At 42.3% G+C, this 72089-nt stretch overlaps 1 protein-coding gene across 1 annotated transcript; it reads left to right on the top strand.

Moving 5' to 3' along the window:
• Nucleotides 1-41220: 41220 nt before the first annotated feature.
• Nucleotides 41221-69731, top strand: LOC309568044 (uncharacterized protein). Its single transcript, XM_082273624.1, has 2 exons — nucleotides 41221-41740; nucleotides 69514-69731. Exons 1-2 carry the CDS (start codon nucleotides 41306-41308, stop codon nucleotides 69655-69657), a joined length of 579 nt encoding a protein of 192 aa, XP_082129750.1. The 5' UTR covers nucleotides 41221-41305; the 3' UTR covers nucleotides 69658-69731.
• The last annotated feature ends 2358 nt before the right edge of the window (nucleotides 69732-72089 follow it).

Below are 72089 nucleotides of genomic sequence, written 5' to 3'. Positions count from 1 at the left end.
ACGAACCGATGTAGCCCTACGTCGATCGCGCACCTGCTGCTAGGGGGCGAGCGCGTGCCGCAGGCGATATGCTCCCACCCCCCACTCGGCAGCGTGGACTCCGATGCACTGGGCCGGCGGCTCTGATTGCCGCCAGCCACCCGCGATCGCTCCCCGCTAGCGCTGAGAGAGAAGGACAGTCGGCTGTTGTAAACACAGCCAACCATTCTTCTCCCTGGAATGATCCTTCTATATAGGATCACATGTCTCTATGGTCATTTCAGAAGCACCTCCCCCATACAGTTAGAATCACTCCCCTAGGCTTACATTTAACCCCTTGATCACCCACTGTGTTAACCCCTTCCCTGCCAGTGTCATTATTACAATGACAGTGCATATTTTTAGCACTGATTACTGTAGTAATGTCACTGGTCCCCCCAAAAGTGTCAAAAATGTCAGTTAGGGGTCCGATCTGTCCGCCGCAATGTCGCAGTCCCACTAAAAATCGCAGATCGCTGCCATTACTAGCAAAGAAAAAACAATAAAAAATTACAGAAATCTTTCCCGTAGTTAGTAGATGCGATAACTTTTGCGCAAACCAATCAAAATACTCTTATTGTGATTTTTTTTTTTACTAAAAATATGTAGCAGAATACAAATTGGCCTGAAAAATGTTTAAAACATTTTTATTTATTTTTTTTTATTTTTTATTTTTTGAGAATGTTATATAGCAGAATGTGAAAAATATTGTTGTTTTTTTTTTTTTCAGAATTGTGGCTCTTTTTTTTGTTTATAGCGCAAAAAAATAAAAATCGCAGAGGTGATCAAATACCACCAAAAGAAAGCTCTGTTTGTGGGGAAAAAAAGGACATCAATTTAATTTGGGTACAACGTCGCACGACCGCGCAATTGTCCGTTAAAATAACGCCGTGCCGAATCGCAAAAAATGGCCTGCTCATTAAGGGGGAAAATCCTTCCGGTCCAGAAGTGGTTAAGGTAAGTGCCGGTTCACACTAGGGGGACCTGTGAGGCGACCTGGTCGCCTCACAGGTCGCCGCAGGTCGCCTACCATAGAGAAGCTGTGGACCCGTTCTAATAGGAGCGACACAAGTCGCTCCTACCTAGAAAAAGGGTCCGGAGCTTCTTTGGTGCGACCCGGAGGCGACCGCCATAGACTTCAATGTTATGAAGTCCGTGGCGGCCGCTCCGAGGTCGCGGCGTGCTGCTCGCACCGTGACCTCGGAGGTCGCGGTGCGAAGTAGCGTCGCTGCAATGTGAACCGGCGCTAAAGAAATTGGGCATAATAAATACGTGCAAATATTATGCTTAAAATAAATAAATGCTTCTTCTATGGCAAGTAGCGGCAAATATTGACCAGTATCGGCAAATATCAGCAAGTATCGGCTTCTTCTATAGCAAGTATCAGCAATTTGAGTCACACTTTTCGCTAGGGAGCGGCTGATTAACCAGTTCTGGACCGGAAGGATTTTGCCCCTTAATGACCAGGCCATTTTTTGCAACTCGGCACTGCGTTATTTTAACTGACAATTGCGCGGCCGTCAAAATTTTTTTAACATTTTATAACAATTTTTTTTCTGCTACATAATAAAATAAATTAAATTGATGTCGTTTTTCCCCACAAATAGAGCTTCCTTTTGGTGGTATTTGATCACCTGTGCGATTTATATTTTTTTGCGCTATAAACAAAAAAAGAGAAAAAAACAAACTAACAATATTTTTCAGTTTCTGCTATATAACATCCCCCCCCCCCCCCAAAAAAAAAAAATTCAAAATCAAAATTTTTTTATTTTTTATTTTTTTTTAAATATCGCTTTATTGAAAGTCCGGGTACCAAATAGACACACAAGTATTATAATTAATACAACAAGGGGGTGTAAATCACATGCATGGAAATTTTTTTAAATTCAGAAACATGAAACACAAAGAGAATTCCAAAACTAAATTACTTTTTTTTCAAATTCTCAACCACACCCTCCTTATTCTTGTAAAATACCATTCCCCTCCTCTTTTCACTTTAAGGTTCCCTTTTCTTTTTTATTTATACCCCCCTGTTCTATCCCCCACCTACCCCCATGCACACAACAAAGAGAGAGAGAGATAAAAAAGAAAAAAAAAATGAAAAATCCCCCCCCCCCAATTACCCAGTGGTAGATTCTTCTTCCAAAACAATTTATTTATTTATTTATTTATCTTATTTTTATAAGGAAAGTCTATTTTCTAGTAGTTGTTTCCCCTGTTCTGAGGCCATAAAGAAATTCCATGCATTCCAAACTGCCTTGTATTGTTCCTGTTTATGTTGCGAAGACAGTACCAAATCTTCCATCTTGTTAACCACTTAAGCCCCGGAAGATTTTACCCCCTTCCTGACCAGGGCCTATTTTGCGATTCGGCACTGCGTAATTTTAATGGACAATTGCGCGGCCGTGCGACGCTGTACCTAAACGAATTTGACGTCCTTTTTTTTTCCACAAACAGAGCTTTCTTTTGGTGGTATTTGATCACCTGTGTGATTTTTTGATCATGCGCTATAAACAAAAAAAGAGCGTCAATTTTGCAAAAATAACAAAATTTTTCAAATTTTTTTATATGAAATTCCCCCCAAAAAAATGTAAAAATCAAAATTTTTTAACATTTTCAGCCAATTTGTTTTATGCTACATATGTTTGGTAAAAAAAAATCGCAAATAGCATATTTTGATTGGTTTGCGCAAAGGTTGTCTCGTTTACTAACAAAGGGAAAGATTTTTGTCATTTTTGTTGTTTTTTTTTTTAACGCGTAATGGCGGCGATCTGCGATTTTTTTTGCGGTACTGCGACATTGCGGCGGACAGATCGGACCCCTGACTGACATTTTTGACACTTTTGGGGGTACCAGTGACATTACTACAGTAATCAGTGCTATCAGTACATATGCACTGTTACTGTAAAAATGACACTGGGAGGGAAGGGGTTAACTTTATTGGAGAGGGAGGGGTTAAGTGTGTCCCTAGGGGTGTGCTTCTAACTGTGCAGGGATGTGGCTGTGTGTGTAACAGCAGAGATCTACGGTCCTACATAGCAGGACCGTATGATCTGTGCTGTTACACAGGGGAGAATGACAAGTGGCTTTATTTACATTAGCCACCTGCCTTTCTCCCGCTGTATCCGACGTTTGCGAGTGACCGGCGGACATCGGGTCCGCCGGTCACACGCGCGGGCTGCTTAGTGAACGAGCGGGGTCGGGAGCGCGCCTCCGGCGGCGCGCGCTCGCCCCCTATTGGCTCACAGGCTAGTGACGTACCGCTACGTCACTTTGCCTGGGAGGGGCCGACCGCCACCGTATATAGTCGGGCGGCGGTCGGCTGTTCTCCAATTTCCGTGCCCAATCACGACACTGATGGAGCTTGTATCTTCCTTAAATTTGGTTGTTCTACCGCAGTAGTCAATAGTTTATACATAATCGACAAGGTACGCGACAGACTCCCTGCTTCTTCACACAATTTCTCAAAATTCGTTAACGGCCTTACAAAGCCCTCAGGGTTCGGGATTGAAACTAAAATATTATGTAGCTGGAGTGCTTGCCAAAAAGGGAGTTTATATGGCCCATTTCTGTCCTTCAAAATCAAAATTTTTTTAACATATTAGGACAATTTGTTTTCTGCTACATAATAAAATAAATTAAATTGATGTCCTTTTTTTCCCACAAACAGAGCTTTCTTATGGTGGTATTTGATCACCTGTGCGATTTTTACCTTTTGCGCTTTAAACAAAAATAGAGCAACAATTCTGAAAGAAAAAAAAAAACAATATTTTGTACATCCTATAACATTCCCCCCCAAAAAAAAATAATTTAAAAATCGTTTTTTTTTTTTTTTTAACATTAACCGCTTTACCGCTAGCCACTGTGCTGCTACTGCGGCACAGTGGCTCGTTATCGTCTAGCGACGTAGACCTACGTCGCTAGACTCCTCCCCTATTCAAATTCAAATTCATTCTGTTCAAAATTTGAATTTGGGAAGATGGTTATATATTCTATTTTATTTTGTTCTATTCTATTGTTTTTCTATTCTATTCTCTTAATTTCTATTCTATTTTTTTTCTATTCTATTCTAATCTTTTGTATTGAAATTCATTCTATTCTAAAGAATGAAAGGTTATATATTCTATCTTTTTTTCTATTCTATTCTATTGTTTTTCTATTCCATTATTTTCTTTTCTATTCTCTTATTTTCTATTCTATGCTTTTCTATTCTTTTCAAATCTTTTCTATTCAAATTCATTCTGTTTGAAATTTGAATTTCGGAAGATAGTTATATATTCTATTCTATTGTTTTTCTATTTTTTTCTATTCTATTCTCTTATTTTCTATTCTATGCTAATCTTTTCTGTTGAAATTCATTCTATTCGAAATTCGAATTTTGGAAGATGGTTATATTTTTTTTCTATTTTATTCTATTTTGTTCTAATTTTCAAATTATCAGACAGGCAGTATCAATAGCCTAATGCAACAGCTGCATTTAAATGGATAAAAAATTGAATACTGATTCGATCATTTTTTTTCGAATGCGGTCATTTTTTTTTGTTTTTTAATCCAGTTAAATTTCTCGAATTCGAATACGAAAATAATGAAATCAATTCCCGAAAACAAATGAAATGAATGTAAAGAATTGAACTAAACAAATTTATCTAAATTTGCTAAAATTGAATACTGATTCGATAATTTTTTTTGAATGCGGTCAGTTTTTTTTTTTTTTAATCCAGTTAAATTTTTCGAATTCGAATTTGAATACGAAAATAATTAAATCAATTCCGGAAACAAATTAAATAAATGTAAAGAATTTAACTAAACAAATGTATCTAAATACTGAATCAAACCGAAGCAAAACAATTTTTATTCATCCTGCACATGTCTTATAAATTTTATTTGGGTACATCGTTGCATGACCGTGCAATTGTCAGTGAAAATAATGCAGTGTCGTATCACAAAAAATAGGCTGGTCATGAAGGGGGGGGTAAATCTTCCGAAGTTAAACATCCATTGTGACTCTTTTACTTGTCTCTTTCAGTCGCGGAGATGTGCGGATCGGAATGACCCGGAGGGAGCGGCTCGCCATGGATCTGCAGCTCTCAGTCGGAATATCTGCGGTGAGGTGATTGGGATAATATTACAGATCGCTCTGGCTGTGTATTATTACTATAAATTTACTCATGATGAAAAATTTGCGAGTTTATTCAAACACAAATAAATTGACCTTCTGCCTCACCTTTTTTCCATTTAGATTTGTCTTTTGTATATCTTAACCACTTGCCGACCAGCCGCCATCAAAATACGGCGGCAAGTCGGCAGGTTCCCGCAAATCGCCGTACCTATACACCGGTTCACAGGATCGATCCTGGGGGCACGCACGCGCCGCTGAAGGAGCGCCCCCCCCCCCACTATTCGCCATAGGGGAAGCTAATGCAGGGGTCGGCGGCCGCAATTATTAGAACCAATAAAAAAATAAAGTGCCCAGCGCCGGTATCCAAATAAATGGGCACAGGATATCTCAAGATTCAATGAGCAATAGAGCACATCCAAATCAATTTTCCATCAAAATCAATCTTCCACTGACAATGCCAGACCTTTTTTTAGGCCTAAGCTAGACAGATGACACCAGAAAACTTGGAAGTACGGACTTGTAGATGGTTCGGACAACCCATCCTCCCCCTGGTATCCAAATAAATGGTAGAATTGGGGACACCCCTCAAACAAGTGGAGGGGGTTTTCACAAATACACTCAAATTATCCACAGGTAGGTCTGTGGAAACCATTCCCAGAGCAGGGCACAGGATACCTCAAGATTCAATGAGTAGTAGAGCACATCCAAATCAATCTTCCATTCAAATCAATTTTCCACTGACAACCCCAGAACTTTTTTAGGCCTAAGCCAGACAGACGACACCAGAAAACTTGGAAGTACGGACTTGTAGATGGTTCGGACAACCCATTCTCCCCCCCGCTATCCAAATAAATGGTAGAATTGGGGACACCCCTCAAACAAGTGAAGGGGATTTTCACAAATACACTCAAATTATCCACAGGTAGGTCTATGGAAACCATTTCCAGAGCAGGGCACACAATACCTCAAGATTCATTGAGCAGTAGAGCACATCTAAATCAATCTTCCATCCAAATCAATCTTCCACTGACAACGCCAGAACTTTTTTAGGCCTAAGCTAGACAGGCGACACCAGAAAACTTGGAAGTATGGACTTGTAGATGGTTCGGACAACCCATCCTCCCCTGGTATCCAAATAAATGGTAGAATTGGGGACACATCCCAAATAGGTGGAGGGGGTTTTTACAAATACACTCAAGTTATCCACAGGTAGGTCTATGGAAACCATTCCCAGAGTAGGGCACACGATACCTCAAGATTCAATGAGCAGTAGAGCACATCCAAATCAATCTTCCAGTGACAACGCCAGAACTTTTTTAGGCCTAAGCTAGACAGACGGCACCAGAAAACATGGAAGTACGGACTTGTAGATGGTTCGGATAACCCATCCTCCCCCCGGTATCCAAATGAATGGAAGTATTGGGGACACATCCCAATAAGGTGGAGGGGGTTTTCACAAATACACTCAAATTATCCACTGGTAGGTCTATGGAAACCATTCCCAGAGCAGGGCACAGGATACCTCAAGATTCAATGAGCAGTAGAGCACATTCAAATCAATCTTCCAGTGACAACCCCAGAACTTTTTTAGGCCTAAGCTAGACAGATGGCACCAGGAAACTTGGAAGTACGGACTTGTAGATGGTTCGGACAACCCATCCTCCCCCCGGTATCCAAATAAATGGCAGAATTGGGGACACCCCTCAAACAAGAGAAGGGTGTTTTCACAAATACACTCAAATTATCCACAGGTAGGTCTATGGAAACCATTCCCAGAGTAGGGCACATGATTCCTCAAGATTCAATGAGCAGTAGAGCACATCCAAATCAATCTCCATCCAAATCAATTTTCCACTGACAACCCCAGAACTTGTTTAGGCCTAAGCTAGACAGGCGACACCAGAAAACTTGGAAGTATGGACTTGTAGATGGTTCGGACAACCCATCCTCCCCCCGGTATCCAAATAAATAGTAGAATTGGGGGACAACCCTCAAACAAGTGGAGGGGGTTTTCACAAATACACTCCCAGAGTAGGGCACACGATACCTCAAGATTCAATGAGCAGTAGAGCACATCCAAATCAATCTTCCAGTAACAACCCCAGAACTTTTTTAGGCCTGAGCCAGACAGACGACACCAGAAAACTTGGAAGTACGGACTTGTAGATGGTTCGGACAACCCACCCTCCCCCCGGTATCCAAATAAATAGTAGAATTGGGGGACACCCCTCAAACAAGTGGAGGGGGTTTTCACAAATACACTCCCAGAGTAGGGCACACGATACCTCAAGATTCAATGAGCAGTAGAGCACATCCAAATCAATCTTCCAGTGACAACCCCAGAACTTTAGGCCTAAGCCCAGAAAACTTGGAAGTACGGACTTGTAGATGGTTCGGACAACTCATCATCCCCCGGTATCCAAATAAATGGTAGAATTGGGAACACCCCTCAAACAAGTGGAGGGGGTTTTCACAAATACACTCAAATTATCCACAGGTAGGTCTATGGAAACCATTCCCAGAGTAGGGCACATGATTCCTCAAGATTCAATGAGCAGTAGAGCACATCCAAATTAATCTTCCATCCAAATAAATCTTCCAGTGACAACGCCAGAACTTTTTTAGGCCTAAGCCAGACAGACGACACCAGAAAACTTGGAAGTACGGACTTGTAGATGATTCGGACAACCCATCCTCCCCCCGGTATCCAAATAAATGGTAGAATTGTCGGACACCCCTCAAACAAGTGGAGGGGGTTTTCACAAATACACTCAAATTATCCACAGGTAGGTCTATGGAAGCCATTCCCAGAGTAGGGCACAGGATACCTCAAGACTCAATGAGCAGTAGAGCACATCCAAATCAATCTTCCATCCAAATCAATCTTCCAGTGACAACCCCAGAACTTTTTTAGGCCTGAGCCAGACAGACGGCACCAGAAAACTTGGAAGTACGGACTTGTAGATGGTTCGGACAACCCATCCTCCCCCCTGGTATCCAAATAAATGGAAGAATTGGGGACACACCTCCAACAGGTGGAGGGGGTTTTCACAAATACACTCAAATTATCCACAGGTAGGTCTATGGGAACCATTCCCAGAGTAGGGCACAGGATTCCTCAAGATGCAGTAGAGCACATCCAAATCAATCTTCCAGTGACAACCCCAGAACTTTTTTAAGCCTAAGCTAGTAAGACGACACCAGAAAAATTGGAAGTACGGACTTGTAGATGGTTCGGACAACCCATCCTCCCCCTGTATCCAAATAAATGGTAGAATTGGGGATACACCCCAAATAGGTGGAATGGGTTTTCACAAATACACTCAAATTATCCACAGGTAGGTCTATGGAAGCCATTCCCAGAGCAGGGCACACAATACCTCAAAGTTCAATGAGCATTAGAGCACATCTAAATCAATCTTCCAGTGACAACCCGAGAACTTTTTTAGGCCTGAGCCAGACAGACGGCACCAGAAAACTTGGAAGTAGGGACTTGTAGATGGTTCAGACAACCCATCCTCCCCCCCCGGTATCCATATAAATGGTAGAATTGGGGACACACCTCCAACAGGTGGAGGGGGTTTTCACAAATACACTCAAATTATCCACAGGTAGGTCTAAGGAAACCATTACCAGAGTAGGGCACACGATTCCTCAAGATTCAATGAGCAGTAGAGCACATCCAAATCAATCTTCCAGTGACAACCCCAGAACTTTTTTAGGCCTGAGCCAGACAGACTTTATTAGGTACACTTGCTAGTTCAGGGTTGAACCTCCCTTTTGCCTTCAGAACTCTCTTTTGCCTTCAGAACTGCCTTCATTCTTCGTGGCATAGATACAAGGTGTTGGAAACATTCCTCAGGGATTTTGCATCATAGTGACATGATAGCATCACGCAGGTGCTGCAGATTTGTCGGCTGCACATCCATGATGCCAATCTTCACTTCCACCACATCCGAAAGGTGCTCTATTCAATTGAGATGTGGTGAGTGTGGAGGCCATTGGAGGACAGTGACCTCATTGTCATGGTGAAGAAACCAGTGGTGAGATGATTGGAGCTTTGTGACATGGTGCATTATCCTGCTGGAAGGAGCCATCAGAAGATGGGGACACTGTAGTCATAAAGGGATGGACATGGTCAGCAACAATACTCAGGGAGGCCGTGGCTTTTAAACCATGCTCAATTGGTACTAAGGGGCACAAAAAATGCCAAGAAAATATCCCCTACACCATTACACCACCACCACCAGCCTGAACCGTTGATACAAAGCAGGATGGATCAATGCTTTCATGTTGTTAATGCCAAATTCTGACCCTACCATCTGAATGTCACAGCTAAAATCAAGACTCATCAGACCAGGCAACGTTTTTCAATCTATTATCCAATTTTGGTGAGCCTGTGCAAATTGTAGCCTCAATTTCCTGTTCTTAGCTGACAGGAGTGGCACCCGGTGTGGTCTTCTGCTGCTGTAACCCATCTCAGGGGCATAACTACAGGGGTTGCAGTTGCAACCGGGCCCCATGCTCCAGGGGGCCTGTGCGCCTCCCTTATACACCTGCATAGGAGGGGCACGGGGGCAGCATGTAGAGAAATCACTGTCCTCCATTTCCCTCCTGTAGCTGCAGGAGGGAAATGGAGGAGATTGGTTACTCTGTATGCTGCCTCCGCCACTCCTCCTATCCAGTTCACTTGTGTTCTGCTGTCTCTGGGCCCCTGTGTGCTCCCCTGCCCCCCCCCCCACTGTGCTGCCCCCCCCCCCCACTGTGCTCCCTTCCCTCTCTGCAGGGGATGTGTCACAATAGAGAACCAGGAAGGGGTCAGTAAATATGTAATTTCCTTCCTTTTCTGAATGGACAGAGTCATAGTCAGTGACATTGTAAAAAAATAAAATAATATTATAAAAAATAATACAATTAAAATACCAAAAAATGAAAACTTCTGAAACCAATGGGTGAACTTCCAGGATCGCAAAGGTCACACTTGTGACCGGGCCCTGGCATTCCACCACCGTGGGGAGGCCCCAAGATGGCCGGAAGGGCGCCCACTGCAGAACTTGTGAAAGGGTCCCGCTGCGTGCGGGACTGTAATAAAGTGCCCCGCAATGGGAGTAAAGGGCCCCGGGATCAGTGGGAAGAGCTCCAGGCTTGAAGGAAAGGGCCCAGCCAGGGGTCTGGGGGGCCCTTCATGGTTTATTGCACCGGGGCCCTGAAGGTTCAAGTTACGCCTCTGGCCCATCTGTTTATTTTGTGCACAAAATCACGTAGATCTATGTGATTTTGCGCAGCTGAGCTGCTCTGCCACAGTATATCTGCATGGGGTGGTCGGCAAGTGGTTAATGTCAGTAGCAGGAATTGTGCCCCATTGTTAGTGCCAGTAGGAGGAATCGGGTCTAGTATCAGTGGGAGAAAAAGTGCCAGATAAAGGGTAGCAAAGGGTCGAATTCAGCCCCCGGGCCGCAGTGTGTAGACCACTGATATACAGTATAAATATATATGATATATACCAAACAAACCTGAGAGGGTGATATAAATTTTACTACATAAACCAATCAGTGGCCATAAACCAGGCAGATGTGCTGAAGGAAACTGAACCATAAAAAACTCCCAACTGGTTCCTGTTCACCAATATCTTCCACTGATAAGATAAAAAGCTAAAATAACTTCCCTTTCAAGTAGAAAAATGTCTGGGTTAGATATATGATCGAGGAGGGTAGAATCCTACATGGTAGGTTGGTTTATGTAAAATAAACAATAAAAAGACTTAGTCCTTTGCAAACTCACCTAAATCTCTTCCTAGTGAACAACCGTCACATGTTAACTCTTCACTTAGACTAGACTTTGGATTTTAGGTGCAAAATGGAAGAATCGGACAGATACACCAAACCAGGTTTCCAGGTCAACAACGAGGCCAATGAGTCGAAAAGGGGAACTCCACCTCCTCAATACTTTCCGCCAACATTTATACCCCCACAGCAGGCACCCACCTGCCACCTTGACTTCCAACAAGGAATGGACCATGGAGTTGAAGAGCCTCTCAATCAGCAACTGGCAAGGCCAGTCATGGTGACGTTCTCCCAATCTGAGGACAATGGTCTACGATCACAGTACAAAAGTTACCTCTACTTTTCCATCTTCAATCTTCTTTTTTGCTGTTGGCCGATCGGATTTCTTGCCCTGCAATCTTCTCTCAAGGTAAGGAAGGAGGGATATGGTGCTTGTGAACAAATGGAGCTACAAAGAGGGCGAATGTGGCTACCAGGGCCGCTGATAGGGGGGGGGACCACCAGCCCTCTTGTAGGGGGCCCGAGCACACAGGGGGGCCCACACAGAGAGGGGGATTAGTGATGGACAACAAATACAGAAATCTTCCTCCAGCAACTGAATCTGATCTCTCCCTCTCCCTGCTATCAGCTTTTATCTGTTGAGAAAGAGACAATTGTCCCTCACTAATCCCCCTCCCAGCACTGGCTCTAATGTTATCTCTGCTCAGGAGTTTATTTGTAAATTGTAGCTTTGTTTCTCTCTCTCTGTCTCTCAGGAGTTTATTTGTAAATTGTAACTTTGTTTCTCTCTCTGCTCAGGAGTTTATTTGTAAATTGTAACTTTGTTTCTCTCTCTCTGTCTCTCTGATCACTGAGCTCCAACTGCACAGACTGTATATTTTTCTCATCTTCTTTTTTATTTAACATAGTTTTTTTTTTAGATTTAGCAGGAATTATGCGAGTTATGTTATATTTGTGTCTGATAATAGTGATTTTGTTGTAATTTTAGCTAAATATATCTTTACTATTTTCTTGGGGGGGCCCTGCCAGGTAGTCTGTATGGGGCCCCGCGATTTCTAACAGCAGCCCTGGTGGCTACTATGCATAGTTATGTAGGTTGACTCATGTTCATCAACTTCAAACTGAGATAAAGAAGCCAGGGATATTGAATATGTGCAAATATTAAGCTAAATGCTTCTTCTACAGCCAGTATGTGGGCACGTGAATCACACTGAGGGCTGGGAGGTGGTTGATTAAAAAATGATTTGGTGTTGTGTTCTTGAAGATACGTGGCCAATCAGATAACTGTTGATAGGACAGATGAAATGTTATGCAAATCAATACAAGAGGAAATATTGGAGCTGATTTACTAAAACTGGAGCGGGGGGGATTTGTCAAATTCTGAGCATTTTTAGGGATATTAGGTAAACTACTGTCAAAAAGGCTGGGTACCTGGACAATGGGGGCGTGTACCAATGAAAAAAAAAACGTACACTGGGGAGAGGTTTTTCTTTTTTTTCTTTTTTCATACATCTTTGACAGGACTGCAAAAGGACTTTTTTTGTCCATATTTTATATTTTTAATTTATTTTTTTTACTGCGGGGGGACGTTAGCATGTGAGCTCCTATAGTGCAGAGACTGACGTGACTGACATAGTGATCTCTGTACAGCACTGCAGTATATGTCAAAGCTATATAAATGTATAATAATAATAGTGTGTGACTGTGGGGGGGGGGGACATTAGAGTGTAAGCTCCTCTGGTACAGAGACTGATGTGACTGGCTCAGTGTTCTCTGTACAGCACTGTGGTATATGTCAGAGCTATGTAAATGTATAATAATAGTGTGACTGTGGGGGGACATTAGAGTGTAAGCTCCTATGGTACAGAGACTGATGTGACTGGCTCAGTGATCTCTGTACAGCACTGCAGTATATGTCAGAGCTATATAAATGTATAATAATAATAGTGTGTGACTGTGGGAGGACATTCGAATGTAAGCTCCTCTGGCACATAGACTGATGTGATTGGCTCAGTGATCTCTGTACAGCACTGCGGTATATGTCAGACCTATATAAATGTATAATAAAAGTGTGTGACTCTGGGAGGACATTCGAGTGTAAGCTCCTCTGGTACAGAGACTGATGTGAGTGGCTCAGTGATCTCTGTACAGAACTGCGGTATATGTCAGAGCTATATAAATGTATAATAATAGTGTATGACTATGGGGGGGATATTAGAGTGTAAGCAGAGACTGATGTGAATGGATCAGTAAACTCTGCTCTGTATTTCACCAAAGAATTCGTCAGCACTTCATTAATTAAGAATATTTTCCAAAACAATGTCATAATTTGGCTATAAATGATCCACAATATATAATATTATATCCCCATAGCTAAAGAAGCTTAAGAAAAAAAAGGATAAAATATGAAATATGAATGAATTAGTTATTAAAATTCATTTTACATTTAATAATCCAAAAAATAGATTGTATGCAGAAGAGGTGAGATACTGTAAAAGTTAAAAAAAAAATAAAAATAAAAAAAATTAAACCTATTGTCCTCTTTCGTTTTGCATTCTCAATAATTTAAATAAAAAAAAAAAAAAAAAAAGATTGAAAAAAAAAAAACTTTAACTGATTTAGGCCATAGACTACTATACATACTTTATATACTGAAGAATTTTAGATATAAAAAGCACCAATTCCTTAACTGTGAGTTCTCAGGATGGAACTCTAATTCTGAATCATACAGGAAATAAGACTTTCAGCTCTCACAGGGTTTTACAAGGGTGCCTGACAAATAGCCAGGAGCGTAAGAGAAATTAAAGTGAGTGTAAAGTACAGCCAATCGGCATGTGACTGTACCCAATGAGTAAGCTTAAAGGGTAACTCCACTTTAATGCAAAAAATATAGCAAATAAAATAAATAAATGAAAAATAAATAAATAAATCATTAAAAAAAAAAAAAAAAAAATATATATATATATATATATATATATATATATATATATATATATATACTGTTTATATTGTAGTTTAATATTATTAAAAATTACCTTTCTATTTAAATATTTTTTATGCAGTGGCAACAAGAAAAAGAAAATGTGAACCCATTGCAATGAACTGGTTTTCTGCATTAATTTGCCATAAAATGTGATCTGATCCTCATCTAAGTTACAACAATAGACAAACACAATGGGGTTGATTTACTAAAACTGGAGAGTGCAACATCTGGTGCAGCTGTGCATGGTAGCCAATCAGCTTCTAACTTCAGTTTGTTCAAGTAAGCTTTAATGGAAAAAAAAACTCAACGTTGATTGGCTCCCATGCAGAGCTGCACCAGATTTTGCACTCTCCAGGTTTAGTAAATCAGCCCCAACGTGCTTAAATTGATAACACACAAACAATTCAAACAATTCAAATTCCTCGTGTCTTTACTGAACACGCCCACATTCACAATGCTGAATGCTGCAGGAAAAAGTAAGTGAACTCACAGGCTAATTACTTCAACAAAAGCTAATTGGAGTCGTTTGCACACTGTTACACCTGGAGTCAAATTAAAGGGGTTCTAAAGTCAGAAGGTTTTTTTTTTTATCTTATTCCATTCTATGCATTAAGATAAAAAGCCTTCTGTGTGCGGAAGCCCCCCCAGCACCCCCTAATACTTACCTGAGCTCCATCTCGATCCAGCGATGATTGCGCGAGAGACTCGGCTGTCTGGTACTCTCCTTCCTGATTGGCTGAGACACACATTGGCTCCCGCTGCTGTCAATCAAAGTCAGTTAGCCAATGAGGAGAGAGAGAGGTGGGGCCAAGCTGCGGCTCCATGTCTGAATAGACATATGGAGCAGTGGCTCAGCTCAGGTGCCCCTATAGTAAGCTGTTTGCTATGGGGGCACTTGGCAGGGGGGAGGGGCCAGGAGCACTGGGGAGGCACCCAAGAAGAAAAGGATCCAGGCTGCTCTGTGCAAAACCAACTGCACAGAACAGGTAAATATAACATGTTTGTTATTTTAAACAATAAAACAAAACTTTAGTATCACTTTAATTACAGGAGTTTGGAGGTGTGGGTGGTCTCCAATTGGGCATTATTCCTGCCACTGATACCAACAATGGGACACTATTCCTCCCACTGATACCAGCAATGGGACACTATTCCTCCCACTGATACCAACAATGGGGCACTATTACCCCCACTGACAACAAAAATGGGGCGCTATTCCTCCCACTGACACCAATGATGGGGGACTATTCCTCCCACTGACAACAAAAAAGGAGCGCTATTCCTCCCACTTATACCAATGATGGGGCACTATTCCTCCCTCTGACAACAATGATGGGGCACAATTCCTCCCACTGACACCAATGATGGAGTACTATTCTTCCCACTGACACCAATGATGTGGCACTATTCCTCCCTCTGACAACAATGATGGGGCACTATTCCTCCCACTGACACCAATGATGGGGCACTATTACTCCCATTGATACCAATGATGGGGCACTATTCCTCCCACTGGTACTAATGATAGGGCACTATTCCTCTCCCTGACAACAAAAATGGGGCAATATTCCTCCCACTGACACCAATGATGGGGCACTATTCCTCCCACTGATAACAATGATGGGGCACTATTCCTCCCACTGACACCAATGATGGGGCACTATTCCTCCCACTGACACCAATGGTCTCCAAACTGCAGCCCTTTGCTTACCTTTATCTGGCCCTTGAGGCATTATTCCTGCCACTGACATCAACAATAAGGCATCATTCCTCCCACTGATACCAACAATGGGGCACTATTCCTTCCCCTGACACCAATGATGGGGCACTATTCCTTCCCCTGACACCAATGATGGGGCACTATTCCTCCCACTGACACCAATGATGGGGCACTATTCCTCCCACATTGAAAATAGGGTGCTATTCCTTCCACTGTTGCCAACTATTTTTCCCCCTAATACCAAAAATCAAGCATTGTTTCCTCCCACTGGGCACAGTCCCCATACCTCCCAACTTTTTAGTTTCAATAATTTTTATTGGTAAGTCAGTAACAATAATAACAGTACGCGATAAGCCTCAAGGCACAGTTGAGTAGTTACATTAAATTAAATTCAGTGCAATATGGCAACCTGGAGGTGTTTTACAGTTTTCTACAGTGTTGTTGCACAGAACACTTCAAAAATTAAATTTCTTGCTTGTATGATTGGCTCACAAATTTTCTCAGATGTCTGCACTAACCTACAAGTCAAATTTTAGGCTCACAAATTTAATTTTTGGTGAGATATTCCCAGTAATTCCCAAGAGTTAATTACTTCTAAGGGGGTTCAGGCACTGTGGTATTTCTCAGTAGAACACTGATAATGTAGCAGGTGATTATAATAAACCAGACCCTCCCATTCTGAATCAGTCTGCAAAAAACATGGCCGAACACACAGCTATAAAAAGGGTGGAATCTGCTACAGATTTTGTTAAAATCCCTGAAATATACATTGATCACCCAGAGGGGAATGTTTTTTGGAGTTCTTTTGAAACAAAAGTAGAGTTACTCATTAAACATCCATTGTGACCCTGTACTTGTTTCTTTCAGGCACGGAGATGTGCGGATCGGAACAACCCAGTCGGAGCAGCTCACTATGGATCTAAAGCTCTAAAACTGAATTTATTTGCTCTGGTGATTGGGATAATATTAGAGATTATTCTGACTGTGTTGTATTTTTTTAAAGATTATTTTGTATAAGGCTAAAGAACGCATGTTCAACAATAAATAAAATATACCTTTTGCCGCATCTTCTCTTATTTAATACTGGACTCTTAAATCTATACCCATCAAAATGGAACCATTGGTTAAGCCTAATGGCTTTAAATTGGCACCTCTCCTCAAAAGGGGGTACCCCCAAAACAATGGGGGGTCACGTAAATTGATATCCGCATTTAAGTAAACCAAAAGGAGCGCCAAACATTTGTGTTGTGTTGAGATCCAAAACTTCCTTTATTCTTGTCCATACAACAGAAAAGCAAAAGGCATCCCCAATGCTTTTCGGGGGTTGACAAACTCCCCCTTCGTCGGGGGTCCAAAACGAATAAAAAATATATCTAAATATTTAAATATTTCCAAACCCAATAAATGGTGTAAGAGAATATAAAAACCCTAAAAATCCAAACAAGGTAAAAATATTTCACTGGAGTGTAACATTTCTCGTAAGAATTCCTTCAGTTTTTCCTTTTTACAAGCATTTTGCATTCCAGTGGAATAGTTGTTTATAGATTCTTAAGATGTTTTTTATGTTTAATTCTCTTATACCACTGGAGGTTTTGGAAATGTTTAAATATTTATTTATATATTTTTTTTCATTGTAGTGGAAATTGTGGACCTCTAAAATGCATTGGTTGCCTTTAGCTTTCCTGCTGTTTTTTTGTAATATATATTTTTTATACTCTCAGAACAATTGTTTGGTGCACTTTTTGGTTTATTTATATTAATATTAATTACTAATATGTATTATTAGGGTAATTTTAAAATTGGTTTTCAATTTTTATAAATCTGAAGATTTAATTAAAGTCATACCTAGTGATCCTGCCACGAAAGCCCTTGTTTGTGCGCGATTTCCCTAATATATTTTATTAATATAATAAATTAATAAATAGATTACTTGTTTATCCTTTTTCTCCAATGGGATACAGACAGATAAAATATTCTGGCCACATTTATACTTCAAATGTAATATCAGGGCTTTTTTTCTCTAAAAAAGTAGGTGCAGGAACAACCCCCTTCTGAGTCACTCCACCCCCTACCCACCTCCGAGCACCATCTCCTGGCTCCACCCCCTACCCACCTCCGAGCACCATCCCTTGGTTCCACCCCCTACCCACCTCCCAGTACCGCTCCGTAAGGAGAATACAGAGCACCAAAAAGTAGGTGCAGGAACAACCCCCTTCTGAGTCAGTCCACCCCCCTACCCACCTCCGAGCACCATCCCTTGGTTCCACCCCCTACCCACCTCCAAGCACCATCCCTTGGTTCCACCCTCTACCCACCTCCCAGTACCGTTCCTTAAGGAGAATACAGAGCACAAAAAAGTAGGTGCGGGAAAAACCCCCTTTTGAGTCACTCCACCCCCCCTACCCACCTCCGAGCACCATCTCCTGGCTCCACCCCTTACCCACCTCCGAGCACCATCCCTTGGTTCCACCCCCTACCCACCTCCCAGTACCGCTCCTTAAGGAGAATACAGAGCACCAAAAAGTAGGTGCGGGAAAAACCCCCTTCTGAGTCACTCCACCCCCTACCCACCTCCGAGCACCATCTCCTGGCTCCACCCCTACCCACCTCTGAGCACCATCCCTTGGTTCCACCCCCTACCCACCTCCCAGTACCGCTCCTTAAGGAGAATACAGAGCACCAAAAAGTAGGTGCAGGAACAACCCCGTTCTGAGACACTCCACCCCCCTACCCACCTCCGAGCACCATCTCCTGGCTCCACCCCCTACCCACCTCTGAGCACCATCCCTTGGTTCCACCCCCTACCCACCTCCCAGTACCACTCCTTAATGAGATACAGAGCCAAGTATCATTTTGTGGTGCCAAGTAATTTGTATGGAATTTGTTAATAACAAGAAAAGCAGTAAAATATACCCCTTGCAGCCAGTAGCAATAGACCCCCCAGCAACAATAGATCCCCAATGCAACAATAGATCCCCCAGCAGGAACATCAGATTCAACAATGCAACAATAGATTCCCCTAGCAACAATGGACTCCTGAAAACAAAATGCCACCCCAGCAACACTGGAAAAAAATAGTTGCAGGAACAACCCCCTTCTGAGTCGCTTTTTATCTTCGCCCCCTAATCATTTTCCAAGCATCATCTCTTGGTTCCACCCCTACCCACCTCCCAGTACCGCTCCTTTTAGAGAATACAGAGCCAAGTATCATTTTGTGGTGCCAAGTAATTTGTATGAAATGTGTTAATGATAGCAAGAAAAGCAGTCAAATATACCCCTTACAGCCAACAGCAATAGACCCCCAATGCAACAATAGATCCCCTCCAGGAACACCAGATTCCCCCAGCAACAATGGACCCCTGAAAACAAAATACCACCCCAGAAACAATAGAAAAAAATAGGTGCAAGAACAACCCCCTTCTGAGTCACTTCATATCTCCGCCCCTACCCACCTCAGAGCACCGTTCCCTTAAGAACAGAGGTATTGGCAGTGTTATGTGGACGTTCATACACCTGCACTGGCTACCTTCTACTGATGAGACTCCGACCCGACGTTCCTTACAATACGTCTTGTCAGCACACACAGTGATGGGCTTTTTTGTGCTGCTTCTTGCTCTCACACTCCAGCTCTGCTGTACAGGCACTGAAAGAGACTGATGCCAGGTCCCATTCAGGTACATTCAAGTACATTCAGGTATTTTTCATTGACCTAGAGTAGAATTACAATATAAATAATACATTCTCTATAGGACGTGATATCAATAATACGGGATAAACCAGTCGTTGAAGGAACTGCACACTCGATCTATAGTAAGATATCTGCAAACACACACATAGCAAAAGAAAGAAATTGGACAAAAAAAATAAAAAATGTTTCCTGTTCAACTAGATTTTCTTATTATATAGAAAAACAGTGCAGTGGTTTCATTTTAACATGAGAATAGGTTAAGGGGAAAGTGGTTAAGGGGGAATAGTGAAGTGGTTTTATTTTAACATGGGAATAGGATATGGGGAGGAGGCTGCGGACCGGTATGATAGGTGAATTTCTACAGGAAGAGACGATCCTCTGAAAATTTACCTGATTCTCATCCTAGTGAAAAACGAGACACTTTAACTTTTCACTCAGACCAATCTTTGGATATCAGGAGAGAAATGCAAGAGTTTGAGAAAGACGCCAATCCAGGTTTCCAGTTCGACAACGAAGCAATTGAGCGGAATGGGAGAGATCCACCTCCTCCATACTATCTGATAACATCCGTACCCCCGCAGCAGGCACCCAACTGCTACCATGACTTCCCACAAAGCATGGGCTATGGATTTGAAGGGTCTTTCAGCCAGCAACAAGCAAGTCCAGCCATGGAGATGGTCTTACCATCAGAGGGCAATGGTCCACAACCACAGCAATTGAGCCGAATGGTCCACAACCACGAAGCAATTGAGCCGAATGGGAGAGATCCACCTCCTCCATACTATCTGATAACATCCGTACCCCCACAGCAGGCACCCAACTGCTACCCTGACTTCCCACAAAGCATGGGCTATGGATTTGAAGGGTCTTTCAGCCAGCAACAAGCAAGTCCAGCCATGGTGATGGTCTTACCATCAGAGGGCAATGGTCCACAACCACAGCAACGCAGTTATCTCTACTTTTCCATCTTCAATCTTCTTTGTTGCTGTTCGTCGCTCGCACTTTATGCCTTGCAAGCTTCTCTCAAGGTAAAGAAGGGGGAATATGGTGTTTGTGAACAAATCGAGCTACAAAGAGGATGATTGTGGCTGCTATGCATAGTTACATAGGTTGACAAGTGTTTGTCAAGTTCAAGTTGGGGTGAAGAAGCTGAAGACAGGGCCAGCCCTACCATGGGTCCCGCTGGGTCTATTGGACCCAGGGAGAACTTGGAGAGGGGAAATTGATTCCCAATTTCCAACTGTTTTGTGTGTCATCAGATTGCAGGCGCATTGGGGGCGGCACTTTCCCATCTCATACTGCCGCCTGTAGTGAAAACTGACCAGTATGAGGAGGCAGAGCCCCTCACATGATCGTGGTGTGAGCAATGACATCAGACATCAACACACTCCATCTCAGTCAGGGCAGGCTGGATCTTCTAGGGTGGTGAGCATGGCAGACACAGGAGTGACAGGAGGACTGAGGACAGACAGTGAGTGTTTAGTGGACCGATCTGGTGGTGAGTTATGGAAGAAGATAACAATATATATAATATTTTCTAAATGTTATATTTATATTAAATAATAGATGTGGGGGCCTTGATTTTTTGTAGGGGGGGGGGGGGGGCAGCATTTCATTCTTGAACCCAGGCAGCAGAATGTCTTGGGCCAGCCCTGACTGGAGATATTGCATTTGGTGCAAGCATTAAGCTAAAAATAATGTAATACTTCTACAGCCAATATGTGGACAACGTGGATCACACTTATGGCTGGGAGGTGATTGATTAATAAAAGATTCGGTATAGTTACATATAGTTACATAGTCATGTTGAAAAAAGACACAAGTCCATCTGGCTCAACTACTAAAAAACAAAAAGAAGAAAACCCAACCATACAATCCTATATACACAATCCTATACCCGCAGTTGATCCAGAGGAAGGTGAAAAACCCCAGCAAAGCATGATCCAATTTACTACAGCAGGGGAAAAAATTCCTTCCTGATCCCCCGAGAGGCAATCTGATATTCCCTGGACCAACTTTACCTATAAATATTAGTACCCAGTTATTTTATGTACACCTAGGAAAGAATCCAGGCCTTTTTTTAAAGCAATCTAGTGAGCTGGCCAGAACCACCTCTGGAGGGAGTCCATTCCACATTTTCACAGCTCTTACTGTGAAGAAACCTTTTGGAGATCCAATCTCTTTTCCTCTAAACCTAAAAAGTGCCCCTTTGTCCTCTGTGATGACCTTAAAGTGAATAACTTAACACCAAGTTCACTATTTGAGCCCCTTATGTATTTATACATGTTGATCATATCCCCCCTTATGTATTATACATGGAGATCAATTCCCCCCTTTGTATTTATACATGGAGATCATATCCCCCCTTATGTATTTATACATGGAGATCATATCCCCCTTATGTATTTATACATGGAGATCATATCCCCCCTTATGTATTTATACATGGTGATCATATCCCCCCTTATGTATTATACATGGAGATCATATCCCCCCTTAATCTCCTCTTCTCAAGAGAGAATAAATTCAGCTCCTCTAATCTTTTCTCATAGCTGAGCTCATCCATGCCTCTTATCAGTTTGGTTGCCCTTCTCTGCACTTTCTCCAGTTCCCTGATATCCTTTTTAAGAACTGGAGCCCAAAACTGAACTGCATATTCCAGATGAGGTCTTACTAATGATCTGTACAGGGGCAAAACGATATCTCTCTCTCTGGAGTCCATGCCTCTGTTAATACAAGAAAGGACTTTGCTCGCATTGGAAACCGCAGCTTGGCATTGCATGCTATTAAGCTTATGATCTACCAGAACACCCAGATCCTTCTCGGCTATGGATTCCCCCAGTTCTACTCCCCCTATTATGTATGATTCATACATATTCTTAGCCCCCAAGTGCATAACACGTAGGGTTCTTGAAGGTATGTAGCCAATCAGATAAATGTTGATAGGACAGATAATGATGGTACGAAAACAACCATTGCCAAAATTGGACACCTCTTAGCCTGGTAAACCATTACAAGAGGAAAAAATACATACTTGCCCAAAAATATAACATCTACTACCTACCACATAGCTAACAACCTCACTATTTACCAATACTGATGAGTGAATTTGGACAGGTTCGATATGTCAATCTCAAAATTCTGCAAACCTGAACTTAGAGGTGAAACCTATTGAAGTCTAAGGAGGTGGTGGTGGTGGGGGGGCCAACCTTTGTAAATTCTGGCCATTTTTAGGGCTAATAGGTAAACCACTGTCAAAAAGGCATGGAAAACCGGCCACTGTGTAAGGGACATGTACCAATGCAAAAAAAAAAAAAAAATTAAGAATAAATCATAAATATCATACAATAAGGACTGGCCTTCTTGAGCGGACTCAAGAACAACAAATATATAAATCTTTTTAATACAATGCTTGGGTGGTGCCTTGATGCTGTACATGGTGTTACAGAAAAGAACAATTGTCTCCGACAGTCTTATTTAAAGCATACCTTGAAGGCACATAGTAGGCTGTGCAATTGATCTTTTTCTTTAACAGCAGCAGCGTCCCAATCTAATTCAGTTCAGTATGAGAAAAAGGCTTCTCTTCATGTCGCTTTAGCAGTGACTGATGCTTGCATCGAATGGTAATAAGTCTGGCAGATATAAAATGGGCAGTACTTTGCTGGGGCTGTCCTGCTGCTAGCCAATATCTATTATGCTCTCATTAAGAGTTAAGAGAATGCAGATGACACAGCAGTGTAAAATTGGCAAGCAACAGGTTTTTTTTTTCCATATCTTATTTTAAAAATGTTTCTTTATTTTTTTTTACAAACACATATACTAGAGGCTTAACCAGAACCTTCAGGTCCCAGGTGCAAGAAACCATGAAGGGCACCCCCGGCCCCAAGCCGGTGCCCTTCCCACTGATTCCGGCGGGCCTTTTATCCCATCGTCAGACACTTTATCACGGTCCCACAGCCCACTTCATGCTGTCTTGGGGTCCCCCCCACTGTAGCGGAATGCCAAGGCTCAGTCAAGGGTGAGAGGGCCAGGGGAGCACACAGTGGGGTGAGGGTGGGGGCCAGGGGAGCACACAGGGGCCCAGGACAGCAGGACAGGGAGAGGAAAGTAGCCGGGTGGCATGTAGAGCAAGTTATGCCCTCCATTTCCTTCCTGCAGCTGCTGAATGTCTGCAGGAGGGAGAGGGGGATAAGCAGGCATTCAGCAGCTGCATGGAGGGATCGGTTCCTCTACATGCTGCCGACCCCACCACCCCTCCCATCCAGGGGTATAGGGGGGGCGGACATGCCCCTGGAGCATTGGGGTGGGTCTCAATTAGGGATCGACCGATTATCGGCAGCAAAGCCGATATATCAGGGGCCGATCTGCAGTTTCCCCGATAATCCGTCCCTGAGATTACCGATATTGCCGATATTTCGGGAAAGTGCTGTACCGGAGTGATGGCTGCAGCTAGAGGCCCAATGGTCCGGAGGAGCCAAAAGATGCGTCCACTATCAATCCTCTCGGAGCGTGTGGTGGTCTCATAGGGGGCACAAGGAAGTAGGGAGACTCATGGCATAGTATGCATAAACTTTTTATTCAAGAAATAGTAGTCACTTACAAGTCAGTATCAGAAAAACGACTGTAAATCAGGAAGTGCTGTAACCGCCGATTTGCGTTCCGGCTTGCGTTCCAATACCCGGAAGTGACGTGGGCGTAGTGCGTGACCCGACGCGTTTCGTCATCAAACGTATGACGTCATCAGGGATCAACCCACCACGCTCACGGGCACCATTTATACACTCACAATGCTTGTAATAGGCCAATTGAGGTCAATCCAATGAAAGAAGAAAACTGATTGGGCGCCCAGTGAACTAAAGGCCCCTATGTATTCTGAAATTTGATCTCGCCATCTAGTGGTGATTTAAGAATATGCAAAGGACATAAGCCATGTCACTTCCGGGTATTGGAACGCAAGCCGGAACGCAAACCGGCGGTTACAACACTTCCTGATTTACAGTCGTTTTTCCGATAATGACATGTAAGTGACTACTATTTCTTGAATAAAAAGTTTATGCATACTATGCCATGAATCTCCCTACTTCCTTGTGCCCCCTATGAGACCACCACAGCCTCCGAGAGGATTGATAGTGGAGGCATCTTTTGGCTCCTCCGGACCATTGGGACGGTGTACTCCAGTGGAATTCACATAAGGAACGGCCGGTGGGAGGATTAGGAACCATTCCAAAGACCACTTACCTAAGCTAGACCCCAAGGGGTCATCTGGTAAGTGGGAACATAACTCGGTGGCAGATCCCCAGTGTTTGATCCTGCATGAGGACAATCCCTTGCACTGAGCATGCAGCACTTTGGAATATTTGTTATTGCACATTGGCACCAGCACTTTATACTGTATCTTTGTATTATCAATCGCTGAGCACGGACACTTTAAGTTTTGTCACTTTGAAGAATTTGTTGGGGTTCACTCTTCATAGGACCCCTTCCCTTTTTGTTTTTCGGATCATTTTATATATTGTTTTGTGATTCATATGTTATATTATTCACAATATATTTGATGGTGTAGTTCAGAGATTTATTAGATATTTTTGAGCGCTGTCCCCCTTATTATTCATTAATGGCTGTGTTGAGTTATTTTGAGGGGACAGCAAATTTACACTGTTATACAAGCTGTACACTCACTACTTTACATTGTAGCAAAGTGTCATTTCTTCCGTGTTGTCACATGAAAAGATAGAATAAAATATTTACAAAAATGTGAGGGGTGTACACACATTTGTGAGATATTGTACGTGGATTTTTTGTTTGTTTGTTTTAGCAAACGTGAAGTTTGCTCTTTACACATCCATTGTGACCTTTGTATCTTGCAGGCACGGAGCTGTGCAGATCGGAACGACCTGGATGGAGCCGCCTACCATGGAACCAAAGCTTATCAGCGGAATATTTATGCTCTGGTGTTTGGGATAATATCACAAATAGTGCTGGCCGTGTACATTTATTTCAGATATTTTCATCAATATCTATAGCATGCATGTTCCAAAATAAATAAATATACCTTTTGCAGCATCCGCTTTCATTTAGTACTTCATTCAAATCTATAACCATCAGAATGGAAATATTGTTCGGATCCAATGACTTGATATTGTCAGCTCTCCCAAAATGGAGATAACCCCAAAACAAAAAAGTCACCTAAACTGAAAACTGCTTTTAATTGAACAAAAAGGAGCGCCAAACAATTGTTTGTGTTTAATGTCTAAACATACTTTTGTCCCAACAACAGAAAAAAAAAAAAAAGCATCCAATGCATTTTGGGGGTTAATGAACACCCCCTTCATCAGGAATCCAAGATGAATAGAAAAATATATAAATATTTAAATATTTCCAAACTCATGAAATGTGCAAAGCGAGTATTTAGTGAGTTCTAAACAATCTAAAAATATTTCCTTGGAGTGCAAAATTGCTCGTAAGAATTTCTTGAGTTTTTATGAGCAATTTTGTTTACCAATATAATAGTTGTTTATAGATTGGTAAGACTTTTTCTTTATTTTTCTTTATTTTTAATACTCTCCAATACCACTAATCTTTTTGTAAATATTTAAATATTGTTATATCTTTTCCATTGTCACCCTGATGAAGGGGGAAAATGTGGGCGTGCAAAATGTGTTAGTTGTCTTTAGCTTTCCTGCTCTTTTTTTTTTTTTTGTGACAATAATTAGGATTTTTTTTTCACTCTCATAACAATTGTTTGGTGTTCTTTTTGGTTTATTTATATTAAAAATTAATAATAATAATAATAATAATAATAATAATAATAATAATAATAATAATATTATTAAATTTGTATTATATTATAACAAGAATTAGGATTTTTTTCACTCTCATAACAGTTGTTTGGTGTTCTTCTTGGTTTATTTATATTAAAAATTAATAATAATATTATTACATTTATATTATATTATAACAAGAATTAGGATTTTTTTTTCACTCTCATAACAATTGTTTGGTGTTCTTTTTGGTTTATATATATTAAAAATCAATAATAATAATAATATTATTACATTTTTATTATATTATAACAAGAATTAGGATTTTTTTCACTCTCATAACAACTGTTTGGTGTTCTTTTGGTTTATTTATATTAAAAATCAATAATAATAATATTATTACATTTTTATAATATTATAACAATAATTAGGATTTTTTTTTTACTCTCATTACAATTGTTTGGTGTTCTTTTTGGTTTATATATATTAAAAATCAATAATAATAATAATATTATTACATTTTTATTATATTATAATTATAACAAGAATTAGGATTTTTTTCACTCTCATAACAACTGTTTGGTGTTCTTTTTGGTTTATTTATATTAAAAATCAATAATAATAATATTATTACATTTTTATAATATTATAACAAGAATTAGGATTTTTTTTTTACTCTCATTACAATTGTTTGGTGTTCTTTTTGGTTTATATATATTAAAAATCAATAATAATAATAATAATATTATTACATTTTTATTATATTATAACAAGAATTAGGATTTTTTTCACTCTCATAACAACTGTTTGGTGTTCTTTTTGGTTTATTTATATTAAAAATCAATAATAATAATATTATTACATTTTTATAATATTATAACAAGAATTAGGATTTTTTTTACTCTCATTACAATTGTTTGGTGTTCTTTTTGGTTTATTTATATTAAAAAATCAATAATAATATTATTAAATTTTTATTATATTATAACAATAATTAGGATTTTTTTTTCACTCTCATAACAATTGTTTGGTGTTATTTTTGGTTTATTTATATTAAAAATTAATAATAATATTATTATTACATTTTTATAAAATTATAACAAGAATTAGGATTTTTTTTCCACTCACATAACAATTGTTTGGTGTTCTTTTTGGTTTATTTATATTAAAATAATATTATTACATTTTTTATTATATTAATATAATATTATTATATTATTATAATATTATTATTATTATTATTATTATTATTATTATTATTATTATTATTATATTAAATTAATATATATATTAGGGTTAATTCAAAAGTCATACCTTGTGATCCCCTTGTTTGAGCACAGTTGCCCTAATATTTTTTTATATATTTTTTTTTCACTTTTTATTTTTTTTCTCCAATGGGACACAGATAGATAAAAAAAAAAAAAAAACTAACAGACGGTTTAGCCAATCAATTTCTATACAGAAGTAAAATAATATATTCTGGTCACACTTATTCTTCAAATTTAATACCATTATAGTATATTTAGAATTTGTTTTACGAAAAGGCAATCTTTTATTATTACTTTCCAGAGCCAATATTGTACATTCCATGACTTGCTGCAATTGTATTATACTTTTAGTTTGCTTGAAGACCCAAGGAAGGAGGAATTTTATACTCTGCAAAGAGTTAGCACTATTGCATTACCAATAATACTACAATTCAAATTAAAATAAAATTGTGACAAATAATTATTTTTTTCCAATATTGTACATTCCATGACTTGCTGCAATTGTATTCTACCTTTATTTTGCTTGAAGACCCAAGGAAGGAGGAATTTTTTAGTCTGCAAAGAGTTAGCACCATTGCATTACCAATAATACTACAATTAAAATTAAAATAAAATTGTGACAAATTAAACTTTTTTTTTCCAGTATTTTACATCCTCTGACTTGCTTCAATTGTTCTTTTTTTTTTTTTTTAATTTGAGTTAGCACTACTGCATTACCTATATATATATATATATATATATATATATATATATATATAGATATATAGATAGATATATAGATATATAGATATATAGATATATATATATATATATATATATAATATAAAAAATATATCAATATATAAAATTTAATTAAAATGACAACAAAATTGTGATAAATTACAAAAAAAAAACATGCATTTTTTTTTTTTAACAATTACTCTTACAATTTTGCACACATTTTAAGACAGGATATGCATTAGAAATATACTATATTTTGTGTTCACAAATATGCATTAGTCTTTTCTTTTTGCATTACTTTTGAAAGTCAGTATATTTTAAGGGCTATTTGTCCTTTCTCTGACTTCTGGACCGAAAAGTTTTCCCTCTTAATGACCAGGCCATTTTTTGCGTTTCGGCACTGCGTTATTTTAATGGACAATTGCGCGGTCATGCGACACTGTACCCAAATAAAATTGATGTCCTTTTTTTCCCACAAATAGAGCTTTGTTTTGGTAGTATTTGAGCACCTCTGCGATTTTTATTTTTTGCGCTAAAAAACAAAAAAAAAAACGACAATTCTGAAAAAAAAAAAAAAACAATGTTTTTCACTTTCTGCTATATAACATTCCCAATAAAAAAAAAATGGTAATACAAATCAGATTTTTTTTTTCATCATTTTAGGCCAATTTGTATTCTGCTACATATTTCTGATTAAAAAGAAAAGAAAAAATCCCAATAAGCGTATTTTCATTGGTTTGCGCAAAAGTTATTGCGTCTACAAACTAGGGGAAAGATTTATGTCATTAATATTTTTTACTAGTTATGGCGGTGATTAGCGATTTTTAGCTGGACTGCGACATTGCGGCCGACAGATCGGACCCCTAACTGACATTTTTTACACTTTTGGGGGTACCAGTGACATTACTACAGTAATCAGTGCTATACATATGCACTGTTACTGTACTAATGACACTGGCAGGGAAGGGGATAACACCAGGGGCGATCAAAGGATTAAATGTGTCCCTAGGGGGTGCTTTCTAACTGTGTGGGGGATGGGCTTATGGAATGAACACAGAGACCTGTGATCCTAAATAGGAGGATCCCTGTGTTCATTACTGACAGAACAGTGGTCTGCCGTGTTTACAACAGCAGACCGCCATTCTGTCTCCACGGGGAGCGATAGTGGGTGCTCAGCGGACATCGCGGCCGCCAGACCCGCTGATTGGCTCCCACTATAGCGATTCGGCGCACACGCGTGCCCCCAAAATCGCTCTACAACCTACTCTAGCTTCCTAGGTGTTTCATAGGGCAAAGCAGCTTCTTAAGCCCATATTTATTATACATTTTGTCTATGTATTGTATAATTTTGTAGAAAATGGTGTGAATGCACAAGTAAGCATTTCATTGGACGTTGTACTTGTACTTCTGTGTAAGTGAAAGTTTACTTTTTTGAAACTTTTTAATTTTTTTTTTACCCCTGAAGCGTTGGACCTTACATACTGGACTTACTCCAGAGCCACCTTACACCAGACCTTATGTAAAGCATACTTGTTTAATGTGGAAGCCACTTGGTATTGTCCTCAAAAATCTGTCTGATGGCTAATATGATTCAAACCACTTCCTCTGAGCCCAGGTCATCCTGGGCCCACCCCAGCCTGTGACTGGACAGCAAAAGGAGAGGAAGTACAGTGATGAGTTAATCTCCTTTGTTTTCTCCTACTATCAGCATACTTATCTTGTGCCTGCTGGAAGACCGGAGTAGATGAGGGGGTTCCTCTTGCACCTCCTGCCCAGCACTCTTGTAGGTGGTGACAAAGAGTGTGAGGGCATGCAATGGCATGAGCATTAGTGTTGCAGGCCATACCGGATCTCTGTTGCAGTCAGATGGTTATGCAGGGAGACAGTGGCGGGACAAGGTCATCCAGCGCCCAAAGATGCCCAACTGCGCCCCCCCTCTTTCCCTTAGAATTAGGGCCAGGGCACCCCCATCCCTGCAATAAACCATTGTGACCCTCCTGCCCACCCCTTGTCCCGGCCCTGCAGGGAGCTGAGGACCACAGAGCAGGAACCAGGCAAAGGAACAATGTGGTACCAGATAAGGAGACAAAGGCAGAGTTGGGGCACAAACCAAGGTAAGGAACAGCGTGGTACCAAACCAGAAGATAGAGTCCAAAAAACACGCCAAGGTCAGTAGCAGCTGGGAAAGCAAGATGGTTAGCAGAGTCTATGACAGGACTAGGATCTGAACCCACAACCTCTGCTGCATCTGGCAGTAACTCTGCTTGCTTAGCCACCTGAGATTCTGAACTGTTCACTGTCTGATGCTTTGGACAATCCTGCCTTGTTTCTTTTGAACCCTGAGCTCCTTGCTTCTCCCATGAACTTCCTGTTTAAGCCATGCTTCTACACATCCTGTTTGCCAGAATATTGTGCTCTTCCCTAGCCAATGTCTTGCACTTGTTTCTCCTGCTGTCGTCCATATTTTCATTATTACTCATTACCGACCTTGGCTTGGTCCTCAAATACGCTTCCTCTCAATCCCAACCTGCAACTATTCATTATCGACCTTTGATTTTGTTTCTTGACTCCGCTTGGTCCCAACCTGCAACCACTTGTTACTGACGTATGGCTTGTTCCTCGACTACGCTTCTTCCCGATCCCAACCTGCAACCATTTGTTACCAGTCTTTGGCTTGTTCCTCGACTACATTTCTTCCTGATCTCTACCTGCAACCATTTGTTACCGACCTATGGCTTTTTCCTCGACTACGCTTCTTCCCGATCTCTACCTGCAACCACTTTTTACCGACCTATGGCTTGTTCCTCGACTACGCTTCTTCCCGATCCCAACCTGCAACCATTTGTTACCAGTCTTTGGCTTGTTCCTCGACTACATTTCTTCCTGATCTCTACCTGCAACCATTTGTTACCGACCTATGGCTTTTTCCTCGACTACGCTTCTTCCCGATCTCTACCTGCAACCACTTTTTACCGACCTATGGCTTGTTCCTCGACTACGCTTCTTCCCGATCCCAACCTGCAACCATTTGTTACCAGTCTTTGGCTTGTTCCTCGACTAAATTTCTTCCTGATCTCTACCTGCAACCATTTGTTACCGACCTATGGCTTTTTCCTCGACTACGCTTCTTCCCGATCTCTACCTGCAACCACTTTTTACCGACCTATGGCTTGTTCCTCGACTACGCTTCTTCCCGATCTCTACCTGCAACCATTTGTTACCAATCTTTGGCTTGTTCCTCGACTACATTTCTTCTCGATCTCTACCTGCAACCATTTGTTGCTGACCTATGGCTTGTTCCTCGACTAAGCTTCTTCTCGATCCCAACCTACAACCACTTTTTACCGACCTATGGCTTGTTCCTCGACTACGCTTCTTCCCGATCTCTACCTGCAACCTTTTGTTATCAGTCTTTGGCTTAATCCCAACCTGCAACCATTTGTTACCAACCTGGTAAAATCACAGGAGCACAACTGAGACACTGGGGCAGAGCATTGTCACCCTATAACAAGAAATGCCTGAACAGGGACCTATAACAGGAATTGCCTGAACAAGGATCTTCATGGAAGGATCACCAGGGTGACAACAATGCCACACAATTAAGTGACAGGGAAATAGCGTTGTCACCCTATACCAGGAAGTACCTGAACAAGTACCTTCATGGCGGGACCACCAGGGAGACCACACAGAAGTACAATTGAGAGACATATTAGAGCCTTGTCACTCTATAACAGGAAGTGCCTCAACAGGGACCTTCATGGCAGGACCAACAGGATGACAACAATAGAGCACAATGAAAAGACAGGGACAGAGAGTTGTCACTCTATAACAGTAAGTGCCTGAACAAGGACCTTCATGGCAGGACCACCAAGGTGACAACACCAGAGCACGATTAAGAGAAAGGAACAGAGCGTTGTCATCTTAGAACAGGAAGTGCCTGAACAAGGACCTTCATGGCTGGACCACCAGGGTGACAACAAAAGAGCACAATTGAAAGACAGGGATAGAGCATTGTCACCCTATAACAGGAAGTACCCAGACAAGGAACCCTCATGGCAGGATCACCAGGGTGACAACGCAGAAGCACAATTAAGAGACAGGGATAGAGAGTTGTCACCCTATACCAGGAAGTACCTAAACAATGACCTTCATGGCAGGATCACCAGGGTGACAACACCGGCGCACAAATGAGAGACGGGGACAGAGAGTTGTCACCCTATAACAGGAAGTGCCTGAACAGGGACCCTCATGGCAGGATCGCCAGGGTGACAAAACAGAAGCACAATTGAGAGACAGGGACAGAATGTTGTCACCCTATAACAGGAAGTACCTAAACAAGGACCTTCATGGCAGGATCACCAGGGTGATATCACAGGAGCACATTTGAGAGACAGGGACAGAGTGTTGCCACCCTATAATGGGAAATACCTGAACAAGTACCCTCATGGCAGGATCACCAGGATGACAACACAGGAGCACAATTGAGAGACAGGGACAGAGAGTTGTCACCCTGCCTGAGAAAAGAACTTCATGGCAGGACCACCAGGGTGACAACACAGGAGCATCAGAACATACGGCTGGTGGGGAAGGATTAATGATAGCTTGGACCTCACACCGCTCTTTAAAGGAACTAAGCTCATTGCGGCTGGTTAAACTCATGACTTTGGGCTCTGTGGGTGTAACGTCAATGAAGTCTCAGTTCTGGGAATACAGCCAGGGAGCTTAGCAAATAGAGGAAATTTTACAGAGAGGAAAACCTGGCAAACCTAAAGCTACAGAGATACAAAAGCGCAGAGATAACAGATTAACCCCTCCTTGTTCCTTCCTTACAAGATTAACCATTTGCAGAATCACCAATTTTGCATGCAGACACCTCTAAGCAGGCCATAGATGAGGAGAAAAACCAATGGTCACAATTTCCTTTCCATTTAACTTGCCCATCATTGTTTCGGAATCTTTGCAACAAAATTGACAACATTTTTCCGATTTGTTTTCAACATTTTTTTTATTGATTGGATTTTTTTTAGCTCATGCACATTTCATTTTTTTTTTTTTAACCCCTATTAAAGATTAGAAAATGTGTTTGTTTTGAAAAAAATTTCAAATATTTTATGTTTGTTTAGTTTCGATAGCGGCACAAAAATTGTCGAAACGGTCAAACTAATTATGCCAAAATCGAACCCTTTGTCTATCAGCCTGAATTTGCGTTCATTTTTCTACCACCCTGAGGTTGATTTAACCACTTTTGGACCGGAAGATTTCCCCCCTTAATGACCAGGCTATTTTTTGCAATTCAGCACTGCGTTACTTTAACGGACAATTGCGCGGTCGTGCGACGCTGTACCCAAATGAAATTGATGTCCTTTTTCCCCCACAAATAGAGTTTTCTTTTGGTGGTATTTGATCACCTCTGCAATTTTTATTTTTTGCGCTATAAACAAAAAAATGCGACAATTCTGAAAAAAAAAAAAAAAATTCACATTCTGCTATATAACATTCCCAATAAAAAAAAAATTTAAAATCCACTTTTTCATCATTTTAGGCCAATTTGTATTCTGCTACATATTTTTGGTAAAAAAAAAAAACCCAATAAGCATATTTTAATTGGTTTGCGCAAAAGTTATCACATCTACAAACTAGGGGAAAGATTTATGTAATTTTTATTTATTTATTTATTTATTTTACTAGTAATGGCGGCGATCTGCGATTTTTAGCGGGACTGCGACATTACTGGCGGACAGATCGGACACCTAACTGACATTTTTGACATTTATGGGGGGGGGACCAGTGACATTACTACAGTAATCAGTGCTAAAAATATGCACTGTTACTGTAATAATGACACTGGCAGGGAAGGGGTTAACTCAGGAGCGATCAAAGGGTTAAGTGTGCGCTTAAGGGTTTTTTTATAACTGTGAGTGGGGTGGGCTTATGGAATCAACACAGAGACCTGTGATCCTAAATAGGAGGAACACAGGCCCTTTGTGCTGATTCCTGAGAGAACAACGGTCTGCTGTGTTTACAACAGCAGACCTCAATTCTCTCTCCATGGGGAGCGATCGCGGATTCCTGGCAGCAATCGCGGTCCGCCGGCCCCATGAATCAGCTTCCCTGCTGGCTAATGGGGGCGTGCCTCCAGGATCGCTCCCAAGGATCGCCGTACAGATACGGCGATTCGGGCAGCCGAGCCAGCCTGCCGCAATACATCTGCGGCGGGCGGTCGGCAAGTGGTTAATAAATGAATAAAGTGTAATAAAGGGTATCTAACTGATAAATGAGCACTAACATAAACCCTAAAGTATATTACGGATGGACTACTGTCCTCATTTATCGAACGCACTGTGCTTGGTTCAAATACACAAACATATAATTTTCATTATATATCAGTAAAATGTGTGAAAAACATAAGATAAAAAGTCCAAGTACTAAAAAAGATACATGGACCCCTGCACTCTGTACATTACATACTCCTGATCCCTGCACTCTGTACATTACATACTCCTGACCTCTGCACTCTGTATATTACATACTCCTGACACCTGCTCTCTGTATATTTTTATTTATTTTTATTTATTTCAGGTACTTATATAGCATATTACATACTCCTGCCACCTGCCTTCTGTACATTACATAGTCCTCCTGACCCCTGCACTCTGTATATTACATACTCCTGACACCTGCACTCTGTACATTACATACTTCTGACCCCTGCACTCTGTGTATTACATACCCCTGACACCTGCACTCTGTACATTACATACTCCTGACCCCTGCACTCTGTATATTACATACTCCTGACACCTGCTGTCACGTACCTGATCCGAAGCCGGAGTGTAGAGAGGGCTCCCCTTGCGCCTAGGTGCAGAACACCCCTGGAGGTGAGACAGGGAGTGCTGTGCCCGAAGTAGCATGGGTTGCCGGCTGGGATGGCCAGATGGTGGCTGCGGCCAATGGGTGATAGGTCCAAGGCGGATCTGGAACACTTGACAAGCCAGGCAGGTGTGCTGCAGGAACAAAGGTAAGCTGGGTAGCCCACAGGAGACTGGTAATGCGGAGTCAATTGCCAACCCGGGTCAGACACTGGAGAAAACAGAGGAGAATCCAGGGACAAGCCAAAAGGTCAGGAGCCAGGGGTATCAAGAGGAGTCGAGGTCAAGCAATCCGGGTCGGCAACAGGAAATCCAAGATAAGCAGGCAAAACAAGGCACAAGGGACACGGGGAGCTAAAGATCATCCAGCAACTAGTGACTGTCATTGCTGAGCTTAAATAGGCCGTTTGGCGCCAAGCGCCGTCACGTCCTCGTGCACGTGTGCACATTGGCGCACGCACGTTCTTGGTTGAGTTTGCCCGGAGTTGGCCGCGCATATGTATTCGCGCGAATGTGCTGATTAGCCAAACTGTTGGAGTTTACCTGACACCTGCACTCTGTACATTACATACTCCTGACCCCTGCACTCTGTACATTACATAACCCTGACACCTGCACTCTGTACATTACATACCCCTAATTTTTGCACTCTGTATATTTCATACACCTGACTCCTGCACTTTGTTGCCTATTCCCGACCCCTACATTTTGTATATTATATACACCTGACATCTGCCCTCTGTATATTACATAGCTACGAACCCCAGCACTCTGTATATTTCATACACCTGACTCCTGCACTTTGTTGCCTACTCCTGACCCATACACTCTGTAAATTACATACTCGTGATCAGTGCACTCTGTACATTACATACTCCTGATCCATGCACTCTGTACATTACATATACTTGACACCTGCCGTCTATATATTACATACCTCTGACCTGAGCACACAGTGCAGGGGCTAAGAGTATGTAATATACAGAGCAAAAGAGTCAGGCATATGTAAAGTACAGAGGGCAGGGATCAAGAATTTGTAATGTACAGAGCGCATGGATCACGAGTATGTAATTTACAGAGTGTGGGGGTCAGGAGTAGGCAACAAAGTGCAGGGGTCAGGTGTATGTAATGTACAGAGTCCTGGGGTTCGTAGCTATGTAATATACGGAGGGCAGATGTCAGGCTAATGTAATATACAGAGTGTAGGGGTCAGGAATGGGAAACAAAGTGCAGGAGTCAGGTTTTGCAGAGGTCATGCAAAAAAACACAAGGGTCAGGAGTATGTAACATACAGTGTTCTGGGTTCAGGAGTATGTAACATACAGTGTTCTGGGTTCAGGAGTATGTAACCTACAGTGTTCTGGGTTCAGGATAATGTAATGTACAGTTTTCTGGGTTCAGGAGTATGTAACATACAAATAATGTATCCAACAATGCTCCATTGCGTGCTTTTCGCTAATGCGCATGCGCAAATTAGCGGGGCCATATTGGGCATTGACATATTTGCCAGTTTTTCTTGGAGTTCTTCCCTGACAGTTACCGATGTCTGACCTCCACACTCTAAATTATATATGTCTGAACCCGGCCCTCTGTATGTTACATACTCCTAAACCCAGAACACTGTACGTTACATACTCCTGACCCTTTACCATTTTAGGCCAATTTGTTTTCTGCTACATATTGTTGTTAAAAAAAATTGCAATAAGCGTATTTTGATTGGTTTGCGCAAAAGTTATCACGTCTACAAACTACGGGAAAGATTTATGTCATTTTTATTGTCTTGTTTTTTTACTAGTAATGGCGGCGATCTGCGATTTTTAGCGGGACTGCGACATTGCGGCGGACAGATCGGACCCCTAACTGACATTTTTTACATTTTTGGGGGTACCAGTGACATTACTACAGTAATAATATATAAATATATAAAGAGTAAAAGCAGCGCCAATATGAATTACATAAAAATATGCAAAAGTCCATAAACTAGAAACAGTCCCAGAATCCTTGAGAGGGAAAGGGAGGAAATAATCTGAGGTCTCCAAGCAACGGTGATTCAGTAAGAATGTATGTTTAGTGTTAAAAATATGCACTGTTACTGTAATGATGACACTGGCAGGGAAGGGGTTAACACAGTGGTTGATCAAGGGGTTAACTTTAAGCCTAGGGGAGTGTTTCTAACTGTATTGGGGAGGGGCTTTTGAAATGATCACAGAGACCTGTGATCATATATAGAAGGATCACAGGCGCTCTGTGATCATTCCAGAGAGAACGGTCAGCTGTGTCTTAAAACATCTTTAAAATGTATCTATCTACCTGTAATAAAGTTAAAAAAAAAAGAAAAAATAAATAGGAAAAAAAAAAAAAAAAATGTAGCCGCCCCCGTCACCGTTAGCTCGCGCACAAAAAAAACGTATACGCAAGTCGAGCCGCAAATGAAATCGCTGTTCAAACCACACATGTGAGGTATCGCCGCGATCGCCCGTGGGCAATAATTTAAAAAAAAGAGCTACACTCCAACTCTAAACTGGTAACCATTAAATAAATTTAAAGCGTTGCAGATTGAGATCTCTATTGACCGTAGTTTGTCGCCATCCCACGGGGGGGCACAATTTTAAACCGTAACATGTTTGGTATCTATTTACTCGGCGTGACATCATCTTTCACAATATACAAAAAAAATGGGCTAACTTTACTGTTTAGTATTTTTTAAATGCAGTGAAATGTGATTTTTCAAATTTTTTCCAAAAAAATGGCGTTTTAAAGACCGCTGCGCAAATACCGCGTGACAAAGAATTTTGCAATGACCGACATTTTATTCTCCAGAGTCTTTGCTAAAAAAATATATATAATGTTTGGGGGTTCTAAGTAGTTTTCTAGGAAAAAATACTGGTTTTAACTTGTGAACAAAAAGTGTCCGAAATAGGGCTGGGGGTAAAGTGGTTAAAGTGTATCTATTTTTTATTTTTTTTTTATAGTAAGGCCCCGTTCACATAGGGGCGATACGACTTAGAGGGGCGACCTCCGAGGTCGCGGTGCGAGCAGCGCGCCGCGACCTCGGAGCGGCCGCCACGGACTTCATAACATTGAAGTCTATGGCGGTCGCCTCCGGATCGCCCCAAAGAAGCACCGGACCCTTTTTCTAAGTCGGAGCGACTTGTGTCGCTCCTATTAGAACGGGTCCGCAGCTTCCCTATGGAAGGCGACCTGCGGCGACCTGTGAGGCGACCAGGTTGCCTCACAGGTCGCCTTAGTGTGAACGGGGGCTTAAAATTCTTTATTTTGGGGGAAAAAAAAAAAACTTAAACCCCAAACCAAAAATGTAATCGGTGGCAGCTATGTACATAGGTCACCCAGAGGGGAGGGTTTTTAAAATGCATCCATATTTTATTTATTTTATAGTCAAAGTAAAACATCTTTGAAATGCATCTATTCAATTATTTATTTTATAGTCAAAACTAAAACATCTTTAAAATGTATCTATTCATTTTTTTTTCTTTTATATAGTCAAAACTTTTTTTAAAAAAACATCTTTAAAATGTATCTATAATATACTGTATATATTTTACAGTCAAATTTTTTTAAACATCTTTAAAGTGTAGCTTTTTATTTATTTGATAGTCAAACTTTGAAAAACATCTTTAAAGCGATATTAAACCCCAAGCCAAAAATGGAATCTGCGGACGGAGGAGACGTACTATAGGGCAGTGATGGAGAACGTTGGCACCCCAGATGTTTTGGAACTACATTTCCCATGATGCTCATGCACTCTGCAGTGTAGTTGAGGATCATGGGAAAGCTAGTTCGGAAACATCTGGGGTGCCAAAGTTCGCCATCACTGCTATAGGGCATACTGTTATCTTGTTATACTGTATTTGACTCTTCTCTTTATTTTATTTTTGTATTGTTCTACTATTTCAATAAAATATTTTTTGAAAAAAAAATGTAATCTGTTGTAGCTATGTACATAGGTCACCCAGAGAGGAGTTTTTTTTTTTTTTAAATGCATCTATGGTTTATTTATTTTATAGTCAAAGTAAAACATCTTTAAAATGTATCTATTAAATTATTTATTTTATAGTCAAAACTTTTTTAAAACATCTTTAAAATGTAACTATTCATTTTTTTTTCTTTTATATAGTCAAAACTTTTTTTAAAAAAAACATCTTTAAAATGTATCTATAATATATATATTTTTTACAGTCAAAATTTTTTAAACGTCTTTAAAGTGTATCTATTCATTTATTTATTTTATAGTCAAACTTTGAAAAATATGAAAGAGATATTAAACCCCAAACCAAAAATGTAATCTGTTGCAGCTATGTACATAGGTCACCCAGAGGGGAGGGTTTTTTTTTTAAATGCATCTATAGTATAATTATTTTATAGTCAAAGTTCAATTTTTTTATTTTTATAGTCAAAACTTTTTTTAAAACATCTTTAAAATGTATCTATAATATATTTATTTTACATTCCAAATTTTTTAAACATCTTTAACCACTTTACCACCGGAGGATTTTCCTGCTAAAAGACCAGGGGGTTTTTTGCGATTTTTTACTGCGTGAATTTAATGGACAATTGCGCGGTCGTGCGACGCTGTACCTAAACGAATTTCACGTCCTTTTTTTCCCCACAAACACAGCTTTCTTTTGGTGGTATTTAATCACCTGTGCGATTTTTTGATCACGCGCTATAAACAAAAAAAGAGCGTAATTTTTGCAAAAATAACAATATTTTTCACTTTTTTTATATGAAATTCCCCCCCAAAAAATGTAAAAATCTAATTTTTTTAACATTTTCGGCCAATTTGTTTTACGCTACCTATGTTTGGTAAAAAAAATTGCAAAAAGCATATTTTGATTGGTTTGCGCAAAAGTTATCGCGTTTACTAACAAAGGGAAAGATTTTTGTCATTTTTGGTGGTTTTTTTTTAACAAGTAATGGCGGCGATCTGCGATTTTTTTTGCGGTACTGCGACATTGCGGCGGACAGATCGGACCCTTGACTGACATTTTTGACACTTTTGGGGGTACCAGTGACATTACTGCAGTAATCAGTGCTATATATATGCACTGTTACTGCAAAAATGACACTGGCAGGGAAGGGGTTAACTTTATTGGACAGGGAGGGGTTAAGTGTGTCCTAGGGGCGTGCTTCTAACTGTAGTGGGACATTCCTATTGGTGTAAAAAAAAAGATCAACGGTTCTACATAGTAGAACCGTCTGATCTTCATTTTTACACAGGGAGAACTGACAGGCGGCTTGTTTACATAAGCCGCTCTGTCTTTCTCCCGCTGTACCGGCGATCGTAGTGTGACCGGTGGACATCGGGTCCGCCAGTCACACTTCCGCACTCCTCCGGGCGCGCGCCTCGGCGGGCGCGTGCTCGCCCACTATTGGCTCTAGAAGGAGTGACAGGCGAGCGACGTAAACCTACGTCACTCTGCCTGGCTGGGGCCGACTGCCGCAGTAAATATACTGTGCGCAGTCGGCAAGTGGTTAAAGTGTATCTATTTATTTATTTTATAGTCAAACTTTGAAAAACATCTTTAAAGCGGTATTAAACCCCAAAACAAAAATGTAATCTGTGGCAGCTATGTACATAGGTCACCCAGAGAGGAGTTTTTTTTTTTTTCTTCAACAAAAGTGGAGATACAGTAATACCCCGCTCCATCGCGGTTCAGTTTTTGCGGTCCCGGTATATCGCGTTTTTTTTTGTAATGTTATTTTACTATATAAATCATTAAAAATGAAATATTTTTGTGTTTTCCAAAGCTCTTGTCTCTCAGTATCTTTTATGTGTTTAATGAGTTTCTATTGTTTTAAAAGTGTGTTTAAAGACCTTAAAATGCTTTTACACGTACAGTGGCAGTAAAAAAACACTCCTACAATGCATTTTAATAGGGTTTTTCTATTTCGCGGATTTTCACTTTTCGCGGTTGGGTCCGGAACGTAACCCCGCAATGGAGGGGGGTTTACTGTACTCCTTAAGCCCCCTATATAAAGAAAATTGTCGTCGTCACCCAGTCTATATGTTACACTTCTGGGAAAATAAAAGACATTTTGTTGCTTTATTTTCTTCTCCACATATAAACTTTGAACAAAATTGTGAGAATTAGAAAAAAACAAAGTAAATATATTTAAACTTATATGGAATGAGGAAGAAGCACGAATGTTTCCTGTTTACAGAAAAATGTGAGTAATCTTCATGTGGGAGAGAGTTGGCTAAGAGGTTGTGATAGGTGGGGGCTGGGTAGGGGGAGGGGTAACAGACAGTTTACGAGACCTTAGGAACTTCTTTCATTTTGCATCCAAAAAGCACAAAGGACACCATAGTTGGTGAGTGTGGAGGAATCCGATATCACCGGGAAGGAGCAGAACCATGCAGAATCCGGGCTACCAGGATGGCTATCCACCTGAAAAGCAAGACCCCAGCAATCCCCCCCCTCCATACTACCCTCCGGCTCCTGGGCCCCCAGCACCGACATCATACTACCCTCCGGCTCCCGGAGCCCCAGCACCGACATCATACTACCCTTCGGCTCCCGGAGCCCCAGCACCGACATCATACTACCCTCCGGCTCCCGGAGCCCCAACTTCGGCATCGGCACCGTACTACCAACCCTACTACCCAACGACACCAATGCCTCCCCCTCAACAGCCCCTAATGTGCCAGCAGAGCACCAACGTGGTGGTGGTGAATCCGCAATCGGTGATGATCCGGCCAAGACACAGCGACTACCTGTGCTGGTCCATCTGCAACTTTCTGTGCTGCTGTTGGCCCCTGGGCATCGCTGCCATGATCTTCTCTTGCAAGGTAAAGTTGGACCCTTAAGCTTCCATACACGGGCCAATCAAAACTCTCCGAAAAATCCTTCCAAATTTCTTTACCGGAGTTACTAAATGATTACAATGTATTTCTTGCGTGATTTTAGGCCAAACGATTGCTTGTACTTTGACCACCCTTTGGGTATAATTGGTGTTGATTAGGGAAAGTTCCCGACTGCCTGGGTTTTTTTTTAATTCACCACCAGAGTCGCAAAGGTTGCACTTGCAAAGGGGCCCTGCCATTTTGCCACCATGGATGGGGGGGGGGGGCTAGCTCAAGATTTCGGTCAGGTTCGGTTCACACTGCTGCGACCCCAAAGTCATGCAACTTGCTTACAACTTCCTTGCAACTTGCTTGTTATTTCCTTGGGACTTCTTTATGATTTTCTTGCTTCTTCCTTTGAACTTCTTTGCAATTTTCTTGCGATTTTCTGTAGACTTTTTGCGACTTGCTTCCTATTTCCTTGGGACTTCTTTTCAACTTGATTGTTATTTTCTTGCGACTTTTTTGCTATTTCCTTGGGACTTCTTTGCAGTCTTCTTTTGTGCAACTTGGTGGCTATTTCCTTGGGACTTGCTTGCTATTTGCTTGGGACTTTCTTGCCACTTGGTGGCTATTTCCTTGGGACTTCTTTGCGATCGTCCGGCTATTTCCTTGGGACTCGTTGCGACTTGCTTGCTATTTCCTTGGGACTTCTTTGTGAATTACTTGCTACTTCTTCTGACTTCTTTGCAACTTGCTTACTATTTACTTATGACTTGTGTGACTTGCTATTTCCTTGGGACTTCCTTGATTGCTATTTCCTTGGGACTTCTTTGTGACTTGCTTGCTATTTCCTTGGGACTTCTTTGCAATCTTGCTTGCTATTTCCTTGGGACTTCTTTGCGACTTGTTTGCTATTTCCTTGGGACTTCCTTGCAATTTTCTTGCTATTTCCTTGGAACTTTTTCTTGCGATTTTCTTGCTATTTCCTTGGGACTTCTTTGCGTCTTGCTATTTCCATGGGACTTCTTTGTGACATGCTTACTATTTCCTTGGGACTTCTTTGCGTCTTGCTATTTCCATGGGACTTCTTTGTGACATGCTTGCTATTTCCTTGGGACTTTTTTGCGACCTGCTTGTGACTTGTTTGCTATTTCCATGGGACTTCTTTGCGATTTTCTTGCTATTTCCTTGGGACCTATTTGCGACTTGCTTGCTATTTCCTGGGAACTTCTTTGCAACTTCCTATTTCCTTGGGACTTCTTTGCAACTTGTTTGCTATATCCTTCGGAATTCTTTCCAATTTTCTTGCAATTTCCTTAGGACTTCTTTGCGACTTGCTATTTTCTTGGGACTTCTGTGTGACTTGCCTGCTTTTTCCTTGGGACTTCTTTGCGACTCGCTATTTTCTTGGGTCTTCTGTGTGACTTGCCTGCTATTTCCTTTGGACTTCTTTGCGACTTGCTTTCTATTTCATTGGGACTTCTGTGTGACTTGCCTGCTATTTCCTTGGGTCTTCTTTGCGACTTGCTTGCAACTTGCTTACAATTTACTTGGGACTTCCTTGTGACTTGCTTTCTATTTCCTTAGGACTACCTTGCAATTTGCTTGCTATTTCCTTAGGACTACCTTGCAATTTGCTTGCTATTTCCTTGGGACTTTCTTGCGACTTTCTAGCTATTTCCTTGGGACTTCCTTGCGACTTTCTAGCTATTTCCTTAGGACTTTTTCAGACTTACTCACATCGCACCAAAGTCACAGAAAAGTAGTGCAGGACCTTTTTTTTTTTTTTTTTTTTTTTTTTTTTTTATTGAGTCGCATTGGGCCCCCCAGGATGGGAGTAAAGGGACCTGGGATCAGTAGGAATTGCTCGGGGGGGGGGGGGGGGTAACAGAAAAGGCTCCCTGGGACAGATGGAAGGGGCTGGGGGGCCCTTCATGGTTTCCTGCACTGGGGCCCTGAAGTGTGTGTGTGTATATATGTGTGTGTGTGTATATATATATATATATATATATATAGTTAGCCTCTGATTCACCCGAATATTTTGACTTATATTTTGCCCATTGATTTTTTTTTTTTAGAAATCCTAGGAATTCATTATTTTTTGTGAAATATATGACCCAATGCGAACTGAGCAGCTTTGCTTCTGTATATTCACACAAAAAAAAAAAATTTAATTCAGGTTTTAATGAATTTGTCAGATCTGGAAAGTATTATCTCTTCCCAAGAGCAATTTCAGGTAGGCAGTGAAAAAAAAAAAAAAGATTTTTTTGAAAAATGGCTTTCTTCTTTAAATTTGTGGAACGTACGTGAAACTCATACCAGATTTTGAAACATCAAGATGTGAAGAAGAGCGAGCATGCAGTCATGAGATCGCAAGCTCAATGGCTCCACCCACTCACTTGGCTGGTGATTTCTCAAAGTTCATCTTCAGCAGAAAAAATATTCTGCTTTCTTTTTATTATAGGTTTTTTTTTTTCCTGGTTTTGGACAGACTAGGAATAGGTTAAAATATCTTTAACCACGTCTGGACCGGAAGGATTTCTGGCCAGAAAACACCCCTGCCAAAAACTGCTAATAACAGCCTGTGTGTGCATGGAGACATAGGATAACATGTTGGGGAGACATAGGAGAACATGCTGGGGAGATATAGGAGAACATGCCGGGGATACATAGAAGGATGTAGGATAACATGCTGGGGAGACATTGGATAACATGCTGGGGGACATAGGAGAAAACGGTGGGGAGACATACAAGAACATGCTGGGGAGACATAGGAGAACATGCTGGGGGAGACATAGGAGAACATGCTGGGGAGACATAGGAGAACATGCTGGGGAGACATAGGAGAACATGCTGGGGAGACATAGGAGGACATGCTGGGGAGACATAGGAGAACATGGAGGGGAGACATAGGAGAACATGCTGGGAAGACATAGGAGAACATGCTGGGGGGACATAGGAGAACATGCCGGGGAGACATAGGAGGACATACTGGGGAGACATAGGAGAACATGCTGGGGGGACATAGAACATACTGGGGGGACATAGGAGAACATGCGGGGGAGACATAGGAGAACATGCTGGGGAGACATAGGAGAACATGCTGGGGGACATAGGAGAACATGCTGGGGAGACATAGGAGAACATGCTGGGGAGACATAGGAGAACATGCTGGGGAGACATAGGAGAACATGCTGGGGAGACATAGGAGGACATGCTGGGGAGACATAGGAGAACATGCTGGGAAGACATAGGAGAACATAGTAGATCATGCTGGGGAGACATAGGAGAACATGCTGGGGGACATAGGAGAACATGCTGGGGGGACATAGAACATGCTGGGGGGACATAGGAGAACATGCTGGGGGACATAGGAGAACATGCTGGGGGGACATAGGGGAACATGCTGGGGAGACATAGGAGAACATGCTGGGGGGACATAGGAGAACATGCCGGGGAGACATAGGAGGACATACTGGGGAGACATAGGAGAACATGCTGGGGGGACATAGAACATGCTGGGGGGACATAGGAGAACATGCTGGGGAGACATAGGAGAACATGCTGGGGAGACATAGGAGAACATGCTGGGGAGACATAGGAGAACATGCTGGGGGACATAGGAGAACATGCTGGGGAGACATAGGAGAACATGCTGGGGAGACATAGGAGAACATGCTGGGGAGACATAGGAGAACATGCTGGGGAGACATAGGAGAACATGCTGGGGAGACATAGGAGGACATGCTGGGGAGACATAGGAGAACATGCTGGGAAGACATAGGAGAACATAGTAGAACATGCTGGGGAGACATAGGAGAACATGCTGGGGGACATAGGAGAACATGCTGGGGGGACATAGAACATGCTGGGGGGACATAGGAGAACATGCTGGGGAGACATAGGAGCACATGCTGGGGGACATAGGAGAACATGCTGGGGGGACATAGGAAAACATGCTGGGGAGACATAGGATAACATGCTGGGGAGACATAGGAGGACATAGGAGAGCATGCTGGGGAGACATAGAAGAACATGCTGGGGAGACATAGGATAACATGCTGGGAGGACATAGGACAGTGGTTCTCAAATCCGGTCCTCGGGACCCACTAACAGGCCAGATTTTAAGTATTACCTTGGGGGATGCAGACTAGAATACTGCAATCACTGAGAAGCAAATGAGATCACCTGTGATGTAATTTAGTTATCTTGCAAACCTGGCCTGTTGGTGGGTCCCGAGGACCGGATTTGAGAACCACTGACATAGGAGAACATGCTGGGGAGACATAGGAGAACATGCTGGGGAGACATAGGAGAACATGCTGGGGAGACATAGGAGAACATGCTGGGGAGACATAGGAGAACATGCTGGGGGACATAGGAGAACATGCTGGGGAGACATAGGAGGACATGCTGGGGAGACATAGGAGAACATGCTGGGGAGACATAGGAGAACATGCCGGGGAGACATAGGAGAACATGCTGGGGAGACATAGGAGGACATGCTGGGGAGATATAGGAGAACATGCTGGGGAGATATAGGAGAACATGCTGGGGAGACATAGGAGGAGATGCTGGGGAGACATAGGAGAACATGCTGGGGAGACATAGGAGAACATGCTGGGGAGACATAGGAGGACATAGGAGAACATGCTGGGGAGACATAGGAGGACATGCTGGGGAGATATAGGAGAACATGCTGGGGAGATATAGGAGAACATGCTGGGGAGACATAGGAGAACATGCCGGGGAGACATAGGAGAACATGCTGGGGAGACATAGGAGGAGATGCTGGGGAGACATAGGAGAACATGCTGGGGAGACATAGGAGAACATGCCGGGGAGACATAGGAGAACATGCTGGGGAGACATAGGAGGACATGCTGGGGAGACATAGGAGAACATGCTGGGGAGACATAGGAGAACATGCTGGGGAGACATAGGAGGCAGGGGCGTAACTACAGGGGTTGCAGGGGTTGCAATCGCTACCGGGCCCCATGCTCCAGGGGGCCCGGTAGCAAACCAGTGGGTGAACTTCCAGGATCGCAAAGGTCACACTTGCGACCGGACCCTGGCATTGCACCACTGTGGGGAGGCCCCAAGATTGCAGGAAGGGGGCCCACAAGATTGCAGGAAGGGGGCCCACTGCAGAACCTGTGAAAGGACCGTAATAAAAGGCCATGCAACGAGTGTAAAGAGCCCCAGGATTAGTGGGAAGAGCCCTGGGCTTGAAGGTAAGGGCCCCGGCCAGGGGTCTGGGGGGCCCTTCATGGTTTCTTGCATCAGGGCCCTGAAGGTTCTAGTTACGCCTCTGATAGGAGGACATGCTGGGGAGACATAGGAGAACATGCTGGGGAGACACAGGAGAACATGCTGGGGAGACATAGGAGAACATGCTGGGGAGACATAGGAGGACATAGGAGAACATGCTGGGGAGACATAGGAGGACATGCTGGGGAGATATAGGAGAACATGCTGGGGAGATATAGGAGGACATGCTGGGGAGATATAGGAGAACATGCTGGGGAGATATAGGAGAACATGCTGGGGAGATATAGGAGAACATGCTGGGGAGACATAGGAGAACATGCTGGGGAGACATAGGAGGACATAGGAGAACATGCTGGGGAGACATAGGAGAACATGCTGGGGAGACATAGGAGGACATGCTGGGGAGACATAGGAGGACATGCTGGGGAGACATAGGAGAACATGCTGGGGAGACATAGGAGGACATAGGAGAACATGCCGGGGAGACATAGGAGAACATGCTGGGGAGACATAGGAGAACATGCTGGGGAGACATAGGAGAACATGCTGGGGTGACATAGGAGAACATGCTGGGGAGACATAGGAGAACATGCTGGGGGGACATAGGAGGACATGCTAGGGAGACATAGGAGAACATGCTGGGGAGACATAGGAGAACATGCTGGGGAGACATAGGAGAACATGCTGGGGAGACATAGGAGAACATGCTGGGGGGACATAGGAGAACATGCTGGGGAGACATAGGAGAACATGCTGGGGAGACATAGAACATGCCGGGGAGACATAGAAGAACATGCTGGGGAGACATAGAACATGCTGGAGAGACATAGGATAACATGCTGGGGAGACATAGAACATGTTGGGGAGACATAGGAGAACATGTTGGGGAGACATAGAACATGTTGGGGAGACATAGAACATGCTGGGGAGACATAGGAGAACATGCTGGGGAGACATAGAACATGTTGGGGAGACATAGGAGAACATGTTGGGGAGACATAGGAGAACATGCTGGGGAGACATAGAACATGCTGGGGAGTTTATTGGCTGCAGAAATAAACGTCTGACGCCAAAACCAGCCGCTGTAAAAACGTCCCGTGTGCATGAGAAGTAAAATATATCTATAATTTATTTATTTTATAAAGTGAAAACTTTTAAAACATCTTTAAAGTGTATCTATAATTTAATAAGTATCTATATTTTGTCATAACTAGGGTTGAGCGAACACCTAGATGTCCGTGTTCGACGGGTTCGGCCGAACTTTAAAAAAAAGTCCGGGTCCGTGTCCCGGACTTTTACCGAACTTTTCCCGTACACCGAACCCCATTGAAGTCAATGGGGACCCGAACTTTAAGGCACTAAAATGGCTCTAAAACACCAAAGGAAAGGGCTAGAGTGCTGCAAATGGCAGCAAAACGTAATTAAGAGCATGGCAAGTGCTCTGCAAACAAATGTGGATAGGGAAATAACTTAAAACAACAAAAAAAAAACAGAAAAATAAAACAATGTTCTTCTTCATCTCTGAAGGACGAGGCCCATATGGAGTAGGAGGGAGGTTGAGGTGGTGGTGGATGTGGCGGTGACATAGGCGTGCGCACAGGGTGTGCTGGGTGTGCCTGGGCACACCCTAATCACCTAGGGCACATAGCATTGCCAGTGAGGAGATGGGAAAGATCTCCCTGGGACCTGCTCTGCTCTATTTCTCCTTGCCTACAGGTACATGGCCCCGATACATTACTCTCCCTGCTGGCAAACACATGCATGTGTATTTCAACTTTGGGGTGCACACCTTAATGCAATAGGCTGCGCACACCTATGGGCGGTGTAGGTGGAAGCGGCGGTGGAGGAGGACCAGGGCCGGATTAACAGCATCATGGGCTTGGTGCTGAGGATTTTGAAGGGCCTTAAGGGCCGTGCCTTGCCATGCACCCAGAGGAGGAAGGGTGCAGCCATGCATGCCTAATTCAACATGGGATGCTGTCTCTGAAGCCCATAAACACATCCATGCATCGCCAACTGTCCCTCCTTGTCCGGCCTTCACGCTGTGTGGGGAGGTTCTGAGGGTGCTGCCTGGGGAAGCGAGCATAGAAGCCAGACTTCTGTGTTTACAAGTGACAGAAGAGCGGTAACAGTGAATATGGCCAACCCGGGGCCTATATAAAAGGTAGGGGCCTGGAGCTGCAGCTCCAATAGCCCCTACATTAATCTGGCCCTGAGGAGGAGGACGAGGTAGCCAACACTGCTTCTTTTCAAAAATTTTAAATGAGGGTACACCCCAAAAGAGTGAGAAAGAGCAAAAATGGAACAATGGGTGGGTAAGGTCGGTATCCATTGCTATTCTGCATAAGGTACGGAAAAGTCCCGTGGGATCCATGCCTGGTTCATTTTAATGAACGTGAGCTTGTCCACATTGTCTCTGGACAGGCGGCTGCGCTTGTCTGTTATAACGCCCCCAGCCGTGCTAAATACCCGTTCAGATAATACACTGGCTGCAGGGCACGCCAGCACCTCCAAGGCGTAAAGGGCAAGCTCAAGCCATGTGCCCAATTTGGAGACCCAGAAGTTGAAGGGGGCAGACCCGTCATTCACTACATGTAGGCGTGTGCACACATACTGCTCCACCATGTTGGTAAAATGCTGCCTCCTGCTAAGACGTTCCATCTGAGCTGCTGGTGCTGCTGTTTGTTGTGGCGTGCTGACAAAGCTTTTCCACATTTCGGCCATGCTAACCCTGCCTTCTGAGGTGCTGGCGGTGCCCTGGTTGCGTTGGCGACCTCCTCCTCCTCCTCCTCTGCCTTGTGCTTCCACTGTGGCCCCGCTGTCAGATGGGAATGCCAGCAGCATAGCGTCTACCAGCGTGCGCTTGTACTCGCGCATCTTGCGATCGCGCTCCAGTGAGTGAATTAAGGACGGTACGTTGTCCTTGTAACGGGGATCCAGCAGTGTGGCCACCCAGTAATCAGCACAAGTTAGAATGTGGGCAACTCGGCGGTCGTTGTGGAGACACTGCAGCATGTAATCGCTCATGTGTGCCAGGCTGCCCAGAGGCAACGAAAGGCTGTCCTCTGTGGGAGGTGTATCGTCCGTGTCCTCTGTATCCCCCCAGCCACGCACCAGTGATGGCCATGAGCTGGCCTGGGTGCCACCCTGCTGTGAACATGGTTCCATCTCCTCCTCCAGCTCCTCCTCCTCCTCATCCTCCTCATCCTCCAGAACTGTGCCCCTGCTGGACAATTGCGTCCCTGGCGTTTGCGTGTGCAGGAACCCACCCTCGGAGCCCCTTGCGAATGACTGCCCTGAAAGCCTTGGAAATGTTACCTCTTCATCCTCCTCCTCCTCCTCATCCTGTGCCACATCCTCTTCCATCATCGCCCGAATTGTTTTTTCAAGGAGGCATAGAAGTGGGATAGTTAAGCTGAGAACGGCGTCATTGCCACTGGCCATGTTGGTGGAGTACTCAAAACAGCGCAACAAGGCACACAGGTCTCGCATGGAGGCCCAGTTAAATTAAATAGCGGAATAGAAAATATGATCCAAAAAAAGTGTATGTATATCACACGTACACAACCACACTGGGCCCCAATTACTATTGTTTGTACCCCTAAAAGGCTAGATGAGGAGTAGGGGGAGTATGGAACAGGCAGCACCCTCAAACCTTCAGAAGTATGAGATGAACCCCAACAACTTGGAAAGGTGGATCTCTCTCACACGTACCGACACAGACTATCCCGCAATTCAATTGATCCTCAAAGGTTTTTATTGAATAGCGGAATAGGAAATATGATCAAAAAAAGTGTATGTATCTCGCACGTACACAACCACACTAGGCCCCAATTACTATTGTTTGTACCCCTAAAAGGCTAGATGAGGAGTAGGGGGGGTATGGAACAGGCAGCACCCTCAAACCTTCAGAAGTATGAGATGAACCCCAACAACTTGGAAAGGTGGATCTCTCTCACACGTACCGACACAGACTATCCCCCAATTTAACTGATCCCCAAAGGTTTTTGATTAAATAGCGGAATAGAAAATATGATCCAAAAAAAGTGTATGTATATCACACGTACACAACCACACTAGGCCCCAATTACTATTGTTTGTACCCCTAAAAGGCTAGATGAGGAGTAGGGGGGGTATGGAACAGGCAGCACCCTCAAACCTTCAGAAGTATGAGATGAACCCCAACAACTTGGAAAGGTGGATCTCTCTCACACGTACCAACACAGACTATCCCCCAATTTAACTGATCCCCAAAGGTTTTTGATTAAATAGCGGAATAGAAAATATGATCCAAAAAAAGTGTATGTATATCACACGTACACAACCACACTAGGCCCCAATTACTATTGTTTGTACCCCTAAAAGGCTAGGAGTAGGGGGAGTATGGAACAGGCAGCACCCTCAAACCTTCAGAAGTATGAGATGAACCCCAACAACTTGGAAAGGTGGATCTCTCTCACACGTACCAACACAGACTATCCCCCAATTTAACTGATCCCCAAAGGTTTTTGATTAAATAGCGGAATAGAAAATATGATCCCAAAAAAGTGTATGTATATCACACGTACACAACCACACTAGGCCCCAATTACTATTGTTTGTACCCCTAAAAGGCTAGATGAGGAGTAGGGGGAGTATGGAACAGGCAGCACCCTCAAACCTTCAGAAGTATGAGATTGTGTTCACTGTACCCCACAAAGATTGTGTTCACTGCACCCCACAAAGATTGTGTTCACTGCACCCCACAAAGATTGTGTTCACTGCACCTCACAAAGATTGTGTTCACTGTACCCCCCAAAGATTGTGTTCACTGCACCCCACAAAGATTCTGTTCACTGTACCCCACAAAGATTGTGTTCACTGCACCCCAAAAAGATTGTGTTCACTGCACCCCAAAAAGGATGTTGTTCACTGCACCCCAAAAAGGATGTTGTTCACTCCACCCCAAAAAGATTGTGTTCACTGCACCCCACAAAGATTGTGTTCACTGCACCCCAAAAATGATTTTGTTCACTGCACCCCAAAAAGGATTTTGTTCACTGCACCCCAAAAAGGATGTTGTTCACTCCACCCCAAAAAGATTGTGTTCACTGCACCCCAAAAAGATTGTGTTCACTGCACCCCACAAAGGATTTTGTTCACTGCACCCCAAAAAGATTGTGTTCACTGCACCCCAAAAAGGATGTTGTTCACTGCACCCCAAAAAGGATTTTGTTCACTGCACCCCAAAAAGATTGTGTTCACTGCACCCCACAAAGGATTTTGTTCACTGCACCCCACAAAGATTGTGTTCACTGCACACCAAAAAGGATTGTGTTCACTGCACCCCAAAAAGATTGTGTTCACTGCAGCCCAAAAAGATTGTGTTCACTGCAGCCCAAAAAGATTGTGTTCACTGCAGCCCAAAAAGATTGTGTTCACTGCAGCTCACACACAGAAAAATGGATGTGGATCACTGACACCTGCCTATCTCCAATCCCACACCACACAGCAATATCGATTGTAGTTTGTAGAACACAGTTTCCCTAAAATTCAGCAGACTCTGTCCCTAACAGGATTGAGAAGAGATCGTAGATCAGGATTGAGTGCAGACCCCACCCCCCACACAGCAATATCGATTGTAGTTTGTAGAAGACACTGACCCTATAATTCAGCAGACTCTATCCCTAAAATGCCTACAACTCGCCCTGCCTAAACACTCCGACCTGTCCCTCAATTCTATCCGGACACAAATGGTTTTTTCCTGCCTATCTTTCCCTAATCAGCAGCCAGCACATTGATGTGTGCTCTGTCCCTTAGCTAAGCAGCAGAATGACGCTGCTGCGGCTGCCTCGAACTTATAAAGACTTGGTCACATGCTTCAGACGGCCAATCACAGCTACTGAGACATTTGCAGGCATGGCTGGGATGGCTTAAGGCACACCAGTTAAACGATTGTTGATTGGCTGTTGAAAGCCCGCCATGAAAAGAGCGCCAAAGCATGCAAAACCCGGAAATAAAACGACCGAACACGGATTTTTACCCGAACATACAGTAAAGTGTCCGTGTCCGTGTTCGGGTACAAAAAATCCAATTATTCGGTACGAACACGAATAATACAGTCCGTGTTCGCTCAACACTAGTCATAACGTTTCTTCTTAGTTTTGTATAGAGTGGGGAAATAGTGGAACCCCTGTGAGGTTTCAATGCTCATATCCCCTTTTTTCATTGTCCCATGGATGATCTTTTCACCAACGTCTGTGTTTCCTCCGCAGGACTCCTACGTCACTATTATTTTCTGCTGAGATTAGGTGTCAGCAGGAAAAACCAGATGTGTGTGGTGGGGGGGGGGGACTCGCTATTTGACCAACCCGACTAGTCAGTTTGCATGGGCTCTGGGTGCTTTGTCACTGAGGGAGGTTTTACTAAATGCGCTGACAGACAAATATATACAGAAGGGATCCTCAAACTACGGCCCTCCAGAAATGCACATTTTATGAGGCATTGTAAAACTCTGACATTCATAGACATGACTAGGCATGATGGGAATTGTAGTTCCTGAACAACTGGAGGGCCATAGTTTAAAGACCCCTTATAATACAATATATATATATATATATATATATATACACACTATACTACTAAAAGTATTGGGACACCTGTCTTTACACACACATGAACTTTAATGGTATCCCAGTCTTAGTCCGTAGGGTTCAATCAGGGGCGTAACTACAGGGGTTGCAGGGGTTGCAATTGCAACCGGACCCCATGCTCCAGGGGGCCCGTGCGGCTCCCTTGTACACCTGAGTAGGAGGAGGCTGCAGGGGCAGCATGTAGAGAAATCACTGTCCTCCTTTTTCCTCCTGTAGCTGCAGGAGGAAAATGGAGGAGATTGGTTCCTCTGTATGCTGCCCCCGCCACTCCTCCTATCCAGTTCAGTTGTGTTCTGCTCTCTCTGGGCCCCTGTGTGCTCCCCTGGTCCCCCCCCCCCCACTGTGCTCCCTCCCCTCTCCTGCTGGCTGCTGCAGGGGATGTGTCACAATATAGAACCAGGAGGGGGTCGGTAAATATGTAATTTATCAGCTCCTTCCTTTTTCTGAATGGACAGTGTCATAGTCAGCGACATTGTAAAAAAATGAAATAAAATGATAAAAAATAATACAATTAAAATACCAAAAAGTAAAAACTACTGACACCAGTGGGTGAACTTCCAGGAAAGGTCACACTTGCGACCCTGGCAAATTCACCACCGCGGGGAGTCCCCAAAATGGCAGGAAGGGGACCCACTGCAGAACTTGTGAAAGGGTCCCGCTGCTGGACCATAATAAAGGGCCCCAGCAATGAGAGTAAAGGGCCACAGGATCAGCGGGAAGAGCCCCAGGCTTGAAGGGAAGGGCCCCGGCCAGGGATCCGGGGGGCCCTTCATGGTTTCTTGCACCAGGGCCTGAAGGTTCTAGTTACGCCTCTGGGTTCAATATTGAGTTGGACCACCCTTTGCAGCTATAACAGCTTCAACTCTTCTGGAAAGGCTGTCCACAAGGTTTAGGAGTGTGTCTATGGGAATATTTGACCATTTTTCTAGAAGCTCATTTGCGAGGTCAGGCATGCAGTCTCCGCTCTAATTCATCCCAAAGGTGTTCAATCGGGTTGAGGTCAGGACTCTGTGCATCTCCACCCCAAACTCGCTCATCCATGTCTTCACGGACCTTACTTTGTGCACTGGTCCAAACAATTAAAATTCGCTATTGTCACACGGATCCTCCTCCTGACCAATCATGAAGTCTGTTTGTAGGGCTCTGGCAGTGCTCATCCTGTTCCTCCTTCCACAAAGGAGCAGATACCGGTCCTGCTGATGGGTTAAGGACCTTCTAAAGCCCTGTCCAGCTCTCCTAGAGTAACTGCCTGTCTCCTGGAATCTCCTCCATGCTCTTGAGACTGTGCTGGGAGACACAGCAAACCTTCTGGCAATGGCACGTATTGATGTGCCATCCTGGAGGAGTTGGACTGCCTGTGCAACCTCTATAGGGTCCAGGTATCGCCTCATGCTACCAGTAGTGACACTAAGCCCAGCCAAATGCAAAACTAGTGAAAAACAGTCAAAAAAGATAAGTAGGGGAAAAAAATGTCAGTGGCCTCCACCTGTAAAACCATTCCTGTTTTGAAGGTCATTTCATTGTTGCCCATCTAGTGCTCCCGGTAATTTCATTAACACCAAAGCAGCTGAAACTGATTAACAACCCCCTCTGCTACTTAGCTGACCAGATTAATATCCCAGGAGTTTAATTGACTTGATGCTATACTCTGATTAAAAAGTATTCCTTTAATTTTTTTGAGCGGTGTGTGTGTGTATATACATATATATATATAATATTAAAAATGTGCAATAAGAATAACAATAAAGTATTGAAAATATTGTTTTGCACAATATATTTTATTTTCCTATGCAAGCATCATGAGAAAAAAGAAGTATTTTGTTTCTATTTCTATTTCAACGTAATATAACTGGATACTAATATTTATAGGTAAATATCTATAAAGAGAGAATATCTGATTGCTTGTTGGGGAATTAGCAAGGGATTTTTTTTTACTGGATCATGCTTTATTGGGGTTTGTTTGTTTGTTTGTTTGTTTGTTTTCTTCCTCTGCAACAACTGTGGGTATAGGATTGTGTATATGAATTATGAAGGTTTTCTATTTGTGTTTATGTTTATTTCTATTTAATTTTTTTTTCTATGTTGGTTGAACTGGATGGTCTTTTTCAATCAGGCTAATGTAACTATGTAACATTTGTTACTTTTTAAGTAACAAAATCATTTTGGTATGACTTCATAGCCTTATGCCCAGTACACACGATCCGAAAATCGGGCGACGTTCCATCCGTTATTTTTCGTATTCTAGCAGCTCTCAATAATATTTGCTTAACGGGAGAGGTTACTCACGATACGAATTTTCTCTGACGATAATTCTTAGCTTCCGGTATGCGTAACCAGCTGTAGCGTGTGAGGGGAAAATGATGTCTACTGCTCATGCGCTGTCTACTGCTCACCATTTTTTTCGGACGAACAACATACTGATAATACGATTATCGTACGATGTGTTATAATACGATCAAAATTTTTATGCTTGCACGACCGGATAATATCGGGTGAACTGTCTTGATCGCCTCTTGTAAGCTGTGTACTAACGATCTGATTATCGTCCGATCCTTTCACAAGCGTTAATTTTCGTCCGATTTTCGGATCGTGTGTACGGGCCATTAGCACCACATCCCTGCTAAGAGATCAGAGTAAAAACATGAAACAGATGTAGAACACTTTGCCTAAACTTTCTGAATGACGTTTTATTTCTTTTTAAGAAGAGCTGAGGGGAACTTTGTTTGTTTGAGGACTTGGCTTGGTATGGGAAGGGTTCATTACAATCAGTTTAACACTTGCTGACCAGGCCTTTTCTGGAACTTTTTGTTCACAAGTTTAAATTGGTATTTTTTTGCTAGAAAATTACTTAACCACTTTACCACCGGAGGATTTTGCTGTCTTACGTCCAGGCCACTTTTTGCGATTCGGCGCTGTGCGACTTTAACTGACAATTGCGCAGTCATGCGACGCTGCACCCAAACGAAATTTACGTCCTTTTTTTTCCACAAATAGAGCTTTCTTTTGGTGGTATTTGATCACCTGTGCGATTTTTACTTTTTGCGCTATAAACAAAAAAATAGCGTTTATTTTGAAAAAATAACAATATTTTTAACATTTTTTTATATGAAATTCCCCCCCCAAAAAAATGTAAAAATCTAAATTTTTTTTAATTTTTGGCCAATTTGTTTTCTGCTACCTATGTTTGGTAAAAAAAATCACAATAAGCGTATTTTGATTGGTTTGCGCAAAAGTTATTGCGTTTACTAACTAAGGGAAAGATTTTTGTCATTTTTGGTGTTTTTTTTTTTAACGAGTAATGGCGGCGATCTGCGATTTTTTTTTTTTTGCGGGACTGCGACATTGCGGCGGACAGATCGGACCCTTGACTGACATTTTTGACACCAGGGGGTACCAGTGACATTTCTACAGTAATCAGTGCTATAAATTTGCACTGTTACTGTAAAAATGACACTGGCAGGGAAGGGGTTAATTTTATTGCAGAGGGAGGGGTTAATGTATGCCTGGTGCTTACTAACGTGTGTGGGGGGAGGTGACTGAGTGACACAGGGACAGATCGCAGGTTGAGTTATGCTGATCCCTGCAATCTGTCACTGTCTGTCACTTAGGAGATCCGCCCGCTCTGTTTACACAAGCGGGCGGATCTCCAAACTCGATTCCCAGACGATCGGGGAAGAGCGGCGGCGATCGACGCCGCTCCTCCCCTGGCCCGACTCCCGCTGTGACTGAAAACAGCGGGAGCGCACCTCCGGCGGCGCGTAAGCGCCGTCTACAGGGGGAGGAGTCCAGCGACATAGGTCTACGTCGCTGGATGCAATCGAGCCACTTTGCCGCAGTACAGTCCCAGTGACTGGTCGGCAAGTGGTTAAAACATTATATATATTTTTTGCAGAGACCCTAGAGAATAAAATAGCAATAGTTGAAATGTTTTATGTCACACCGTATTTGCGTAGCAGTCTTTCAAACGCAATTTAAAAAATAAAATACACTTTTTTCATTTAAAAAACAACAAAGTAGTAAAGTTGTCACAATTTTTTTGTATAATGTTATGCCGAGTAAATAGATACCTGGGGGGGGGGCTTGTGATAATGGCCGAGCGGCTACTTAGCCGCATCGGTTGTTATCACATAAAAAGCCGACCTTTGGCTCTAAAAAACGGTACCGGGGTGAAGCCTCTAGCTGCAGGCATCACCCCGGTATAAGCATTTCCTCAAAGTGATATACAGGTATGTGATTTTGCAGGAAATGGTTAATTTACATTGTCCCTTCTATTTCTGTTTGGGGATGATGGCACTGTAATTTAATAAAGGGTCAAAAAGACCTCACACCTCACATTTACACTTAAAAGCAGAAAAAAAATGGGCCTTTTATGGCCGGAGGGCAGAAATGACGTTTGATGTCGCTCCGGTCCTCCAAAGGCATAGAGTCGAGTGGGGGACCATTTTGCCCTCACTCGACTTCCTGCCCATCCACACAGGGGATCGGTTTGTTTTTCCACTACCGTAAGTGGGGAAAATGACCAGGGCATGACAGGTCCTCTTTATGGAGAGAAGTGGGGTCTATAAGTCCCCACATCTCGCCTCTAGGCTGCAAAGCCTTAGATAACAAAATAAAATAATTTATTTATTTTTTTTTACTTTTATTCCTATTACAAGGAATACGGCATGACAGCTTCTCTTTCAGAGAGATCTGGGGTCTAAAGGACCCCACATCTCTCCTCTAGGCTAGAAAGCCTGAGAAAAAAAACGACCTCAGGCTCTCCAGCCAAATAACTCAAAGAAGGAGTTCTGGCGCTAATCCAAAGTTATGAAATCCTGAGATGTCCTTATACAGAGAGTGCACAGTTGCATATATGAAAAAATGTCTATAGCAACACCGTTCGCCCACTCCTAAACACAGGATGGCATATAGGTAAATGGAAAAAAATATAAGGATGGCGCTCTGGTGTGCATAATGTTGGTAAAGAACCCCAATGGAGACTCAGATGGACGGTCTAATGAAGGTTTATTAAGTAGGTTCACAATGGTTAAAACACTATAATAAAATGGGTAGTCCTACCGATCCTTGAAGCCTCTGTGTCTCCTGGCTAGTCTTTACAGGAATCCCTGGTGTATGTCATGGGAGCCTGATGACCGATGGAAAAAGATGTGGCTTGCAGATGGAAGAACGGAGTAGGTCTGAGCGGGAGGGCTCGAACGGTCTGGTGTACGGCCGCGTTCCTAGACCGGAGCCGCTGCGTTGTGCTCCCTCAGTGCCCGCCGTGAGCACCGGGAGGCACACGCAGATGACGTCACCGCGAGAGACCGGAAGTCCGTGAATAGCCGGCCGAGGAGTCACCCGGAAGCCGAGGGGAGCGGAGGACTGGATACGCTCACTTCTGTGGAGCCTCCCGATTGCCACAACTACATGTTTCGCCACAAATGTAGCTTTGTCAAGCTGCGTGCGCCTCCCGGTGCTCACGGCGGGCAATGAGGGAGCACAACGCAGCGGCTCCGGTCTAGGAACGCGGCCGCACACCAGACCGTGCGAGCCCTCCCGCTCAGACCTACTCCGTTCTTCCATCTGCAAGCCACATCTTTTTCCATCGGTCATCAGGCTCCCATGACATACACCAGGGATTCCTGTAAAGACTAGCCAGGAGACACAGAGGCTTCAAGGATCGGTAGGACTACCCATTTTATTATAGTGTTTTAACCATTGTGGACCTACTTAATAAACCTTCATTAGACCGTCCATCTGAGTCTCCATTGGGGTTATTTACCAACATTATGCACACCAGAGCGCCATCCTTATATTTTTTTCCATCTCCAGCCGAATACACGGCAGTGTTTACAACTGCTGGGGCCAGACGTGGCGTCATAAGTACCCAGCCTCCGAGAGTCATAGAGATGACCAGGGACCATCTGGTCCTCTGTCAGCTCTATGGTCAACTTCTGCCACCCTCCAGTGCTTCAACCGGCTCACCCATGCAATCGGTGAGCCGGAGAAGGAATCCACCGAGGTCCGGAGGGTGATCATCTAGAAATACACAACTTGCTGGACACAAAGCAGCATGGCTTTACTGAGCGTGGATCATGTTAGACTAATCTGATTGAATGTTTTGACTATCTTACCAATGTTTTGGACCAGGTTGGTGCTGTGGACATGGCATGTCTTGATTTCAGCAAGGCATTTGATACAGTTCCACACAATGATCTAATACAAAAGTTGTACAAGCTAGGACTTAACCCTTGGGTGGTTCAGAGGATATGCAGTTGGCTAAAGGATAGATACCAGGATGCGGTTGTAAATGAGGTTCACTCAGAACAAAGACCAGTCACTAGTGGTGTACCACAAGGCTCTGTACTGGGTCCTGTTCTATTTCATCTCTCTGTAAGTGATATAACTAAAGGTTGGTTGGGCAAGGTATGTGGTTTTGCTGATGGCACAAAGGTGTGTAATAGGGTTGTTATTTGGAGATATCTGTAACATGGAACAGGATTTGACATTTCTGGAAGATAGGTCAAAGCAGTGGAGACTGCAGTTAAATGTTTGTAAGGCTCCATTCACACTACCGCGACTTGTCAGGTGACTTGTCAGCCTGACAAGTCGCGGTCGGTCACGATCCATTGACTGCTACAGGATCCTTTTTAATAGGAGCGACACAAGTCGCTCCGACTTAGAAAAAGGGTCCTGTACTACTTCGGGGCGACCTCGGAGCGACTTGCATAGACATTCATTATATGAAGTCCGTGCAAGTCGCGGTGCACGGGACTTCACAGGTCGCCCCCGAAGTCGTGCCGCTTCAGTGTGAATGCGGTCTAAATGTAAAATAATGCACCTAGAGAAAAGTAATCCCCTGAGAGAGTACAACATTGGGGGTACAGTGTTAGCCAGCACTACAAAAGAAAAAGATTTGGGGGTGCTTATTTCAGATGATTGCAAAATAAGCAAAGAGGGATAATCAGAAGGAGGAAGGAGGTCTTGATACCTCTATATAGATCTTTATATTACTAGACGGATAACCAACAAGAGAAATGGAGGTGCTGATTCATCTAAATAGATCTTTATATCACTAGAGGGATCACCAGCCGGAGGAAAGAGGTCCTCATTCCTCTTTATAGATCTTTATTTTACTAGAGGGATTGCCAGCAGGAGGAGGGTAGTTCTAAATCCTTTATATACTGTAGATCTTTTTATCACTAGAAGGATCCCCAGCAGGAGGAAGGAGGTCCTGATTCCCCTATATAGATCTTTATATCACTAGAGGGATCACCAGCAGGAGGAAAGGGGTCCTGATTCCTCTTTATAGATCTTTATATCACAAGAGGGATCACCAGCAGGAGGAAAGGGGTCCTGATTCCTCTTTATAGATCTTTATATCACAAGAGGGATCACCAGCAGGAGGAAAGGGGTCCTAATTCCCCTATATAGATCTTTATATCACTAGAGGGATCACCAGCAGGAGGAGGGTGGTTCTAAATCCTTTATATAGATCTTTATATCACTAGAGGGATAACCAGTAGGAGTAAGGAGGTCCTGATTCCTCTATATAGATCTTTATACCACTAGAGGGGTCACCAGCAGGAGGAAGGAGGTCCTGATTCCTCTATATAGATCTTTAGTGAGATCTCATTTGGAATACTGTGTCCAGTTCTGGAGGCCTCACCTACAGAAAGATATGGATAAAATAGGACGAGTCCAGATACATGTAACAAAAATGTTGAAAGGTTTGGGGGATAAAACATCTCGAGAACGACTTCAGAAACGTAATATGTCCAGTCTAGAGGAAAGAAGGGAAAAAGGAAACATGATTGAAATCTTTAAATACATAGAGGGGGTGAATAAAGTTCAGGAGGGCAGTTTTTTCAATATGAAACCAAAATCAAGAACACAAGGACATGACCTTAACCTAACTGGAGGAAAGTCCAAAACGAATCTTAAGCTGGATACACACTATACAACTTTTGTTGTTTTGATTTCCTTTAGATTTACCTTTTACTATATAGTGCAGGGGTCGGCCTGATTGCATACAAATTGAAAGTGTTTAGGTGTGACCTCCTATTATATGGTTTTGGTAAATCTAAAGGAAAAAATCAAAGGACATTGTATAGTGTGTATCCAGCTTTAGAAAGAATTGTTTTACTAATGCTAGCCATACACGTATAGATTTTTGGACGGGAATATTCTTTGAACATTCGTATGAACATTCTTTGAACATTCTTTGAATAGACGAATGTCGTTCGAAAATTGTCTTTTGCTTTTAACATTTAATTTTAAAATTAATGTAATTTCTGAACGATTACCACATACACTGCCCGAAAATTCGTTGATCGAGAAAAGTTTTCCCTTCTGCCCCTACGAATTTTCCCGTCGCTGCAGTCGAAAAGGGACATCGATTTAACCCCACTAACGATTAGAAAATCAAACGAATTTTCTTGAAACGAAAATTCCCAGATGAAAATCTATACGTGTATGGCCAGCATAAGGCTCGGTTTCCACTAGTGCGACTTGCGGTGCGACTTGACACATGTCAAGTCGCACAGCAAGTCAAAACCCATTGTTTTCAACGGGTCCCGTTTCCACTGCCGCGGCTTCAGTTGCGGCGACTTCAAAAGTAGATCGTGCACTACTTTTGAGCCGTCTTCAGTGCGACTTCCCTCTATATATGAGGGACAAGTTTCACTGAAGCCGCAGTTTACTTTCGCTACGAAGTCGTGCTAGAAGTAGCACGACTTCGTAGCCGCACTAGTGGAAACTGAGCCTAAAAGCATAGTTGATACTTGGAATAAACTACCAGCAGAGGTAGTGAGACAGCAACAGTAAATGGCTTCAAAGGTGCTTGGAATAAACTTAGATATATATTCAATTAAAAAAATTAATTTAACAGAAAAAAAAAAATAACGAAAAAAAAAAAAAAGGAAATGGGCAAACTGCATGGACTACTCTTTTTCTTTACTTTTTCTGCTGTGACTTTTCCATGTTTCTATGTAATACACCATTTATTGATCGTTTTTCATATGATGTGGGTTTAGGGACACTAAAGATCTTTGTTTCGGGTTTTTATTTCTTTTACAGTTTCTTTACTGCCTCTTGAGTGATATATGCTGTGTTCTTCTGTCTCTTCTGCAGATAATTACAGGATGTGTGTGTGGGGGGGGTTAGGGTGGGGGCTGGGTGTGAGGGGGGGGGGGGATGGGGGAGGGGGTTTCATGCTTGATGTTTGTCAGATGATTAAATGCAAAGTTTTTTTTTTTTTTTTTTAAAGCTTAGAAGTGTTAGAAGCTCTTTTTTATCGGTGTCTCTCCTTAACCACTTTACCACCGGAGGATTGTTCAGGCCACTTTTTGCGATTCGGCACTGTGCTAATTTAACTGACAATTGCGCGGTCATGCAACACCGTACCCAAATGAAATTTACGTCCTTTTTTTCCCACAAACAGAGCTTTCTTTTGGTGGTATTTGATCACCTCTGCGCTTTTTATTTTTTGCGATATTAATAAAAAATGCGAAAATTTTGAAAAAATAACAATATTTTTCTACTTTGACAGTTAAAAAATATCCAATATATTCAATTTTTGTCATATATTTAGGCCAAAATGTATTTAGCTACATGTCTGACAAAAAAAAATTCTCAATGAGCGTATTTTTAACCGCTTTATGACCGGAAGGTTTTACCCCATTCCCGACCAGGCCATATTTTGCGATTCGGCACTGCGTTAATTTAACGGACAATTGCGTGGTCGTGCAACGCTGTTACCAAAATTAAATTTATGTCCTTTTTTCCCCCACAAATAGAGCTTTCTATTGGTGGTATTTGATCACCTGTGTGGTTTTTACTTTTTGCGCTATAAACAAAAAAAGAGCAACAATTTTGAAAAAAATAACAACAATATTTTTCACATTATTTTATATGAAATTCCCCCCAAAAAAAGGTAAAAATCAAAATTTTTTATCATTTTAGGCCAATTTGTTTTCTATGTTTGGTAACAAAAAAAAAAAAAATCGCAATAAGCGTATTTTGATTGGTTTGCGCAAAAGTTATTGTGTTTACAAACTACGGGAAAGATTTCTGTCATTTTTGGTGTTTTATTTTTTTTAACGAGTATTGGCGGTGATCTGCGTTTTTTTTGCGGGACTGCGACATTGCGGCAGACAGATCGGACCCTTGACTGACATTTTTGACACTTTTGGGGGTACCAGTGACGTTACTGCAGTAATCAGTGCTATAAATATGCATTGTTACTGCAAAATGACACTGGCAGGGAAGGGGTTAATTTTATTGGAGAGGGAGGGGTTAATGTATGCCTGGTGCTTACTGACGTGTGTGGGGGGAGGTGACTGAGTGACACAGGGACAGATCACATGTTCAGCTATGCTGAACCCTGCAATCTGTCACTGTTTGTCACTTAGGAGATCAGCTCGCTTTGTTTACACAAGCGAGCGGATCTCCACACTCGATTCCCCGACGATCGGGGAAGAGCGGGGGTGATCAACGCCTCTCCTCCCCTGGCCCGACTCCCGCTGTGACTGAATACAGCAGGAGCAAACCTCCGGCGGCGCGCGCGCGCCGCCGAGAGGGCGGAATGTCTGGTGACGTAGGTCTACGTCGCCAGACGATAACGAGCCCCTTTGCCGCAGTACAATCAACGTGACTGGTCGGCAAGTGGTTAAGGCTCCTTTTACATTAGTGCATCTCCAACGTCGCATGATTTCCAGTCGACATTGGAGCGCAACTTTGATTTTACAAAATAATTGCGTTCTGTATTGTGGTTTTTTTTTGCATTTTGGTGCAACTTTGAAATTACTTTTACATTTTCTGCCAGCCTGGAGGGTGCAGAGGGACAGCCAGATGCAATGGTGAAAATTTCTACAGCCCTTTCCAGAACTGTACAGTTCACCCGCTCTGTCCTTCTCCTTACTGTCATTTATTAGAGAGCTGACACAGGAAGTCTTCTGCTACTCAGTTTCTTTATAGCTTCCTGTACTGTGCACATATTGAGCAGTAAGGGACTTCCTCTGCCAGCAACCTGACAAATGTCAGCGTAGGACTCGGGGGAACGGATATATGCGCTATCTGATCTGATGGTACATACTGATATGTGGGTATACAGTATATATATATATATATATATATATATATATATATATATATATATATATATATATATATATATATATATATATATATATATATATAGATATGCCTGTGTCCCTATATATTCTATATATATATAAATATTTATCTATCTATCTATATCTATATACCTATATAAATATATACCTGTATAAATATATGTCTATATATCTATATATCTATATCTATATCTATATCTATATCTATATCTATATCTATCTATCTATCTATCTATCTATCTATCTATCTATCTATCTATCTATCTATCTATCTATCTATCTATCTATATATATGTATATATATATATATATATGTATATATATATATATATATATAGATATGTATATATATATATATATATATAGATATGTATATATATATATATATATATATATAGATATGTATATATAGATAGATAGATATAGATATATCTATCTATATATCTATCTATATATATATATATATATGCACTCACCGGCCACTTTATTAGGTACACCTGTTCAATTGCTTAGTAACACATATCTCTAATCAGCCAATCACATGGCAGCAACTAAATGCATTTAGGCTTCTAGACGTGGTGAAGTTGACTTGCTGAAGTTTAAACCGAGCACCAGAACAGGAAAGAAAGGGGATTTAAGTGATTTTGATCAAGGCATGGTTGTTGGTGACATACGGGCTGGTCTGAGTATTGCAAAAAAACTGCTGATCTACTGGGATTTTCACGCACAACCATCTCTCGGGGTTACAGAGAATGGTGGAAAAAAGAGAAAATATCCAGTGAGCGGCTGTTGTGTGGAGGAAAATGCCTTGTTGAGGTCAGAGGAGAATGTGCAGACTGGTTCCAGATGATTGAAAGACAACAGTAACTCAAATACCCACTCGTTAGAACCAAGGTATGCAGAATACCATCTCTGAATGCACACCGCATGGAATCTTGAAGCAGATGGCCTACAGCAGCAGAAGACCACACTGGGTGCCACTCCTGTCAGCTAAGAACAGGAAACTGAGGCTACAATTGGCACAAGATCACCAAAATCAGACAATAGAAGATTGGAAAAAACGTGGCCTGGTCTGATGAGTCTTGGTTTCAGCTGCAACATTCAGATGGTGGGGTCAGAATTTGGCGCATGGATCCATCCTGTGTTGTATCAACGGTTCAGGCTGGTGGTTTAATGGTGTGGGGGATTTTTTCTTGGCACACTTTGGGCCCCTTAGTATTGACCATGGTTTAAACACCACGGCCTACCTGAGTATTGTTGCTGACCATGTCCATCCCTTTATGACTACAGTGTCCCCATCTTCTGATGGCTCCATCCAGCAGGATAATGCACCATGTCACAAAGCTCCAATCATCTCACCACTGGTTTCTTCACAATGACAATGAGGTCACTGTCCTCCAATGGCCTCCACACTCACCAGATCTGGTCACTGTACTCCAATGGCCTCCACACTCACCATATAAGGTCACTGTCCTCCAATGGCCTCCACATTCACCAGATAAGGTCACTGTCCTCCAATGGCCTCCACACTCTCCAGATAAGGTCACTGTACTCCAATGGCCTCCACATTCACCAGATAAGGTCACTGTCCTCCAATGGCCTCCACACTCACCAGATAAGGTCACTGTCCTCCAATGGCCTCCACACTCACCAGATAAGGTCACTGTCCTCCAATGGCCTCCACACTCTCCAGATAAGGTCACTGTACTCCAATGGCCTCCACATTCACCAGATAAGGTCACTGTCCTCCAATGGCCTCCACACTCACCAGATAAGGTCACTGTCCTCCAATGGCCTCCACACTCACCAGATAAGGTCACTGTCCTCCAATGGCCTTCACACTCACCAGATAAGGTCACTGTCCTCCAATGGCCTCCACACTCTCCAGATAAGGTCACTGTACTCCAATGGCCTCCACATTCACCAGATTAGGTCACTGTCCTCCAATGGCCTCCACACTCACCAGATAAGGTCACTGTCCTCCAATGGCCTCCACACTCACCAGATAAGGTCACTGTCCTCCAATGGCCTCCACACTCTCCAGATAAGGTCACTGTACTCCAATGGCCTCCACATTCACCAGATAAGGTCACTGTCCTCCAATGGCCTCCACACTCACCAGATAAGGTCACTGTCCTCCAATGGCCTCCACACTCACCAGATAAGGTCACTGTCCTCCAATGGCCTTCACACTCACCAGATAAGGTCACTGTCCTCCAATGGCCTCCACACTCTCCAGATAAGGTCACTGTACTCCAATGGCCTCCACATTCACCAGATTAGGTCACTGTCCTCCAATGGCCTCCACACTCACCAGATCTCATCCAATAGAGCGCCTTTGGGAAGTGGCATGATGGATGTGCAGCCGACAAATCTGCAGCAAATGCGTGATGTTATCATGTCACTATGGAGCAAAATCTCTGAGGAACGTTTCCAACACCTTGTTGTATCTATGCCACCAAGAATGAAGGCAAAAGGGGAGCCATGCCGGTACTAGCAAGGTATATCTAATAAAGTGGCCAGTGAGTCAATATTACAACGGTTGCCCATTGATTGCCCCACGTATTGTAATAATTGAATGCTTGTTGTATGCGCATTGTGTATGAGTTTCCATTTGTTGCCCATGCATGGTCACAAAATTGCATTTTTTTTTTGTTACCGCTGTTTAGACGACCATATTACTATTAATAAATTCTCTGCAGGCCAGTCGCTATCAGATCATGTCACATCACCAACAAACTGCCCCCCTGCTACAGCCAAATATTTCACATTGTGACCCATCAGTCCAGAACACCTGATGCCATTTTTCTGCCCCCCCCCCCCCCAGTTTACTAAAACGTAAAGGTGCAAAATCTGTGCATGGGAGCCAATCAGCTTCTAATTTCAGCTTGTTCAATTAACCGCTTTTGGACTGCAGCAGGCTGGCCCTCCTGCACGAACCCGCCGTAGAAATACGTCAGTCACACGCCTGCAGCTAGGGGGCGAGTGCGCGCTGCCGGCGGCATGCTCCCGGCCCCCACTTGGCAACGGGGAAATATGAATAATTACAAAAAATAAAATTTTAAGTGCCCTCGTCCCCCTGTACTAGCGAGCAATGGTGAACGCAAGCAGCCGTTCCACGCACACGCAAGCAGTAATCATCCCATACATGTGAGGTATCGCCGCGAACGCCAGATCATGGGCAGTAATTCCAGCACTAGACCTCATCTGTAAATCTAAAGTAATACCTTGTAAAAGCTTTTAAAATATCGCCTATGGATAGTGAATTTTACATCGTTTGTCGCCGTAGCGTGAAATGTTTGGTATCTACATACTTGGTGTAACATCATCTTTTATATTTTACAAAGAAATTGGGTTATGTATTGTGTTTTTTTGCATTAACATCATTTACTCAGCATAACATCATCTTTTATATTTTACAAAAATATTGGGTTATTTATTGTGGTTTTTTTTTCTTTGCATTAAAATTAATTTACACGACATAACATCATCTTTTAGATTTTTCAAAAATATTGGGTTATTTATTGTGTTTTTTTTTTTTTTTTTGGCATTAAAATGTATTTACTCAACTTAACATCATCTTTTATATTTTACAAAATATTTGGGTTATGTAATGTGTTTTTTTTTGCAATAAAATAATTTACTCAGCATAGCATCATCTTTTATATTTTACAAAAATATTGGGTTATTTATTGTGGGTTTTTTTTTTTTTGCATTAAAATTAATTAACTCGACATAACATCATCTTATATATTTTACAAAATATTTGGGTTATGTAGTGTTTTTTTGCAATGACATAATTTTACTCAGCATAGCATCATCTTTTATATTTTACAAAAATATTGGGTTATTTATTTATTTATTTTGCATTAATATTAATTTACTCAACATAACATCATCTTTTATATTTTACAAAATAATTGGGTTATGTATTGTGTTTTTTTGCAGTAACATTAATTTACTCAGCATATCATCTTTTATATTTTACAAAATAATTGGGTTATGTATTGTGTTTTTTTGCAGTAACATTAATTTACTCAGCATATCATCTTTTATATTTTACAAAATAATTGGGTTATGTATTGTGTTTTTTTGCAGTAAGATTAATTTACTCAGCATAACATCATCTTTTATATTTAAAAAAAAAAAAAAAAAATGGGTTATTTATTGTGTTTTTTCGCATTAAAATGAATTTACTCAGCATAAAATCATCTTTTATATTTTACAAAAAAAATTGGGTTATGTCTTGTGGTTTTTTTTTTTTGCATTAAAATTCAAAATAGTGTATTTTTTGCCCAAAAATAGCATTCTAAAAAAACGCTACGCAAATACTGTATGACCTAAAAAAAATAAAAATTGCAAAACCCACCAATGTATTCTCAACTGCCTCTGCTTTAAAAAAATATATATATATATTATATATAAATATATATATATATATATATATATATATATATATATATATAATATAATATAATGTTTTTGGGGTTTCTAAATAATTTTCAAGCAAAAAAACAAACAAAAAATAACTGATTGTTACATGAAAACAAAAAAAGTGCTACAAAAGGCCTTGAACTGAAATGGTTAAATTCTGTGGGGAGGAAAAGGTAGCAATAAAACAAATTCTAAGGTTATTGTGGTTTTTGCTATTATGTTATTGCTTTTGTATTGCTAGAATTTATTTTTTTATTATCTAGAAGAAGGAAAGCTAAATGCATATCTTGAAATTTAGCATTTTTCTTTTTTGTTTCTCTTTCAGACGCGAAGTGACGATGATCAAAACAACGCAGAGGCAGCCGCTTGCAGCTCCAAGACCGCTCTGGCGCTGAATATCATTTCTCTAATTTGCGGAATAATTGTCTACATTATTATTGGCGTGGTGTATTCTCAGCGGCATTATTAAACAGTACTTTAACCAGGGGGACTGCCCTTATGTCTAACCCTCATCCCTCATCTCTCTAATAGCATTGGTTATAATCGCATGATCTGCATAGTCTTTGATTGCTTCTGTTCTTTTTTACATTTTTAAATAAATGTGTATCTTGTTGTAGGAGAATTTAATGGTCCAAAAGACAATATAAGGGTCATTTTCCATTGCAATGGGTTTTCCTCCAGCTATAGGGACACACAGCTATAGGGACACACCTAAACCCTGGAGGGGATGCCGTAGCACGTCTCTTACACACAATTATGTCTGCTCAACTGTCTGTAGTCCTTCTGCCCCCCCCCCCCCCCCCTGTAATAGTCATTCCCAACTAGGGTTCCTCCAGGGCTTGTAGGGGTTCCTTGATCTGAGGATGATTGGCCTCCTATCTGATGGTGTTTCAGAGCCAATGCAATATGACCAACATGGGGGGGGGGGGCATTCTGACCACAACTGTAAGGAATGCAGTCTTCCCAATTTTGTTTATTAAAAGTCTTGCAATCAATAAGCATAAAATCAATATACATAAATAAATATATACATATTTACATGAAAAGGGGGGAAAAAAAATACATAGCAAATTCTGCTCTCAAATAAAGACTGCCTTTACAGCAAAAACAAAACTCACATCATGAAACACATCATTACCGGAAAAAATTATCTTAATAAGACTCACACCACCACACCAGACATCAAACCTGCGAGGTCAAGAAACAAAACCACTCCCATTATGCATGCAGCCCTTCTTCAAAAATGAAGATATTAACTAACAAAAGCTAAGGGTGTGAAAAAAATAGCATAGGAAAAAAGCTTTTCACCCAGAGATGGACAGTTCACCAAAAGCAGGTCTGATATTCCTCCATGCCCTTATCCAGACCGCTCGAGGCTCCCTGCCCTTCTCAAGACCCCGAATCTTCCCAACCTCACCAAGAATATCGTACACCACCACCTCGACAGGGAGGACTTTCTTCCGCAGGGTAATCTGGCACCGTGCATTCCACGTGAAGTAACGGACAACTATACTAACTAGAAAAAGTGTATTCAAATCAAAATCCCAGCGAGTCGGGAATGCCCCGTACACCCACTCCGCATAACTCATGCGATAGAGAAAGGGGATGCCTAGAGCCCTCCCCACCCTTTTATACACCTCTATGTTAAAGGGACACTGGAGCAAAAAGTGGTCCATAGACTCTACTTTACCAACACACTCCGCTCTAGGACAATCCAGATCCTCCACAGGGCGATGCTTCAGGTTCCCTCTCACATAGAGCCTTCCATGGAAAGCGAGCCAGGCTTGATCCCTAAACTTCAAAGGGATTCTTCCTAAGTTAATTAAACGCAACCCCTCCCTCATTATGGGGCCTGGGCAATCCCTTAAAGTCAGCGACACACTGAAAGCAGAGCCCAAAATCCTCTTCTCCAGAAGCTTTCTGGGGAGGGACTTGATATCCCCCACTGTCACCTGCCACTGCCTAAGTATTTTCAGACACGGGGCAACATAAGCCGGAAGCTTGCCATGTCGGACTCTCAGACTTTTCACTGGCCCGCCATCTTCCCAGCATCGCAGAAAAGGCCTAAACCAAGATTGAAAAATACCCACCCATCCCGGCGGGGTCTCTGCTAACATATTACCAAGATTATACTTTAAAAAAAGCAGAGAAAAGAAAACTATAGGGTTGACCATTCCTAGACCACCCTCCCGCCTGGACAGGTAAGTTACATTGCGTTTGATCAGGTTCAGCCTATTTCCCCATAACAGTTGGAAAAAGCAGCTGTACACCCTTGCATAGAGAGATTCCGGCAAGATAAAGACAAAGCTGACATATAAAAAGATTGGGATCAGGTAAGTTTTAATCAAGTCAACCCTTTCCCTCAAGGAAAGTTTCCATTTCTTCCAGCTTGCCACCTTGGCATTGGCATTCAACAACCTGCTTTCCCAATTTCGATGACCATAGTCACCAGGACCAAATTTGATGCCCAACACTTTAATTTCCTGCTGGGGCTCTGGGAAGGCATCCGGAAGTTCGAAGCTTTCACCCTCCTCACCCATCCAGAAAACTTCACTCTTTTCATGATTGATTTTAGAGCCAGAAGCCTCAGTGTACTGCTCTATCACAGAGACCACCTCCTGCGCCTCCTCCATCCCAGAGATAATAACAGACACATCATCGGCATAGGCCACGACCTTCAAAGGCGGCACACCAGCAATGCCCAAAGGCACCCCACACAACGATCCACTCTCTAACCTTCTTATGAAGGGGTCGATTGCGAATACATATAGCAGGGGGCTCAAAGGACACCCCTGGCGCACACCAGAGCCAACCTCAAAAGGCCGTCCAACCCAACCATTAACAAGTGGGAAGCTCTCAGCCCCTTTATATAATGTTTTCAGCCAATCAATAAACCTCCCC

Source organism: Pelophylax lessonae (genome assembly GCF_965119305.1).
Source record: "Pelophylax lessonae genome assembly, chromosome: 12".
NCBI lineage: Eukaryota > Metazoa > Chordata > Amphibia > Anura > Ranidae > Pelophylax > Pelophylax lessonae.
This window is presented reverse-complemented; position numbering and strand designations above follow the sequence as displayed.

What these genes read in the sequence shown, in the direction of transcription:
- LOC309568044 (XM_082273624.1), top strand. Translation starts at nt 41,306, where the DNA reads ATGCAGAATCCGGGCTACCAGGATGGCTATCCACCTGAAAAGCAAGAC. An exon ending in CCATGATCTTCTCTTGCAAG is followed by an intron (nt 41,741 to 69,513) that starts GTAAAGTTGGAC and finishes TTTCTCTTTCAG; the next exon opens with ACGCGAAGTGACGATGATCA.